The 67,358-nt window shown below is 51.7% G+C and overlaps 6 protein-coding genes and 1 long non-coding RNA gene across 14 annotated transcripts in view; 6 read left to right on the top strand and 1 right to left on the bottom strand.

Moving 5' to 3' along the window:
* Positions 1-5,068, top strand: part of HOXC10 (homeobox C10) — a 5,185-nt gene extending 117 nt beyond the window's left edge. The window contains exons 1-2 of the mRNA XM_016142595.2: positions 1-769; positions 3,919-5,068. The exon at positions 1-769 is cut by the window's left edge and continues 117 nt beyond it. Of these exons, the coding sequence (XP_015998081.2) occupies positions 19-769; positions 3,919-4,196 (1,029 nt within the window). The 5' untranslated portion in view covers positions 1-18 and the 3' untranslated portion in view covers positions 4,197-5,068. The remainder of the gene's footprint in view (positions 770-3,918) is intronic.
* Positions 5,069-14,007: 8,939 nt separating this feature from the next.
* On the bottom strand, positions 14,008-14,873 carry LOC118613692. The gene is made up of 2 exons (XR_004955702.1): positions 14,576-14,873; positions 14,008-14,137 (listed from the first exon to the last, which is right to left on the bottom strand). It is a non-coding gene; the product is annotated as an uncharacterized LOC118613692 (long non-coding RNA).
* A 16-nt stretch (positions 14,874-14,889) lies between these two features.
* Positions 14,890-18,198, top strand: HOXC9 (homeobox C9). The gene is made up of 2 exons (XM_016142761.2): positions 14,890-15,594; positions 17,290-18,198. The coding sequence occupies exons 1-2, from the start codon at positions 15,057-15,059 to the stop codon at positions 17,532-17,534; spliced, it is 783 nt and encodes a 260-aa protein (XP_015998247.1). The 5' UTR covers positions 14,890-15,056; the 3' UTR covers positions 17,535-18,198.
* A 5,504-nt stretch (positions 18,199-23,702) lies between these two features.
* On the top strand, positions 23,703-27,651 carry HOXC8 (homeobox C8). The gene is made up of 2 exons (XM_016142596.2): positions 23,703-24,597; positions 25,965-27,651. Exons 1-2 carry the CDS (start codon positions 24,162-24,164, stop codon positions 26,255-26,257), a joined length of 729 nt encoding a protein of 242 aa, XP_015998082.1. The 5' UTR covers positions 23,703-24,161; the 3' UTR covers positions 26,258-27,651.
* Positions 27,652-31,638: 3,987 nt separating this feature from the next.
* On the top strand, positions 31,639-45,377 carry HOXC6 (homeobox C6). Of its 7 annotated transcripts, none has more exons than XM_036236880.1 (3): positions 31,639-32,209; positions 39,607-43,472; positions 44,183-45,377. In XM_036236880.1, exons 2-3 carry the CDS (start codon positions 43,073-43,075, stop codon positions 44,512-44,514), a joined length of 732 nt encoding a protein of 243 aa, XP_036092773.1. In that variant the 5' UTR covers positions 31,639-32,209; positions 39,607-43,072; the 3' UTR covers positions 44,515-45,377. The 7 variants fall into 7 exon arrangements, with proteins under 7 accessions (XP_036092773.1, XP_015998254.1, XP_036092771.1 ...); XM_016142768.2 differs by having other exon boundaries at positions 31,661-32,209; positions 43,127-43,472; positions 44,207-45,377; XM_036236878.1 differs by lacking the exon at positions 31,639-32,209 and adding an exon at positions 32,216-33,116 and having other exon boundaries at positions 43,247-43,472.
* A 1,709-nt stretch (positions 45,378-47,086) lies between these two features.
* On the top strand, positions 47,087-50,404 carry HOXC5 (homeobox C5). The gene is made up of 2 exons (XM_036236875.1): positions 47,087-48,140; positions 48,834-50,404. Exons 1-2 carry the CDS (start codon positions 47,687-47,689, stop codon positions 49,046-49,048), a joined length of 669 nt encoding a protein of 222 aa, XP_036092768.1. The 5' UTR covers positions 47,087-47,686; the 3' UTR covers positions 49,049-50,404.
* Positions 50,405-66,623: 16,219 nt separating this feature from the next.
* Positions 66,624-67,358, top strand: part of HOXC4 (homeobox C4) — a 3,247-nt gene continuing 2,512 nt past the window's right edge. The window contains exons 1-2 of one of the 2 annotated variants that reach the window (XM_016142762.2): positions 66,624-67,129; positions 67,246-67,358. The exon at positions 67,246-67,358 is cut by the window's right edge and continues 857 nt beyond it. Coding sequence is in view for 1 of the 2 variants with exons in the window: in XM_016142763.2 (XP_015998249.1) it covers positions 67,114-67,129 (16 nt within the window). In the remaining variant the exon portion in view is untranslated. The remainder of the gene's footprint in view (positions 67,130-67,245) is intronic. The other variant, XM_016142763.2, reaches the window with a different exon arrangement.

Here is a 67,358-nt window from a genome sequence, read left to right as displayed (position 1 = left end):
AAACCCCTCTCTCTGAAAATGACATGCCCTCGCAATGTAACTCCGAACTCATACGCGGAGCCCTTGGCTGTGCCGGGCGGAGGAGAACGCTATAGTCGGAGTACAGGCATGTATATGCAATCTGGGAGTGACTTCAACTGCGGAGTGATGAGGGGCTGCGGGCTCGCGCCCTCGCTCTCCAAGAGGGACGAGGGTAGCAGCCCCAACCTCGCCCTCAACACCTACCCGTCCTACCTCTCCCAGCTGGACTCTTGGGGTGACCCCAAAGCCGCCTACCGTCTGGAACAACCTGTTGGCAGGCCGCTGTCCTCCTGCTCCTACCCACCTAGTGTCAAGGAGGAGAATGTCTGCTGCATGTACAGCGCAGAGAAGCGGGCGAAAAGTGGCCCCGAGGCAGGTCTCTACTCCCACCCCCTGCAAGAGTCCTGCCTCGGGGAGCATGAGGTGCCCGTGCCCAGCTATTACCGCGCCAGCCCGAGTTACTCCGCGCTGGACAAGCCGCCCCACTGTGCCGGGGCCAACGACTTCGAAGCCCCTTTTGAGCAGCGGGCCAGCCTCAACCCGCGCACAGAACATCTGGAGTCACCCGAGCTTGGGGTCAAAGTGAGTTTCCCTGAGACCCCCAAGTCAGATAGCCAGACCCCTACCCCCAATGAGATCAAGACTGAGCAGAGCCTGGCGGGCCCAAAAGGCAGCCCCTTGGAGAGCGAGAAGGAGCGGGCCAAAACTGCGGACTCCAGCCCAGACACTTCGGATAACGAAGCGAAAGGTAAGGCCGCCTGGGCCGTGGCCCGGCTGGGACGCTCGGGTACTTAGTCTGCCTGGCCCGGGCAGGGGAAGGGAGAGGGTTGGGCCGAGAAGGCCCTGGACGGTCCTGGGAATGCGAACCCGGTTTGCGACTCGTGTCTGCTGAGCGCCAGGCTGGTGGCGCGTCATTTGGCTAGAGAAGGTAAGCGGCGAAGTGGAGGTGCCGGGCTGGCAGCGACCGTGGGCGCTGAGACCCGGAGGTGTTGCGCACCCAGGGGGGCCTGCAGGAGCCTTGTGCTGCCTAGGGCGGGTGACCGCTCCCGGGTGCGTGCTGGCTTTGGCTTACTTGCTCTACGCTGTTGTCCTGGGGGGGGCTGATGTTCCCCCACCTCAGGTCAGATGCTTGCAAGAAGCTTAAAATGGCGATCTTGGGCCAAGAGAAAGCTGGGGGAAAAGAAGATTTCGCTTTACTGCGTTTTCCCGTTTGAAAATTGTTTCCTGCGAAGCGCGATTTGTTCTTTGTGGGTCTTATTTATGCGTGTGGTTTGGGCTCCTGCGGTTTCTGGCTTGGCCTGGGGGCCTCAGGCAACCCGGCTGGGGCCGGAAGAGGTGGAGGTAAAGGGCTGCCCGCCACGTCCCTCCCTCCCCAAGACGCCTAGCTTGGGCGTAGTGTTGGAAAAGGGCATTTAGAATGTTGTAAGATTTTTGTCTCCTTTCTAAGATTTTCTTTTCCTTTTTTTCTAGTTAAATTATTATTTTTTTCGTTGGTTTCCAAAAGCAACTTATAAATGAGTGGTTTGGAAATTTCTGTGTGCACAGCAAGCGGTTTTCTCCTGAAAGGGAATATGGCTTTAGCTACATTTCATTTTGATTTTGGTTGGAGAAAGTCTAGCCAGAGTTCAAGCTCAGGGTTCAAGATCCATTTCTGTTGCGGGAACTAGGGGCCTTCAAGACCTTTCTCTGACACCTGGAGAAAGAATGTGGAGGAAATGAGAAAAGTGGAGTGAGGCTGAGGAGGACTGACTTTCCCCGAAAAGTTGGAGCCAAAAGCATCAGCAAAGGCCCAACTGGGAGAGGAGGAATAAAGTTGCTCTCCTTGGCACTGGCTACTAGAGGCTGTATATAAGAGGGGCTCAATGGGTGTAGAGGTAGATGGGCTAGTGAGAACTGAAGGGACTGGGGGCTGTCTCGATCTTGTGGTTTGTGGTGCTTTGTAGATGGATGCGGCACACAGGCATGCCTGGCAGTGACCAGTGTCACACTCATACACACCCCTCTTTCATGCTCAGTGCACACTCACGCATGCCTGCTCATAACCTGTGCATACACTCTTTTGGCGGGCAAGGGCAGAGCCTTGCCCTCTTGGGTTTCCTCTGCAAAGGTGGCCTTCGCAAATCAGCTCATGGAGACCCTGGGCAGAAGATGAGGAGTGTTCATGAGGGTGAGGGGGAGAGTGAGGCACACACATCCATGAAGCCTTCGTTGTGGCACATGTGCAACATGGAAATTTAATTTTACACCCTTTCCCCAGCCCCTGAGTTGGGTTGGGGTGCAGATTTAGGGTAGGAAAAGCTGCATTCTAGCCCCACCAAAGCAAAGTCAAGGTTAACAAGTCCACCTCCTAACTCAAACTGCCCCCATTTCTGTAGACTCCCCTTTCTCTCCTGCCCCTCTCACAACAACCGAAGCCCTCCCGCCCTAACTAATCCCTCTCAGTCTTTACTTTGTCTGTGCCTTTCTTGCCTCCCCCTCTCCCATTTTGGTGTCTCCACCAAGCCAAAGACTAAGGGCTTTCAGCCAGACTTCCCCATTTGTAATTTCTCCCCTCCCCCAAGCCCAACAACACCAATATGAAAATAAACAGGACAGAGTTAGATGTGGAGAGCTTTTAAACAATTTGTCAAGGGGCTGCAGGTGGCAGAAGTAGGAGCAGAATTAAGGACATTTAGATGTTTTAAACTACAGTCTCAAGTTTGCTTTTTTTTTTTTCTGGTGTTTCCTGGTTCCTCTAGTGTCCCCATCCCTTCTATCAAGATAAGATCCAAGAACCTGGCAGTTTCATTTGTCATGGGGGGAGATAGCACAAAGAGCCACCGGCAGAGTCCTTTCCTGGGTGCCCCTCTACAGTCTCTGGACTCTGGGTTTTTCCCTAGAAAAGATGGCCAAGGTCTCTTCTGCTGCTTGAGAAGTAAGGCCAGTTCATTTCAGCAAGAATGTGGTCCAGGGAGAGAAGCTATCAATGAGACAATGAGAAATACACACTATATTATAGTATCTCCTTATATAAATAGACACGTGTGCATATCTATATGGGTGTGCATCTGTGTAGGCGTGTACAGCTCTGCAGGAATACATGCATACGTGCAAGCAAGCGTAGATATCTACATAGACTAGGCAGAAGATCTGCAAGAGGCTGCATTGCCTCAGGATACCTCTCTCCCTTGACCTTAGGTCCTATGTCCAGGGCAGTTGTCTGAGAACCACTCAGCTGTTGCCCCTGACCTCTGTTGCCTGTACAAACTCTCTTGCCTCAGCTACTCACAGCTGGGGGGAATGGCCAGGGGAGAAAGATCTAGTGATGGGAAATTGAATGGGGTAGTGTTGCTCTGTGGCACTTCAGGTGGGAACAAGGACTGGAGGTCGGGTGCAGGGACAACTGCAATGGCTTCTGGCTGCAGAGACTGGGATGACATACCTCCATTGAATTGAAAAAGGTCAAAGCTCTCTGGGAATTGCTCTAGCCAACCGTGTGTGTAGACTCCGCAGCCTGGCCTGGGGCCTGGAAACTGCTTTTCCTCCTGGTTGGAGTTTTCCAAAGCTGGAATGGAACAGAGAGGAGGGAGGGCCTGGTGAGGTTTCGAGCGCCCGCCCAGCAAGCTGAGGGAGAGCGGGAGTACTCAGAATCTGCTAGATCAAGGTGGATTGGAGTAATTTAAATCTAATAAATGCTTTGGAGGCAAGAACCTTCTGTCCTTCTCCCATGTAAGTCTAGACCCCAAAGATATTTTAAGAGCCATGAGCCCAAGAGGACCCTACCAGCCATGCCTGTGGGGCGAGAGCCAGCTCCTCTGTGCTTCTTCAGCCACCCCACAGCAGGCTGGCAAAGGCTGCAGCATGCTGGAGGGTTTGCCTCTTCAGGGATACTTATGTAAATAATGTTATTTTTAACAGAGGAGATAAAGGCAGAAAACACCACAGGAAATTGGCTGACAGCAAAGAGCGGAAGGAAGAAGAGGTGCCCCTATACTAAACACCAGACGCTGGAATTGGAGAAAGAATTTCTGTTCAATATGTATTTGACGCGAGAGCGCCGCCTGGAGATTAGCAAGACCATTAACCTTACAGACAGACAAGTCAAAATCTGGTTTCAAAATCGCAGAATGAAACTCAAGAAAATGAACCGAGAGAATCGGATCCGGGAACTGACCTCCAATTTTAATTTCACCTGAGCGCTCAGCCTCTCCTTCCCTCCTCTCTCTCCCCACTCCTTCCTTTCCCCGCCCCTCCTCCCTTTGTGCCTGGTGGTATATATATATATACATATATATATATATATTTTTTTTCCTCCCTGAGTATAAATGCAACACGCCTGCAAAAAAGGCAAAGACCTCAGACTCTCTTTCCAAGGGACCAATGGTTCGTGCTGCGAAGATGCGTCCACCTAAAGCATGAGAAATGGGGTGCCGGGGTTTGGGGTGTGATGTGCCTGCATAGAAGGGTAGGAGTGTGGCTGGTGTGTGTGTCTACCCCTCACTCACCCATGCACTCACACACATCATCCTGTTCTCCAAGCAAAGTTAAGGTAGAATCCACCTGATGAGAGGGGGGGAAAGAGGACAAAAATCAACAAGAGAAGGTCTGTAATCTCGCAGAGCACAGTCAGGATCGTTCTTTCCTTGCTGCATTTCCTCCGTAGAATAATAGACGTTTTGGAAAGTTCAGCTAGTGTTTGTGTGTTTGTCGTAGTGCCCAGCGCGTCCACCGAACCCTCTTCGTGTCTTTACCTCCCAGTCATTCTGAGAATCTGCTTGAAGTCTTGTATTTGTACTGCTTTCTGCTTTTCTCCCATCCTCCCAGCACCTCCACATCCCCCATTCACTGACATCTCAGAAATTCTATCCAGTGGAACTAAAAAATTAAAAATTAAAAATAGAACATAGTGAAGCAGAGACAGAATCCCCACCCCCCCCAACCAAAATATCACCCTGTGCCTGTCTGGCAGTTGTGTTATTTAAAGATATTCTGTATGTTGTATCTTTTGCATGTAGCTTCCTTAATGGAGAAAAAATCCTAATAAATTTCCAGAATCATAATCCTCAAATGGGTGGTTTTTTTTGTTTTTAGCTATTTTTAGTGACACCCCGTCCCCAAAGATGTTGAGTGTGTAGATGTATGTGTTTTGTGTTTGACTCATCTCCTAGAGCCTTTCTAGAATGTCTCTTGGCAGGTTTAATGTAAGTGAGAGACCATAACGTTGATTTAAATATTATCCAGGTGACCACAATAAGTCAAGGTCATAAAACAGTAATGTCAGGACGGTCTTGGTGCGCGCGAGAGGTGGATTTTATGATCTGCAAATATAATGTGGTGCTGCAGTAAAAGATGCATTTAAAGGTGACTGGAGGAGGGAAAGAGGCAGAGAGCAAACTGCAATCTTGAGGAGCAGACGGATCTGATTGCCTGGGGTGCTAGGCCAGGAGCACCCCCACCGCTGCTGGGGGGAACCCCAAGAGCTCCCCACCTATCCAAGGAGAGGAATAAACTTAACCGCCGGAGGGGGTTGAGGAGCTCAGCCAACACCCCCCCCTCCTTGACAGCAGCAGCAGAAGCGCAGGCAGCAGCAGGAGGAGGCAGCGACAAGGTAAGAGAAGCGGTTTCTTGTTCTTTTCTTGGCGGCAGAATGGGGACTCCGGCGTCCCCAGGTGCCCGTTGCGCAGCGGGCAGAACCAAGAGGAAGGTGTTTCAGGCATCCGAGCTTGTTCAGAGCCCAGGCTTGCCTGTGGCCACTAGCAGTGAAGGGTAGTAGCAGTGAGCTCCCTCTCCTTCCCTCCTCGGCCCGTTGCTGTGGGGTTCAGCGGTTAAAGGGGTAAATTGGTGGGTTTTTGCTTCTTTCTCTACACGGACATTTAGGGTCTCCTCGAGGTTGACACATGGGTGTAGATGTTGCTCAGTCTGATTGTTTGCTAGGGGGAGCAGAGAGAGGGCGGGCTAGAAAGGGTTGAAGCTTGAAGCTTTGGTTTTTCTGCTTTCTGCTGGTTTGGATGTGAGCCTTATCCAGGCTCTCGGTCCCCACACTCCATGGGGCTTTGGGGCCATGGGGCTTTGCCAGGCAAGTGGCCTGACTGGAAGAGGCTTTGGAGCACAGTCTCCGTGGTTTGGCCACCTAAAGACGCAGGGGAGCCAGAGTCAAGCTGAGAGGGAGAGAGGATCAGAGGGAATCTAGGAGAGCCAGATGGACAGGGGACCCAGCTCAAGAATGCAAGGTCACTTCAGCTTCCCCTAGGGCTAGGGCCAGAGGCAGGGGACTAAGGTCTACTGCGGTGCTGGGGGCGGGGCGGGGGTTTGGTGACTGGAGGTCCCCTTTCACCAGAGTTTTCCTGAGCAATTTGCTTAGACCAGAAGCTGATGAGGCAGCCAGACCCCCTACCCACCCAACCACCCAAAGCCTACTCTCTAGTCCTTAGGGAGGTTGTGGGGGTGGAAAGGGGGATGGGGCTGAATTTCTTCCTTCACCAACCCCCTTCCCTTCTCCTCCCGATAAATGCAAAGCCGAATCTCCCGCCCTGCTCGCTCAGCTGATCTGTGGCTTAGGTAGTTTCATGTTGTTGGGATTGAGTTTTGAACTCGGCAACAAGAAACTGCCTGAGTTACATCAGTCGGTTTTCGTCGAGGGCCCCAACCCACCTATCCTGCTACAACCTTCCCTCGTGGGACTGCCCCACAACCCCCCCCACACACACACACAGGGCACAGTGAATACTGACTGAGGAGGGCAAGCTGTGAGTGGGGCTGCAGGACAAGTCTGTAGAAACCCGCTTTCTACTGTCCACTCCTCAGCCTGTCCCAATTTCTGTGGCTCAGAGAGAGAAGTTTACCCCGCAGCTATTGTTTCCTAGACTCAGATGATGGAGACAAACAAAGAAGGTCCAGCCAAATACAAAGAAATTCACAAATTTGACTAAAAGGTAGCCTGGCGGGCCAGCCAGGGTGGGGCAGGATCATCAGGAGCGAGAAGAGCATAGAAAGAGGAGAGAGTCTCTGGAAGGGTTAGTTTCAATCTCCTGCCACCTCCAAATAAAAACTATGCCTCCAGACTGCTGGGACTGAAGCTTCCCCTTAGAAAACTGGGGTAACTGGGGGGTCCCAGAGTTGGGAACTCTGAGTGCCAGCTCAGCCACATTTCCATCCCCTTCTATAGCTCCATCTCCAGGAGAAAAGCATATTTAGGGTGTTAAAAGGTTAGAGGAAAGCCATCAAGTCCAAGTAGAAACACCACCCACTCATTCACCCTACTAGAAACATCAGGGCAAGAATCTGGCTCTGGTCTCTGTCCTAGCTGTCTGTGGCCCATAGGCCTTGATCTGTTGTGTCTGTGGCTGTTAGGCAGCTTCTTGTTATTGCGCTGTGTGGAAATGTCTGGGTGAACGGAGGCTGCCAGTGCCTACCATTACCATATTGTTGGAAAGGTTGTTGGCTGATGCCAGGGAGAGGAGGGGAGAATAATGGGGTGAGGAGAAATCTGAGCAATGTGAAACTTTGCAAAGCTTCTTTCCCTCCTCTCCTCCCCACCCCTGTCCCTGGTTCTTCAATTTTGGCCCTGGTTGCTAGAAAGAAGCTCTCAAAAAAGGATTCTCTGCCTGTGGAGAAAAAAATGGGGGGGGGGGGGTCAAGGAGAGTTGGGAGATATGCTCCTGTTCTCGGAGACTGGAAAGAGAAAACCAAATGGAGGACAGGTTCTTGGTTTTCTGTGGAATCATTGTCATTAGTAAAACATTATAAACTTTCAGAGAGGGAAATAAAATCACGTCCCTGTAACAAAATATATGCATGGAGTTCTATATTCTTGCAATTGTCAGCTGGGGTATATATGTAACCTTGTATGAATGTGGATCTCTATTTATACATCTCTGTCTCCTCTAGGCTCTTTCAACCCCCTATACATATTTATGTGCATATTCATTTATTTTTCTATTATACAAAGAGATTTCTTTTGATCCCAAGGAGGCTAGAGGAGAAAATAGAAATAGAGCTTCTCTTCTCCCCAGCTGAATTTGTCAATCTGTCTTTCTGTCCCTTGGTCTTTTGTAGGGCAAAAAAAATCTCTTCCCTTGGTGGAAGTGCTCAAATCTCTGTGGCTCCCCGGGAAATGGAGAGGTTTTCAGAGAGGAGGGCCAGCTGGTGTAAGGCAGACAGGGGCATCTCTCGTTTGGGAGCCCTTAGCAGTCTCTGAGTTTTCAGGCTGTTAGAAGCAGGGGCCCAGTTGGAGTGAAGGGAGTCTCAGGCAGGGGCAGGGTGCTCAGGAGTGCCTGGCTTGGAAACAGGGTCCCTGATGGGCCGAAATTCTCCTTGAACGACTTCTGTGCTTTGGATGTCTCTGCCTCCATTTCCATTTTAAAGACAGAGGGCTTATAAGGGTTATCCACAGAGCCATGGTTCTCCGTGTCCCCCCTCCCCCGCAAATCCTGGGGAATGGGGCGAGTTCTCATAGGGCCAAGGTGAGGGCCAGTTTGGTGGCCCGTGTTCACCCCAGGGCACTGGGGCCATGGATCATGGCTAATGCGGTGGTGATTATTTATTCGCTTCGCTGGAAGGGAGTCTTCAGAAGAAACAGCGTGAAGAGGAGGGGAAAATTATCTCTCTCGTCTGCGGATATTAAGATGGATTTTTATTTCTTAAAGGACCCTCCCCGCCGAGAGCGCATAACGTAAACTTAATATATGCTCCGCAGCCCAACTCTAGAAATCGCAATAAAAGTTAAAACCTCCCCTACTGGTTTTTTTTAATTATGATATGAGAAAGAGGAGCAGGATTTATAGAGCTGAACTCTCGGCGTGTGAGTGTTTAAGACTTGTGGGAGAAAGAGGAAAAGGCAAGAGCTCGCCAAGGAGAGCCTTGGTCTCTGAGATAATCTCGCCGACTGCGAGGGCTCGGCTCAGCCTGTTCGAATCTCTGTAGCTTCCCTGGGACCTCGGCTCCCCAGCACCCTCAGCCTGGGCCCATGGGCTGGCCTCGGCACGGAGATGCAGCCCTTCTTGGGAACAGGTGAAAGGCAGCGGCGGCAGCGGGGACTCGGGGGCTGTGGGTAGGAGCGCCAGGGCCTGGGCTTTGTGTAGGTCCCGGGCAGGGGAGGAGGTTTGTAGCCGGAGGCAAGACCGCAGCCCGAATGTGGTCCTGTAGGCGCCTTTGCTGGGAGGGGTGTCTGGGCCGGGCGCGAGAGCACGGACAAGGTGGATTGCATGTGGACTTTGGCCGCAGACGGAGCGGAGCGGGCTCCGGGCGGAGGCCTGCGGCGAGGCGGGCAACCGGATGTAGAGTCAGTAGGAAGGACCTTGATGTCTGAGTGGTGTTTGGGCTGCCCGGGGCGGCGGCCCAGAGAGTATGCAGCACGCAGTGCGCGGGGCGCGGCGGTTCGCGTGGGCGAGACAGCAGGCCCCGCACACCTCTGCACCCGCAGGGCTGTGTCCAGGACGTGGGAATCAAGGCCGAACCAGGGTCAGAACATGAAAAATAAAAGCAGTTAAGGGTCTTTCCTTCTTTCCCACATAAGAAGTCCTTTCTTTTTTTCTCTCTTTCGGAGATACCTGGATTTGGTCCAGAACAGGTTGCCCGCGGGAGGGCCCCGCGAGCGGCAGAGAGCGAGGGAGGGAGAGAGGGAGGGAGGGCGAGACAGAGGGAGGGAGGGAAGGAGGGCGGGCAGCGGCGGCTGCGGTGGCCCGGGCTTCCCTCCCCCGGCGAGAGGCGGCTGCCCTGCCTCTCTGTGGCCGTGAGGAGCCGAGAAGCAGGTAACGAAGGCGCTTCCCGAGGCGGGATTGGACCAAGCCAGAGGGACCGAATCTTCGGGGTCTCTGCCCAGCGCCCTGGAGGGGACAGAAGGTAGGGAGATCGGCGCCCGCTGGCCTGGCAGAGAGGCCTCGGGGAATGTTGAACCTGTATTTGATTTCAGGCTCACACTCATGTTGTGAGTCTGTCTGCCTCCGGAGGTGCATTTTGCCTGTCTGTCTGTCTGTCTGAGACGTCCCAAACCCTAAGCTATCCTTCCAAAGGCTGAAAAAATGGAGACAATTTGTTGGAATGTGCACTTTCATTCATTGGCTTCCCTGCAACTTAGCGGGGCTGGTTGCTGCGCCCCCAAGTTGGAGGGGAGCTTGCTTTCACCCTTCTGGAAGCCGGATCCTCTGGTTCCTTCCGCCTTGGACTGAGTTCCGGCTCCAGGTTCGCGGATTGCCCTGAGGTTGGAGGCCAGACAGCTCCCGGTCGCACAGGGAGGGCGGGGGAGAGAATAGCGGCTCTGGCCCCTTAATTGTACTTCGGGCCCGTATTGTCTCTCCTTTCGCCACCTCTGCTTCCTCAGTCTGGGCTCCAAAGTCACTGCAAATTTTCTTGCGACACACACATCACACAAAGATCAGGTAAAAAGGCGCCCAGGGCCATGGGGGCTCCACGCAGAGAGCACCCCTAGCTCTGGGGCCCTCCCCCTCCAGCCACTCCCCAGGCCGGGAAACTAGACTGGTTGGGGGAGCCGGAAATAGCCCCATTTGCTGCCGGGCGGCAGGGCAGGGGGCCGGCGGGAATGCAGGCCATGGCGTTGAGAGGGCCATGTTCACAGGCCCTAGGAGTTTCACTCCTGCAGAGCTTAGGGGCCTGACTCCTGGAGTGCAGGGATCCCGGATACCCACCTGGGGTGGGGGCAGGACGCGGGTCTCCTCGCGGCAGGCCAAGAGAATTCAGTTTCTGCTTCCAGCACAGGCCTTAGCAAGGAGGAGTTGTGTATGGGTGTGTTTTTCCCAACAAAGAGGGATCAGGAGAGAGAAGGGGGGAATGTAGAGGAGAACCGGGGAGGGGGCGGGGAGGGGGAGAGGGCAGCGAAGAGGTGAAATGAGCCCATTTCAGGGGGAGAAGGAAAATGAAAGCAAATGGAGCACGGCCTCCTCCGCGCGGGCGGGTGTTGACGAGCCCTGGAGCGGACTCCCTGCCTGCGGCGTCTGGGATGGCCCACTGGGGGCACCGGGGAAAGCCTGTTTTAAATTTAATCCGAACTTGACGGTGTGGATTGAACCGAAGGGAATTTAAATCACTAAAAATGAGGCACAGGGCAAGGGCAGGGATGACTCTACCCTGTCTGTCTTTCTGTCTGTCCTTCCCACAGTGGTGCTAGCTTGGTTGTGGTCGAAGCTGCCCAGGTTTGATTTGATGGAGTAAAGGTGCTCCTCCCCCTTGGGGGACTCTCCTGTGCCCACTGAAATCTTTCCCGGTTGGAGGGGAGCTCTAAGAACCAGAGTAAATGCAGAGCTGCTAGCTAAAGCTGGGGTTCACTCCACAACAAGAATTCCCAGTGGCCTCCATGCTTTTGAGTTTTCCCCATCAGTCCTGAAGAAAATTAAAGGTAGTGGTGGGGGTGAGAGGGAGTCTTGGAATCTAGCAGATGATTCAGCAGCAGTAACTGAACCTGGAAAGAGAAGCCCCTCCTTCTTGATGCCCCCACATTCTTGGTGCCCTCATACCTACAGGCCTGGATTGGGGGAGCCTAAAGTTCTGCTTCAGAGCCCTGACCTGTCATTTTACCTCCAAATGCATTGCATGGCTGTACAAGCTACATGCAGTTGTGAAACCCCAGGGACCTTGGCCTGGTGAACTCAGGGGCTCCCAGCCTCTTCTAGCCCTCCTCCCCAAGGCTGGTTCTCTCAGCAATGCCTAGGCAAAATGAGGCTTTGGTGGGAAGGGGCCTGAGCCTGCTTGAGTGGGGAGGGTCTGAGTTCTCGCTCTGAAGCACAGGTGACAATCTCCCCTCCGTTTCACAGGGAATTTGACAGCAGCAGGGTGATCCTGGCTGCCCCGCTGCTGCCGCCTCTGCTGAGTGGGCAGGGACAGTGGACAGGCTGCTCAGGAGCTGAAAAGAAGGCAGTGGCCCAAGGAGGTAGAAGAGAAAAGGCATCTCTTTACAGCCACAATCTCTAAAGGGCTCTCCCAAATAGTAGAGGTGCATAGAAGAGGGTGTTTAGGAGCATCTTTTTTCTAGGAAAACTGAGTTTGGGGGAGATGGGCCCTGTCCCCTGGTGAAGATGCAAAAGAGGAGCAGGGCATGAAACCTTCATCATGTGTTCTTTGCTCCTTGACTAGAGTGTGGCTCAGCCCCAGATGCCTGGGCAACTCCCTGGGCTGAGATGGGGTTCCATATTCCCCGAGGCCTAGTGTACCTACAGGAGCAAGTCACACAGGAGGGGCAGGAGAGGAGGCCTCTTCCTTCTTTGTGTCCGGACAGAAGTGGCCGCTGCGCCCGAGTCGGTCCCCAGCAAAGGCCCAGCAAGCAAGCGGACTGCACAATGCCACGGCTGTTCAGTCAGCTCTCGCCCTACCACGTCCTTCCTGCCTATCACTGCCCTTCCTCCCTCTCACTCTCTGCACACTTTCCTTTCCGTTCTCTTTTCATCTTGCCTCCTTTCTTTTCTTTGATTCTCTCCTTTCTCCTTTTTATCCCAATCCTCCATTTTTTCTCCTTCCTTCCCCCTCCCTCCCTCCCTTCCTTCCTCCCTTCCTTCCTCCCTCCCTTCCTTCTTCCCTCCCTCCCTCCCTTCCTTCCTTCCTTCCTTCCTTCCTTCCTTCCTCCCTCTCTTCCTCCCTCCCTCCTTCCCTCCCTCCCTCCTTCCCTATGGACCTGATGCCTTGTATCAGTTGTTCTGTCTCAGGCTATCTCAGGCTCATTCTCTCTCAGGCTCTGTCCCCTGACGTCCTCTTGGTCACAGTCTGGCCCTGGGCCCACCAAAGGCTACATGTATCTGCCAGCAGCCACCCAAGAGCTGGGTAGGGTCCCCAGACGCAAAGGGCTGGGGAGGTGCTGATGGTGCTGGGGATTTGCAGAAAGCCTCGGCAGAGGAAAGAGAACCTCCTGTCTTTTCCTTGAACTGGTGAGGGAGAATTTTTGATTGACAGCTAACCCAACTCCATCAAGGCCAAAGAGATATTCTGTTTCTTGCTGTAATTTGGATTTTATAGACCAGTCCAGTCTGGGGAGGAGAAGATAGTCAGAGCCGAGGGTGAGGAGGCTGAGGCCCCAGGTTTCCTCTCCCCAGCCAGGCACTTCTCACATCCCCCCATGCGTCGAAATCCTAGCCCCGCTTGTCCGAAAAGGAAAGAATTGGAGAGGGGGAGGAGCAGGGACTGGTGAGGGGGCCTGGAAAGCTGGGGTCAGTGCTGTGGGCTTCAGAATTACCCTTCTTCCCTCAACTTTCCACTCCCCCCCCCAAACACACATACTACACTCTCTGGGACACCTCTCTCTATCCCTTCTCCACCCCAGAGGAGACAGGTTGACATAGGTGCAGGAGAAAACCTGCCTCGGCCCCCACCCCTAATGTTTGGTCCCTCCTGGGGATAAGAGTGGGAAAGAAGGGCAGGCATCTTGAGTCTGGGAAGCCTTGTCCTTCCCTGCTGCCTCAGAGCCTGCATCTCAGGCTCAGCTCCTGCTTGTTTCTTTTAGCGCAAACTGGGACTCTTCCCTTCTGACCCTGAAATTGCACCCTACCTTCAAACTCTTTCTGCCATGCCTAGGGTGCATCTGCCTCTAGGGACATCACTTGCCCTTATCCCCCACCCCTCCAGCCAACCTCCCTACCACCTCTCTTGCACCCACACTGAGAATTTTCTGCTTGCTTAAAGCTCACCTTTACTAAACAACCATGGGACAGTCTGATGGAAAGCAGAGGGCTGGGCACCGAACCCCAAATTTAAGGAGAAGGGTAGCAACCAACTTATTGGGGGGAGGAATCCAAGTTGTCTGATCTTGCTTAAAATCACACTGCCTCTCCAGAATTCCTGTGTCCGACCCCAAAGAAACTGCTTTCTCTCATCCCTCCGTTGCTTTTTTCCCGTTCCAAAAACAGCCTACAATTTTATTTAATGAAGGACACATTTATGAACAATCAAATGATCCTCATAAAAATTTTATTGAAGGACGTAAAAACAAGCTACTTGCCCACGACCGAGGTCGCTCTCTCGCCTTGCCTGCTCTCACCCTGGCACTCTGCAGACTGAAGAGGGGGTGACTTCTTTTTATTGGGCGGGGGGTGAGTATGAATGTCTCTGAGATGGAGTTGGGTGCAAAGGAGGGTGAGTAGGAAGATGGGATGGGGACGACCCATTTAAGTTGTGTAGATCTCTCCTCCACTTCTTCAAGCTGGCAAAGAAAGATAAATAGATATAGACAATAAATTTAAAGAAAAAAAAGGCGCTTGCATATCTGTGCCAAAGCAGAGAGGACTTCTAATGATAAAGGTGTATGAGATCCTGAGGTCCTACCCCTCCCACCCACGAACCACCTTCCCTAAGCTTCTCCTACCCTAGATTTGGGGGGCTGAGTTGGCCAGTGGCAGAAGGACTCTCCCGTTTCCCTCTTTCCCTCCCTCCATCCCAGGTTCCCCAGTCCCCTCCCACCCTCCCTCCCTCGCTGCTGCTGCTGCTCCTGAAAGAAATACATACATACACACTATTTAAAAACGCATTTTTAAAAGCCACGTTCCGAACTGACAATCGCTGATCTCGGCTCGCGCAGAGACTGCGGGAGCGTCGGGGCCGACAGAGACGGATTACGTCAAGAAATAGTTCCTCCACCTACCTCGGCGGCCTCTGCGCCCCTGCGGGGCTCCTGCGCCCAGCTCGGCCCTTGGGGTCCAGGAACCCTGGCTTCGGGGACTGGCATTTTCGCCCCATTAAGAAATCCTCCTAGGGGTGGGGGTTGGAGACCATCTGCTTATGGGTGGACATGGGCAAGGGGGTTCTCTGATGAGATACGAGTTGTCCTGAGGGGGTGGCTCATGCCTTAGATCCAGAGTTCCGGACCCCCAGGAAAACGCAGGTCTCGGGGATCAGCAGAGAAGGGGGTGGGAGAAAGGGGGGGAAAAGCAAGGAAAAAAAAGCCCCTGCGCATTGATCCGCGCCGTATTTTTGGGTAAATACGATCACGTGGGGGTCGGGGAGCCAATGAGCTGCGGGGAAAAGGCTGGAAAAATAATTACCTGCCTTGATTGTTCTGTGAGCAGATAAAAAGTACATATACAGTTCATACAATAATCTTATGTATGTAAAACCCCGTTACGATGTCGGCGACGGGGCCCATCAGTAACTATTACGTGGACTCGCTCATCTCTCACGACAATGAAGACCTCCTAGCGTCCAGGTTTCCGGCCACCGGGGCTCACCCCGCCGCCGCCAGACCCAGCGGCTTGGTGCCGGACTGTAGCGATTTTCCGTCCTGTAGCTTCGCGCCCAAGCCGGCTGTGTTCAGCACGTCGTGGGCGCCCGTGCCCTCGCAGTCGTCCGTGGTGTACCACCCGTACGGCCCCCAGCCCCACCTCGGCGCCGACACGCGCTACATGCGGACTTGGCTCGAGCCGCTGTCCGGCGCCGTCTCCTTCCCCAGCTTCCCGGCCGGGGGCCGTCACTACGCCCTCAAGCCGGACGCCTACCCCGGGCGCCGCGCCGACTGCGGCCCGGGCGACGGCCGCAGCTACCCGGACTACATGTATGGCTCGCCCGGGGAGCTGCGCGACCGCGCCCCGCAGACCCTGCCCTCGCCCGAGGCGGACGCCCTCGCCGGCAGCAAGCACAAAGAGGAGAAGGCCGACCTGGACCCCAGTAAGTTGGGAGCAATTTTCCTTTACAACCAGCGCAGGAGGGGAGGGGAGGCCGGGCGGGGGGAGCCAGATTACAGCCCCTCGGAGCTGCGCAGGGAGCGCGGGAGAGGGGCGAGGGAGAGGGGCGAGGACTCAATAAAAGCGAATTACCTTGGGGAGCTTTCAGGGGCAAGAAGGTCTAAGAAGGGGGCTCAGAGAGCCAGTTTGGGAGAGGACTGAGGGGGCTTCTCTCCCTGGAGCTGGCTTTGATGAGACCCCCCGCCCCCCACACACCCAGCCTAGGCTTTTTGGCTCAGTCGCTACTTTCGAAGAAATGCAGGAAGGGCCAGGGGATGGGGTGGCAGCGAGATTCATTTAACGGTTTGAGGTGGGATGGGGAGAAATGAGAAGGACACTGGGGGCAGAGAGGAAATACCCCAGAAAGAAAAATCACCCCTACCTCCCAGCCAGCATGGGGCTCCTCACCCCACTAGATTCATGAAACAGAAGGTCCATGGACTTCTCTTCCAGGAGCAATGGGTGAGGGGTCTGGGGGATTTCACAGCCTGGGAACTTAGAGGGATCAGGACTTCCAGAGGTGAGGGAGAGAAGTGGGGTCCCAGTCTCCTTAAACTTGAAAACCCTCTTCTAGGGTCTTTAGGAGAGAGGATTAAGGATGGAGGGTGAGGGATGAGAAGTGGGGAGAGGCATCTCCCCAGATTAGAGAATTATACACACACATATATACACCCCCATCCACCCCCCCCCCACACACAGGAGCCTTCTGAGTCTTGCAAAGAAGGGCAGGGGTAGGTTGGGGGGGGGCAGGTGGGAGCTGCAGGGCCAGAGAAAGGAGAAAGAAGGGAAAGAGCAGGGGAGGGGGTGCAGCCCCCTGGGTGTGAGGAAGTGTCTGGGGGAGTCCGAGGAGGGGGCTCCAGGAAATCCTTTCCTCCAGCCCCATAAGGGGCCAGGGCCTAATTATACCTCTCTGAGCTTTCCCTCCTTGCCCTCAGCTACTCCCATAAACCTGAAATTGGAGGCTTGGCTCCTGCAGAGCCTGTCCTGGGGCTGGCAAGAGAGAAGCCAAACAGGGAAGCTAAGATATAGGGGAGCCTGTTTCCAAGTCCAGCAGCTCTCTGGGGAGAGAAGAAAGGCTTTCCCCAGCCCAGCATCACCCTGAGAATTCGCCTCAACAGGGTTGAATTCGTAGAGCGGAGACAGGCGCTGGAGAGGGTGGCGAGGGGCTTAGGGACTCTCAGGGTCAGGAAGCAGAACTGTCGAAATTTCAGGACTTGGTCGTGGGCTGGGAGGATGGGAGGGGGCAGAGGAGGAGGGAAGTGGGGAGGAGAGAGACCTTGCTATAAAAATAAAAAACAAGAGAGAGAAGCGTTTATGGGCCTATGAAACGGTTGGGAATTTGGACTTTTTATGAGGATATTCTCGAATTACTACCCTTGAAGCTGAGGACCAGACTGTAGGGGCTTTGATTGCTTTGATTTCCTATAGTTTTAGGTGCTGGAAACTGAAGAAGGGGAAGATAGGGAGGGAGCAGAACGCAAAAGGAGTGAGGGGGGAGGATGATCCTAAAGCAAAACCTATCCAAATTCAGGTTCAATTATTGGGTTTGGGGAGGCTAGCTAAGCCTGGGGAATGGGGTGGAAGGGATCTTGGGCTGGAAAGGGGCTCCACTGATCCCTGCTTGTGTTTGGCCCTCTAGGCAACCCCGTGGCCAACTGGATCCATGCCCGCTCCACGAGGAAGAAGCGCTGCCCTTACACCAAGTATCAGACGCTGGAACTGGAGAAGGAGTTTCTCTTCAATATGTATTTAACCAGGGACCGTCGGTATGAGGTGGCCCGGGTTCTCAACCTCACCGAGCGGCAGGTCAAAATCTGGTTTCAGAACCGGAGGATGAAGATGAAAAAGATGAATAAAGAGAAAACCGACAAGGAGCAATCCTAAACCCTGACCCGGCCTGCTGCCTCGGCACAGCCAAGGGAAAAACAAAAACCCCACAAAAAAAAAAAAAAAAACCCAACCCAGGCGGGAGAGAGCACGAAAAAGAAAAGGAAAAAGCAAGATAGAGAAAAGCCAATCAGCTTAAAAAGAAAAAAAAAAAAGGGAAAAGGAAAACTCTTGCGATTTGGGAGGGTTCAGTGTTTGAGAAATTGGTGTTTTAGAGTTAGTCCTACCCAGCGAGGAGCAGGAGGCGGGGAGAGAATCCGCGTTCTCTTCTCCCAGCGCAACTGAAATAAATGACACACACAAATGTGATTTTTTCTCCTTTCTTCAGAGAAGCCAGTACTTGAATTGCTATATTTCTATTTTTTTTTTCCTGTATCGTATTTGGTCCGGGCCATCTCTCCCCAGGCCTGGGGTGCTCTGCGTGCAGATTTTGTACAAAAAAGAGACACACACATACACAATAACGATTCTCAGCCCAGGAACTGAGGGGCGAGGGCCGGGACAGTGTCGCAGGCTGGGTCCGGCGGCGCAGGCCGGCGCCTCGGGCGTGTACATAGCAGTGTTTTCTCTCATCCCCAGCGTCCGTCCTGTAACGTGCTTCTGTTTGTTATGGTAGAACAGCTCTGTGTTAATATATCGAAGTCACTTAAAAAACCAGAAACCCAACTGCATCCAGTTCTCGTTATTTCTCCTCCCTGTGGCTCCCAGGCTGCTGTCGTGGAGGAGGCAAGTGCTCAGATCCTTTGGGGGAGGCTGGAGCCAGGAAGGGGCTCCCTCGACCTCAAAAGGGCAAGTGCCTGTGGCTTCTCTCCAGGCAGAGTGGGATGGGGGTGAGGGATCCAGGGGTGGGGTGGAGGCCTGGGTATAGCTTGTGCTTGTGCCTGCTCCGCTGGCTGCCTGTGAGTTTCTTGGTAGCTTAATGGAGCCGGCAGGGGCGGGGCGGGGTGGGGGGAGGAGGGGGGCATGGCATGAATGGTTTTCCCTGGCTGTAATTAATTGTAATAATTTATGAGTACATGAGATTGGAGGGAAGAGATAGGTGAAGATAAAAGTTGGGTGCTGGGTGAGGGCCCAGGCTGGATTCTTGCCTGGCTGCATCGGTGCTTCGAGGGATGGCTGAGCGGGGCAGGTAGGGTGGGTGTGCAGTGAGGAGGAGGAAGACTAGCAGGCCTCAGGGAGCAGAACAGGCTCTGGGGACTGCGTTCAGAGTAAAAGGAGGAAGATGCATAGACAGAGACAGTGAGGCAGAGAGAGAAAGTTGAAGGAAAGGAAAGAAGGAAGTGGCAAAGCCAATAGTCAGAATTAGATATAGCTTTTACTCAGCGCATTTGTAGCTTCTCTCTCTTTCTGTCCCCTAGTTCTCTCTTCTTCTCAATTCTCTGTCTCTGTGATATTTAGTTTGAACGTTGGTCTGGGGGTGATGGGGTTATGCTGGGCAGCTGCAGATTTCTGGGGGATGGTGTGGCCAGGGCCCAAGGAAGTTGGTCACAGATTAGCCAGAAGTGGGGTGTTCTCTGGTGGTTGTGGGACTCCAGGCACAAGGGTGTAGGGATGTGTGTGTAACAGCCTGATGGGGCTGGTCAGCTGCACTGTACCCCAGAGCACCTTCCCCAGAACCAGCAGTTTTCATCTGCTAATCAGAAGCAGACACAAGTTGCTGGGTATGCCTCTGCCCGGGCGCCCCCTTTCTCGGAAATCCCCCAATCTGGAAACTATTAAACTCAAGACTGCCTGAAATATAGCCCTTTAATATCTCAGGCTGCCCATTCTGGAGAGGGTGCAGGGTGTTGCTCTGAATACTTGGGGACTACCACCATAAAAAAATAATTGGGGACCCCAGGCCATGTGTAATACCCCCCCCATCGTATCACCTTACAGGATTGGTGAGGCACTTGTAGGGACCAGCCCCTCCCTATCATTTGAATCTCCTATCCCCTTCTTCCACTAAACACTCCAATTTTGGTGGTTGTAGAAAGGTGGGAAGGGGTGAATATTTTGTTTCAATAATATTTTGAGAGGGGCAATCGAAAGTTACAAACAACATTGTGGTTTTCCTAGTTGCTAAAGCACCCTCTCATGTTTCCAGCTTAAGAGACCTCCCCAATTCCAGAAGCTGTTGTTTTCTTGGTCCTTTTGAAAGGTGCTTTGCCTACACGTCGTTTCTCTCTTGTCTTGCTTCCTTACTCCTCCTCTTGGCCGCTTTGCTGTTCTGCGACCCCGGCCTCAGTTCCACACCGGGTGGAGGACAAGGCACCCATCTTCCTCTGTTCTGACCGAAGGGACTCAGGCTTCTCTCCAAGCCCGGCTCAGCGGCCTTTCCGGACTTTTCCATCCAGCCCCTGCTCCAAGGCCCTGTCGCCTCCCCTGGTCCGTCAGCGTGGCCTGCTTCCTGCAGCCCGCCAGACACGGCCTAAATACGGGCGGGAAGGAGGGCCTCAGGGCTCAAGGGTCCTAAGAGAAGCGTGAGATCCAGAGCAGGCCCACCCGGCCGGCCCACTGTTCAGTACCAGCTCAGGCTCCAGCCTGCAGGTCAGGATTGGATTCTATTTTTATTTATTATAACTTGTGAATTAAAACCAGAACACAACACACATCTGGGGAAAGAAACGAAAGCTGAGGGGAAAGAGGGGCTAGCAAACGCCCTCCTGCCCTAATCTTCCTCCCACCTCTCCTCAGCTCCTTTGTCAGAATCACAAAACCCTAAAGGTTGTTCCACTTGGGAAGGCAGCGGATAGGTACATTTCCGCAGCCCCGAAATGCCACTTTTATGGCGCTGTTTGTCTCCCTGCTCTGGATTCTGAATGGAGCCGAACAAAACAGCAGCGCGGAGCTGGCTAGACGTCTGGGCTTAATTGTTTTATGGTTTAAATAAGGTGGACACTCTTTCCTTTGAAATCGGATTATAGGAATGTTTTGTCTATGGCCCACGGAAAACAGGACCTCACTGGCTAGGAGGGAGAGGTGGAGAGAGCGCTCGTGAGAGAGGGATGGGCTACAAACCAGGGGACCAACAACCGGGAGAAGTCAGAATACCACTCCAAAGTCCTGCGGGCGGCAGCGGAATAGGCTGTTCGGAAGCAGCAGCAGGGTAAGAGGATCGAGGATTTTAGGGTGCGCGCCGCGGGCAGGTGGTCGCGGGAGCTTTGGGAAGTAATCTGAATGCGCAGAGGTGTTCCCAGCCCAGAAATGTGCCTGAATAGGGGGAAAGATCGCGGCAGTTCTCTCGTACAGTGTCTCTTAATGCCGGAAGAGAGGGTAACAAACAGAGAAAATAGTGTGAAACCTTTGACAAGGTTTATTTCGAGAACTTACAAAACAAGGGAACAGAAGTCCTGAGAAAAATCTCTTCCGGGGACCCTCCTCCCCTCATTCTCGCACCCATTTAGAAACTCCCTCCCACTTCCCATCTTAGGGCTAAGCCTGGGACTTGCTTGCTGTGTCTGTTGGCTTTTTTACCCGGCTGGACTGCATTAGAGCAAGTGGACGCGAGGTGGCGCTGTTGCTCAATGTTAGAGGCTGCATTGGTGCCCCAGACCAGCCTGGCCGCACTGACATTTAAGGCCCAGCACCGAGGAGCAACGGCAAGAAGGCCCCGCGCCCCGGCTCAGCCTGGCCCCACTGGCTCTGAGCAAATCAATCCTCTCACCTGCGAGGTGTAAATAAATCGTGAGTGGTGGCGGGAGATGGGCCCTCGCTCTGGCAGCAGGCTCGGGAGGCTCAAGAGGGCGGGTGTCGAAAAGAATCGCTTTGCGGAGGTGATAAGCACGAAGCAGGCAGCGCGTAATTAACACAAAAAGGCAGAATGACCCGGACAAACGAACATAAATCCGTGGTACCTAAGTGGGCGGTGCAGGCCTCTGGGAGAGGGACAGAGACGCCGCGGCGAGGATGGCTGCTTGTGATTTCCTTATTTCCAGGTTCCTGGAGAGAAACCAACCAGATATGTGTAAAAGAAAAAAAAAATCAAATGAAAGAAAGATAGGCGAGGGACCCCCAAAAGGGAAAACCAAGTCCAGCCAAGGATTTCGGACTGGTGGGCTCTCTGAGCCGAAGGTGGTGGCGACACTCTCGGGACAGTCGCATTCCGAGACACAAAGGCCAGGAAGAATAGCTGTGTGACAGGGTTTTCGCTGGACCATAAACTGTCGAGATATGCCCCCACCCTCTAAAGATAAGGCGTAGGCCCCAGAGCGGATCTAGCCTGCAAAGCCTCCTTTTTCCAGGGAAAGTATTTATGACAGTCCCCAGTGACCCAGATGCTTGGAGCCCAGAGTCCAGCTCCTTTAGCTCAGTACTTGAAGAACAGGCTGAAGCATGTTCTCTGGTAGTGGCGAAGACCCCTGTCTTGCCCTGCATTATCCTGGACCCTAAGGAGACTGGTATCCCTGGGATAGCCCTCTTCTGCACCTCCCCACCTTCCCCTACCCCCATCCCCGCCCTGCTCCAGGGCCTGTGTTCTAGATTTTGCAGAGTCTGAGCAATTTCTAACTCTGATGGGGGTGGGTTTCTCCAAATGCAGGGGACTGAAGAAACATCTCTTGCTGGGGCACCAGGGAATCTCCTTTGAGAATTTAGCTGAGGGTGGCCATTTCCCCAGCAATAATTTAGATAACAGAAGGATTGGGGGGGGGGTGTTCATTCTATTGGCACCATCCTCTCATGCCATTCCTTCCTCTACCCCTAGAGCTGGGCTCCCGATAGGAGAGAAAAAGATCTGGTTTTCTAAATGCCTCTTTCCTTGTCCAACTCTGAAACCCCAGAATGTGGAAGGAAAATTGGTAACATTTTTTTTTTCATGTTACAAAGAGCTAAAGATGCATGTGTGTTTGTCAGGTATTATTTTCCTATGTGCCTGGGTGTGCACGTGTGTGCACTGTGTCTGTAAGGTGACAGGGGTGTTTCCAGGCATGCATGGTAGTTTAGTGAGCATGCATTTGATGTTTTTCAGGATGGAAGGCTAACACATACAGTATGTGTGTATCCTGTGCCTCAGTGTTGCCCTGCATAGGGGGGAGACTGGAAAAATCATTTACTCCTCTTTTTAATTCATATGCACACAGCACACATATCCACAGCTCTCTCACTTTCTCTCTTTTCTCTCTGTCTGTGTTCGGCCCACATAACTGTACACACATAAGGCCAGAGAAAGGTGTTGATGGAGTAAAGTTGTTGTTGTTTTTTATCTGTTAGAATTAATTTGAATTTACCTAGCCTTGGAGATGGGGAGAACCCCCCTCCCCCGAGAATATGTGGGTAAATATTTAAAGAGTGTCTGTTGACAGTTCCCATCCACATCCTGGCCTGGGCAGCCTGCCTGGGGAAGTAGGGGTGCAGTAAAGCCAGGGGGGCCCTCTAGGGCTAGCTGGCATTTCCTATGGGGTTAGGGTGTGTGGGGACAAGAACCGTGCTCCAGTCTCCTCCAACCCAGATATAAGTATTCTCCTAAGAAGAAATATCTTGAATCAGCCTAGCCAGAAGCCAGGGACCCACCAGCTGCCCTCTCCTTCTCTATCCCCACAAGCAGCTTTGCTCTTAGAGTCTCCAGCCCAGCTCCTGGCCATTGCTTGGGCTTTGTGCCTCAGGCAGGAACTGGAGTCTGAAGGGGCAATGTAGACCAGACTGGGTGTATGCAATGCCACCCACCTCTGGCCCTCTTCACTGCCCACAGCAGGCAGGCAAGAGGGCCTTGAGGACCTAAGGAAGACAGGGCAGATTTTCACCCTGGGAAGGGCAACAGGCATGAAGACTGCTGATGCCTGAAGTATTTGGAGATATGATGTGCTTGTTCCTCCTCAAAGTCCTCAGAGTTAAGGACCCCCTGGGATCCCATCTTTTGGGTCAGGGGACCTTCTCTCCCTTGCTGGCATTCAACCCCCTTGGGGGGTCTTATACCTGTTGAGGTAACCTGAGTTGACCTGCTGGCCCAGGTATCTCTCTGAGAGGAAGGAAAAGAGAAGTAGGGGAGAGGCACCTTCAGATCTGAATGCGCACCTTGGAAAAACTGGCCCCAGCCATTAGCTGGGGCTGGCTCACCCCCCCCCACACACACACACATGTATATACCACACCCCCATCCCTCCCCTTCCTTTCCTCCCCTTCCTCCAGGTCCCCCCCCAGCCTGAACCCCTCAACCCCCCACCATCTCTCTCTCTCTCTCTCTCTCTCTCTCTCTCTCTCTCTCTCTCTCTCTCCCTCTCTCTCTCCCTCTCTCTCTCTCTCTCTCTCTCCCTCTCTCTCGCCTGTCTTCATGTCGTGGATTGATGAACGCGAATCGCGTGTAAGCGCCGCCACCGCCGGGAGTCTGAGGAATTCGCCTGGGCTGTTAAAGGAAAGAGCTAAGTGAGGGAGCGCGAGCTCTACCTACCGACAGTGAAGAGAGCCGCCGCCGCCGCCGCCGCCGCGCCCGCTGCCTCCGCCGCCGCCCGCCCGCCCGCCCGCCCAGCCCGGGAGCTGCGTGAGCCGGCCGGCCGGCACCCGGCGCCCCCCCACTCGCCCAGCCCGGCCCAGCCCCGGGAAGCCAGCCGGCCGGGGGTTCGCTCCCGGGGGGAGGGGAATTTCGGGGGTACCGGGCGGGGGGAGTCGCGAGCCAGAGGGGAGGGGGCGGCGGGTTTTCATGTGCCCAGCATGAGCTCCTACTTCGTCAACCCCCTGTTCTCCAAATACAAAGGCGGCGAGTCCCTGGAACCGGCCTATTACGACTGCCGGTTCCCCCAGAGCGTGGGCAGGAGCCATGCGCTGGTGTATGGGCCGGGCGGCTCGGCGCCCGGCTTCCAGCACGCCTCGCACCACGTCCAAGACTTCTTCCACCACGGCACCTCGGGCATCTCCAACTCGGGCTACCAGCAGAACCCGTGCTCGCTGAGCTGCCACGGAGACGCCTCCAAATTCTATGGCTACGAGGCGCTCCCTAGACAGTCCCTTTATGGGGCTCAGCAAGAGGCGAGCGTGGTGCAATATCCCGACTGTAAATCCTCCGCCAACACTAACAGTAGCGAAGGACAAGGCCACTTAAATCAAAACTCGTCTCCCAGCCTCATGTTTCCATGGATGAGACCCCACGGTGAGAAGTCTTTTCTCTTTCCCCCTTGGTCTCCCGCGCTCCGGGGTCTTCCCCCCCTCCCTTGCCTCCTTTTTGTCTGCCCTGGCTTTCCCTCCTGGCTTTGGGGTCTCCCCAGCCCCACCTCCATGCCTGAGTGGGTTTCTTGAGGTTGGGAGGTTCAGCTGGGGGTGGGGTGGGGCGGAGGCTCGCCTTGAATATTTTGGGGACTGGGGTGAAGATGGGGGAAAGGTGGTGTCTGGGTGCAGAGGGTTAAAAATCTTTTTCTCCACCTCTGTCTGTCTGTCTGTCCGTCTGTCTCTCCCTCTTGCCATCTCTAAAGTCAAAGTTGTGGAGTGGCTGGGAAGGGGGCTGAAGACCCTGAGCTTATCAGCCTTTGGAGCAAACCAGTGTCTCCATAGGCACAGATCCTTAATCCAGGACAGTGGCCAGGCTGTCTTGGGGTGAAGGGAGACCCTGTTTCCCTTCCCTAGCTAGGTCAGAGGGTGGTGAGACTTCAACAATAGGTACTCTGGCTCTCTGGGGGCACCCATTGCCTCGTCTCAGAGAACTAATCTTAGGGCTACTACCCCAACTTTGCTGTACCTCCCTCAGTTGGAGAGAAGAGAGGGAGTCAGAGAGGAGAAAAAAAGAGTGCTGGAAAAAGAGGCCATGCAGATTAGAGGGCTTTGAGGTCCTAGGGACCCTAGCCAAGCCATCCCCAATCAAAGGCTTGTGGGGTCTCCTGGAAACCCTCAGAGTGGCTCAGGTCATGAGCCCCTCAAAGGGTGGCCCCTCGTGGCCCAATTTCGAAGTAAAAGGGGAAGCGAGAAGCGACAAGTTCCAGCGGGGATGGCCCGTGATTTATTTGCTGGTCTCCAGTTAGCAATCAGGCCAAGCAGTGATACATTCCAGGAGATCAATTATTTTTCTTCCTGGCAAAGCATTAGGCAGAGAGATTCGAGGAGGGGGCAGTGAGCAAAGCCCCTCTTCTTTAATCCTGAGATCTTTTTCCTGTCTTTTGGAAACAGACTGTCTTTAGCCCTGCTCACCAAATGCCACTCTGCACTTGTAAACAAAGCTGCAAGGGTCAGTTTCCTGGGACTTCAGGCCCTGGGGGGACTCTGTAGTGCTCCCCTGGCCTCTGCCATCCCCTGGTTTCCAGACAGACCCCAGTCCCTGCCCCCACCCCCACCCCACCTCCCAAGGTGAAGCCAAACCAAAACAAGCTCACAAACTTTCCTGCCCTTGCTTGCTTTCTGCTCTCGCCTTTTCTGCAGAAGGGAGGAGAACTGGGGAGATTTGAGGGGGGACTTTAGGAGAAGAAGAGTGGCAGGGGAAAGCTGAGCCCCTACCCAAACATAACGAGACTGGGGTTCTGTTCTGTCTAGCTCCGGGGCGGCGCAGCGGAAGGCAAACTTACAGCCGGTATCAGACCTTGGAACTAGAAAAGGAGTTTCTCTTTAATCCTTATTTGACACGAAAGCGCCGAATTGAAGTCTCTCACGCTCTGGGACTGACTGAGAGACAAGTGAAGATCTGGTTCCAGAACCGAAGGATGAAGTGGAAAAAGGAGAATAACAAGGATAAACTGCCTGGAGCCCGAGATGAGGAGAAAGTGGAGGAAGAAGGAAATGAGGAAGAGGAGAAAGAAGAGGAGGAAAAGGAAGAAAACAAGGACTAAGCAAAAAAGAGAGATTCCCCCCACCCCTTTAGCAACTCCCTTGAAGTTTCGTTTTATGGTAGCGGATAAATTGAGAAGTTTACGACTGTCATTTGCTTTTATAGAGAATAGAATGACACTCACAACTCTAACTACCTGTCAGATACTTGCAGCTCTGGTTTTATTACCTTTGGACTTCCCCCGATCTTTATTTGTTCGGGGGCTGGAGGGGGGAGACCGAGACACAGCGAAAAGTTCGGAGTCTCTGTCTCAGTCGTTGCCCTGACACACACACTTATCCCTACCCCCACCCTTCGGACTTCTGCCTGGATTTTAAGGTCTGAGACCTTGCCTCTTTGCCCCCTCTCTCTGCCCCTTCTTGTCACATTCCCACCTCCCTGCTTCTCTGGTATTTATTTTAGAGGGAAGCCCCTCAAAATGTGGAAGAAGACTCATGGTTTTGTTTTTCTGCTACGATTAGTGTTAGATTTACTTCTTTTCAAAGGATAGGAAAGAAAAAGTGAAGGAAGGAAGGAAGGGAGGGAAAGGGAAAATGTTTAAAGAAATAAAAAAAAATGATAGCAAGAAATATCTCCTCTCCCTTTCTGGGGCTCCCCGCTTAGAAAGACCCCTTGACTTTCTCTGGGAACCTGATGGAAACCTGAATATGTGGGTCTCTGCTGCACCCCCCCCCCCGCTTCCGGCGGGTAAATAGGAGCCTGCAATCACCTCTGAAGTCCTACCTAGTCATCCCATGGTCACTTGGGCCCATGCCTTCTTCCCCTTCGCTTTCTGATTTCTGTTGTTGGGCCCAGCTTCCTCTGAGCTGCGTTAGTGTTAGCGCTCAGAAATCACCATAATCATTAAAATAATAATATTAATAATAAAATTTTAACATACTACCTAAAGGGAATCTGCAATAATCTTGAAAAATAAAAAAGAGAAGTTTTAAAAAAAATCCTAATATGGAAGAAAAAAAGAGAAAAATTTTAAAATAAAAAAAAAAAGGAAAACCTCCAGCGTATTTTATCACTACCTATAGAAGAAAATCCTGCTTTGAGTATTCGTAATGCGGTTTTGTTGTCGTTTGTTGCTGCTTATTTCACTAAGAAAAACCCAACAACTGAGACTGCCTAGCTCGCCGGTCCTGTGCGCTTTTATTGTGCTTCTAACCCCAGTAGAGTAGAACTAAATTGCACTGAATGTATAGTTAACTCTGTCTTGAATTCTGTTTATGCAATGTGCTCGAAAGAAAAAAAATGTTAAAATATATCTATAATGATAATTTTGGTCATTTGTCTTTATGTCCAGCTATGAATGTAGATTTTGTGTCCCGGCAGCCCTGTTTCTGGTCCAAGTACTTTGTATTGTATACGTGAGTCATAATTAAAAAAAAAAAAGGAGAAAAAAATATATGAAGCTGGAATGACTTGTTTTTTCTCCAGTGCCACCCCCCTTAACATTCTCTATCCTCTCTCTATCTCCCTTAACCTTCTCTCCCAACACTCTGGAAAAGGTCTCCTCCACTGATCTCACTTTGAGGTGGGGGGAACTCGATGTGGAGTTGAAAGATCAGGATGGGCTGGGAGGGCAGGTGAAAGAAGGAGGTGAGGAGGAAGAGGAAGAAGAGCAGTATGCTCTTGGGAGAATCTTGGCTCCAAGTAAAGTGAGTTTCTGGATGCCAGGATCCCAATGGGGAGAAAGTATCTTCCCACTTATCCACCATCCTCCTCACCAGCCCTGAGCTGGGCCCAGACAAAGAATCTACCCCAATACTCCTCCCACAGCTAGGCCTTTTTCTTCCAGAGGTTGGGGCTGAGGATGAGGCAATGGGATTCTTTCTGATCTACACATGGGCCTCATGGCCAATCCTGGGCACCCAGCACCCAGCACTAGAATAGTGAACAGGGTGGGAAGAATATGAGGCTCAAGGCAGCCTGGAAGACTTGGGTGGATGATGCCTAAGGGATTGGGGGTGGGGATGAAGAAGCTTAAGCCTGGAAAAAGGAGAGAGAGTGAGCTGGTACCCCACAAGGAATGAGTCCACATTCTGAAATTCAAATTCAGCCAGCACAGAGCCATCACTGTCACCCAGCCCACTTGCATCTACTCTAGCCTCTGTCTGGCTATTTTAAGCCTTCAGCTTTACCTTGGCAATTGGGCAACCTGCCCTGCCCACAAAGCGGGGGCCATTGGCCTGGGAGGGGGAATAAGCCTGCTGAGTGGACAGTCCTCTCACTCCAGCCACAGCAGGGTAAGGAGAGTCCTCACTGGACTCCTTATTCCCCAAAATAAAAGGTCAAAGGCTAAGAGACTCAGGGGGAAAAGGGGTCTCTCACTCCTCCCTGGAGGGTTTTAGATGGAGAAATCTGTTTATGCCAGTAAAATTCTGGTCAAATAATACCAAATTCCAGAGATACAAGTCATCTGACTCAGAAAGGAGTAGGGTAAAGGGGAGGGGATGGGATCTTCTGGTCTTAAAAACCAGATCCGCACAGACTGAAATATTTTTGAGGCCAGATCTCTCTCTCTCTCTCTCTCTCTCTCTCTCTCTCTCTCTCTCTCTCTCTCTCTCTCTCTCCCTCCCCCCCGCCACCACCCTGACAATTATTTCCCCAGACTTAGGCCCCAGGCCGACACTCTGGACACTCTCCGCTGCCCCCCCAATCTGGGTCCCTGGCTCCTCAGCAAAGTGGTTCTGAAAACAGGATTGGGTCAGGCATCATGGATAGGGGACTGCTGTAGCCCAAGAGGCCGCAGATTGGAAGCACGGGCTGGGGGCAGCTGGGAACAGCTTTGAGCAGCTCTGGAGAAAATCTGCTGGAATCTGGGGTCCCAACCGAGGGCCGAAGTGCCAGCCAGGTAACCCCGTTTGCTGCGGGAGATACAGGCTACCCGCCTGTGAGGCCCGAAAAGAGAGCATTTCGCTGCGACCTCAGGCCTTCCCAGAGGCGGCCCCTCCAGACTCCGAGGGCTGGCAGAGGGGCCGTTTCATTTTTAAAATGTAGAATTGTGATTTCTATTAATAAAAATCGCTGACTTAGTAGCCGAGTGGGTTGAAACCTATAGTAAATGGTTCCAAAGACCCTCGCCGAATTTTTCCCGCACCAAATGTCCCATTCATCCCTGGCCCTGCTCTGCTCAGCGATGCCCGTGGCCCCAAGCCCGCCGGCGTCGTCGGAGGGCGGGGTGCGTCTGGCGCCGGGCATCGCTTGAGATGCGAAGCATCCGATGGGCCAGACTGAGAGAGCTCCAGCCACCCCCTCATGCAGTACCCGCTCCTCCACCCCTTCTGCCCACCGCCTTCGTTTTCTCGTTTGGAGAGAAAAGGAGGTAAAACCCGTTTTATGGGGGAATTTAATTGCGAGCAGGATGCACTCTTTAGAAACTCGTTCTCCCAAATGTTCCTGCCGTCCCATTACTGGAATGAGGACCATTCTGCTGCAGCAGATAGGACTCTTTCCCATTCTTTACTTTTTATTAGCCAATCAAAGTGGCTTCCGAAAGCTATTTGTGATTTGTGAAAAATAGTATCTTTCAAAATGCTGAGTTGAAGCATCTCCCTCATTTCGCCTTGAATTTATTATTCTAATCTCAACCGTAGAGACGGGATAATGTAGCTATTAAATTGGGGGGCAAATTCGTTTCTTTAGATTTTTTTTTTTAAATTCTCGGCATTTTCTCTCTCCTCACTTCATTGCAGAAGCCAGGAGAGGTGCGGGCCTGCAGGGGATCTGGAGGTTGAGGGAGGCTGTGAGTGTCCTAAGGGGCTCCTTGGTGGACCCTAAGATGGGAGAGTGGATTGGCCTCCCCAGCCTCATCTTCTCCAAATAAAATACCCCAGTGGCTGGGAGCCTGCTGGAGAACGTTACCCTGCCCCAATTAGGGCGAACTCGGGACAGGTTGTGCCACAGACTAGAAGTAAAATTTCCGGTGAGCTGCCCGCAGCGCTGTCCCATTCTCCCCGCGGCCCATTGTGAAAAGCTGGGCCAGCGCTTCCTTGTCGTAATTTTTAACTACCTGTTATAAAATTTATGAGTGGGTTTGTAAAAGAACCAAGGTCCCTCATCCGGCTGAGGGAACTGCTGCGCTTACTATGGAGGAAGTTTGGGGAGGGGATGAGGGACCCCTGTTGGTTGGGGTGGGGCACCCAGCTGTGGAAGTCACCGTGCCAGCTCCCAGCCAAACCTAAGGGAGAGCTTTGAGTCTTCAAATCTCCAGCTGACGAGAAGAGTGGCTGGACTGTGACTGGTTGGCAAATTGTCTCTATGGAAGAATTTATTCTGGGCTTCCCCACATTGGACACATCACCAAAATTCAGAGTCTGGAGAAGCGTGGGGGTTAGTTACCTCAGGTGCTCAGAATTTAGCTTGGAAGGTGCAATTTAGAGAGGAATACGGTCTTTTTTTTTTTTTTTTTTTCATGGCCTCAAAGGTGTGTCCCAGTGGCCTGGACACCAGAATTTTTCTGAAAAAGACAAGCAGGTGTGGGCCACCTGACAAGAAAGAAAAGGCTTCAAACTGCCTTGTACCCAAAGGAAAAAGAAGTGAGAACCAAGATCTTGGGCCTTACTTTTATTTTTAATCCTAAAAAGATTGGGAGTCAGCTTCCATCTGAACCTTGGAATTGAGGAGACCTGACACTAGGGATGGTCTGGGGGGAGTGGATTTATTTTTCTCTGGAAAAGGAACCTGGGAATGAGGGGTGCTTTGGGAGTTCTGTAGGCTGTCCCCAGTTCTCACTCCTCCTGGTGCCTGTGCATGACTGCCCAGGGCCAGCCTAAACCTTTTCCGCGCTGTAGACCACGGCCAGGTCAGGCTTGGTTATGAGGCTTCCAGCGGCTTGCCCCTCCCGTTCCTGTCTGGGGTGGAGTGGGGGTCTGCCGGGCGGAACACCCCATTGGGAAGAATGTTGTTCTTTTCCTAGAGGAATAAAAAAAAGGTAGGTGTAAGGAGCGCATCCCTTCTTGGTCCCTTCACCTCGTCAGCCTTCACTGTCCCAATGCCAGAAACCTTTGCAAAGCTTCAGTCCCCCAGAACCGACCTTAATACCCCATTTATTAAGAAAATATTTTAAATTCGGCATGGCAAAGGAAAGCAGCCTACTCAGTACCAGAATCCTTCCTTCCCTTCTCTCGCGTCCCCCTTTGCCCTTTCTGCGCTAGCCTGATGCAGCCCGGCCCATGGGGAGTGGGCGGTGGGTGGGGGTGCGGTGGGGGTCGGGGGATGCTCCCTCTCCGAGAGAATTGGGTAAACATGGCGACCGCGGCGCCCATTTGCACACGCTACACAAATGCATCGCATTCCCGGTTGTTTGCAGAAAATTTACAGCTGAGTAATAAAAGTTTACGATCGACTCACAAGTTGGATTGGCCACAAGAAGTCATGTGGATTCCATCCATGAACGTGAACTTTTTATTGTGGTTTGTCCGTTCGGAGCGCTCCGCAGAACAGTCTTCTCTGTAAGAGCCTAACCATTGCCAGGGAAACCTGCGCTGGGCGCTCCCTTCATTACTAGTATTTTTTAAAATTAATCTGATTAATAATTATTTTCTCTCCCCATTTAATTTTTTTTTCCTCCCAGGTGGAGTTCCTAGAAGCTGGGGGCACCTGGGAAGGGGGAGGGGAGAGGCAGGAGTTGAGGGCAACTCTCTCTCCCTTTCCAACCCTCTAGCCCCCCAAGGGGCAAGAGGAATGCGGGAGCAGTTGAGATTTGGAGCTGCAGATTCTTCCCCCTTCCCTCTCCCAGATTCTGCCTCCTGCCACCTTCTTGCAACTCTCTTTAATTTTATTTGGCTTTTTGATTACTGGGACTATTCTTTTTTTCTTTTTAAATTTACATAAAGTATATACGTGTGTATGGAGCTGAGACAGGCTCCGCAGCGGCACAGAATGAGGGAAGACGAGAAAGAGAGAGAGTGGGAGAGAGAGAGGCAGAGAGAGAGAGGGAGAGGGAGAGTGACAGCAGCACCCGGTAAGTGTTTCCTTATTGGTTCAAATATGTAACTAATGGTCCGTAGCTGGGTGGCGGTTTCAAGATAAGGACAGCAGCGGCTGGTCTTGGTTAGAGAGGAGAGGGGGATGGAGAAAGGGTGGGCGCGTGGGCAATTATAGGGAGGAAAAGTGGAGGGGGGGGAGAAATTGGGTTAAACTAGAATATGGTAGTGGGGTAGTGTGTTGTTCTGATGTCACTGCGCGCCGAAGCTGAGGGTTGAGGGGGCAAGAGGACTGCGCATGTGGGGCTCAGGCCAGGGTCTAGTGCGCGGACCATGCCTGATGCCCACCTTGTCCTTACCTGTTATACAGATTTGCGGCCTCTTAGCTAATGGAAGCGGGATAGAAGGAGCCCGGAAGCTCAAACTCCAGGGCAAGAGAGAGAACCTGTACATTGCCCCCTGAGCAAAGTCTGCCCCCCAACCCCCAAACAAACTTTCCAGCGCCCCCTCCCTGCTCCGCAGCCCCCTCCCTCCGTGAGAGCGCGACCGCTAGGGCTCACACATGCGCAGTGCAGGCCGGGCCGCGGAGCAGGAAGAGAGCGCGGCTCCGAGGGCGGCGGGGCCTGTTAATTGGCAATTAGTGGGGAGGCTGGTGGCTGGTGCGCGTCAGCGGAGGGGAAAGCATCTGCCCACCCCCTATTCCCGCCCCCACTAGAGCGGATGGAAAGATGGGAGGTGCCCTGCACTGCGTGGATGGGTGGGGGTGGGGGACGCGGTACTCAAAAGCCATCTTGTGCTCGGAGAAAAGGGGCCAATCTGCCTTCTCTCTCCCGGAGGGGCGTCCCCACCCCAATTGCGGCCACCTCACCCAGGGTATCCACTGAGCTGCTTCACCCACCTCGGCCTGGCTGCTCTGGGCTAAGACCTACCCTGCCTGGGGCGGAGGTGGGTTTGGGGAAGACCTCCCGCACCAGGCTGGGTGGGGTCAGGCCCAGGCCTCGCTGGCGGGGCCTCCTGGGTGAGTGGAGGCAGTGAGTACTCAAGGCGCGGCTGGCTCATGGGGTAGGGACGTCAGAATTGGGCGGCCGGGAGGGTCCTGGGCGCTCGGGATCTTCCTAATAATTGGTGCTAATGGCGTGTTGTATATAGTTTTAACCCGACACATATGGTTTCATAACACAGTGGCTTAATTTCTTCCAAATGTACGTGGACCTGAATGTGTTGCAGTTTGATATATGACCGCGCCCTGCTCCCTGGCCTGGGTCCGCGGCGGCCCCTATATGTGTGAGCTGTTTATAAAAGGCGATGCACAGGCAAACGTTTACACACCCAGGCAGACACACCCCAGAGCTGGGGGAGGAGGGCGCATATTCCTGGAGAGGGCCGAGAGTTTGGGGGCTAGACTCGCCTTCCGTCCGAGTTAGGATTCCCCCCGCGCCCCCCCCCCCGCCGCCCGCATCCTCTCCCAGAGGCGCGACAGGACTTCTCCACCAAGCCCTAGTGGGGGGAGGGGATCGCTCCTCGATTTCCTGTTTAAACCCTGACCCGTAGCCTGGGGGGTGGGGGGAAAGAACCTGTTTTTATTAATTCTTAAAAATATAGTTCGACTGCATTCAAATCAAGCCGCTTGGGCTCGAGTTGAGGGTGAATCTTCACTCCCCTCCCCCCACAATCCCCTTCCCTTTCTCTCCTGCCCCCCCAAAATTCCCCTTTCGCAGCCGACATAAAGGCCTCTGAGGTATTCTCCTGGGGGAAGAAATGGCATTTTCTCTCCCCCTTCCCCCCCACCACAGGACTTGTGTGTCGGTAGAGGCGTCTGCCGAGGGGCTAATTTCGCGTTCCTTGTTTACGATCGAGAAAAGCGCTTGGCTCTCCCCAAATGGGCCCAGCCCGCCGCCTCCTCAGGCTGCCGCGCGCTCTCCCGCCGCTCCAGCGTGGCCCAGGGACTGCCGGGTCCGGAGCCGGGTCGGGAGCCAGGCCGCGGCCACCGAGACTTCGAGTCTGTGGGACCTGGAAAGGGCAAGGGTTGGACAGTGGGCCAGTGGAGGGAACCCGGAGGCCTGAAAATGGGAGCCTTTCTACTGGAGTAATGTGGGAACCGCCGACCGGTGAGGCCTCTATTTCTCTTTCGCCTGTGTTTTGTCTGACCCCCGCCGTTTGCCCCCCCACCTCCGCAGGTGGCCGCACTGTCTGGGGTGGCACAAGTCTTCTTTGCCCTCAGGGAAACAGTTTCTGGAGAAGGCCACTCAGGCCAGTGGGGATTCACTTGGGATATTAAAGGGCCCTCTCTCTTCGGAGGGATGGGCCTGGGCAAAGCTGAGCTATTTCTCTTGGCATACAGGGATCTAACCCAATGCGTTGTTGGCGGGATTTCAGGGTGTTAGGGTTCGTGGCTGACGAGTTAACAGCACCATCCTGACACATACTTATATAATATTTTTATCAATTGATTTTCTGTCTCTTCCTGGCTAGAGTCCTGCAGACCCCCATGCCCTTCACCCCTAGACTCATGAGACAGAAGGATGCAGAGAAAGTATAGCAGCAGTGACTGGCCCTTTTATTTTTTTTCCAGTTTTGTAGTCTGGCCAGGGAATAAACCTGGTCCCCTAAGCCAGCCCCCTACTTCCCTCCTTACTTTCGATTTTCTTTCCCTTCTCTCTCTCCCTCTCTGGCACTCAACCAGAAGCACAAGGGGGGCTACCAGTGGCGACCCTCAGCCTCCTTGCAGGTCAAATTCCCTGTAGACACGGTTCTTAGTGCAGAAGAGCACTGCTGTGATTATCTAATAATAGCCAGGGCTGCTGAGAATAGAATCTAGCTCAAGGACTCTGCACACCCAGGGCTAAGGTTGGGCAGAGGCACTGAATCTGTGGGTCAGTGCCTGGCAACACTCCCTGGAACCCAGTGCTCCCAGCATTCCCCTCTGAGCCCACTCTTTGGGCACTTTAGGCCTGCCCCTTACAGGCTTTGTCAGCCCTGCCATGGGCTGTATTTTATGCGCCAGTTCCTAGCAAGGGAGAAATGGGTAGAGCAAACCCTTTCTCTCCCTTGTCTGATAGTTGTGATCCACAGGAAGAATGCAACCTTGTTTTCAGAAGGCAGCTTGTTGGGTTTACTGTTGTGTTCAAAATCCAGGCTTGGTAGCTTTATACACTTATTATATACAGGCTCGAATGTACAGACTCAGATTTTTGCATGAATATATATATAGTCTCGTATTTCCATGGTTAATTGTGTATTACCATGCCTATATTTGCTCAAACACTGTTTTATGTGCATGCAGAATTTTGTTAACCCTTACTATATGCGCATGGGCTCAAGGGGGGTACTGAGTGCACCAGAACACCCTCTGTGCATGCTCTGCTGGAAATGTCTCCGTGCTGAAATCGGAGTATGCGGGTTCCAGTAACCAGTGGATGTTACAAAGGCTTTTCTACCTTATTGCCTTTGCTGTCCAAGCAGCTGGGCTGGGGAAATACTGATTCCTTCTGCTTTCTCTCCACATCTCCCCATAAACTTCCCCAACTCAGAGACTATTTTACCAGGGGGAGCCCAGTTGTGTTGAAAGTGAATTCTGTGGGAAACTCGTGGGTAAGGTGGGGCTACCAGCAGTCGCTGGGCCCTGGTGCTTGAAGTCTTGCTGGGACAGTGAAAGGGATTGAAGTGGTTAATAAGGTGGGCTCTGGGCTGTGGTCTGGAATGGCTGCCCCTAGAGTACATGGAGAGGCCAGTTGAGAAGGTGCCAGAATAGCTAGGGGTGCGGCGAATATGTCTCTCAGCCCTGCTCACCTTATCAGCGTCCTGGGCCCAAGATTTGCCTACGTCTTCTGTGGGGCAGATTAGACGCTAAGTTCACCAAATATCCAGATGATGGGACTTTGTTTGAATTCTGTCTGCTACCTGAGTTGGGGAGAAGGCTGACAGATCAGTGCTAGAAAAGAAGCTGGGTCTAGGTGTCTGTGGGCCTGGAGTGCTGAGCGTCAGCCATGGCTGGGAATTAACCAGTCTTCTTTCCTAGCCTTTCTTCCTTCTGGGGCCATGGAAAGACAGAGTAGGGTGGGGGGAATATAAATGATAAATAGTGAGAAAACCCATAAAAGAAAGTAAGGACAGGAGAGGGGCTGGCGGGGTTTTCCTCCACTCCCTAGGTGATCAGGTCCAGACATGCTGCGGGTACGGAGTCTTGCAGCTTTCTTCCACCTTATCTCTGCTGGCACCAAGAGCGGCCTTGTGCACCCTGGGATGCTGGGGTGACATTACCCCCAAATCTTGTCCTTCCTCTGGCCCACGGCCTCTGCCATGGTGCTGCAGCCGCCCCTGTTTATTGTGTCTGTGAGGAGTTGTTTACTTGTTTTGTCTGCTGCCACCCTGTGTCAGAAACCCGCCAAACCAGCAAACTCACCCAGGAGAACAAAGTGCAGCGTTATCCGAACTCCCTCCCCTTTCCGGCACCCGCTCCCGCCATTACCTCCTCCCTCACTCTTCCTTTCTGAGAGGAGGAAGCAGAAATTGTCCTAAAATCGGCAGCTGTTTTTAGGGTTGGGGGAATTATGGGGACATCATAAACCTCTGGTGTCCTGGTGGTGGAGGGACTTCAAGTCCTCCCTTTGCCTCGGCTTTTCTTCCTATCCCCTGGCAACTGCTTGTTTTAAGGGGCCACAGTCACTGAGAAAGTTGAGCCCCCCTCATTCCACTCCCCCATTCTCCCACTCCTTTCTGCAGGAGTTTTCCCTGAGACACAGGTTGTTAGGTTTTAAATCAGAGTAATGTTGGCGGATTCATAAAGCCAGATAAAGCATGTCATTCTTTCCTCACCCTCCCTTCTCAGCCCCCCAAAATAGCAGTGAATTTAAGCAAATCCTACAAAATTAAATTGCCCCTTCGCTAAAGATCCTATAAATCTCCAATCCCGCCAGGTGTAGAGTCGGAGAGGCCGCTGTTCGCCTCTAATTTTGCTCCTGGCTATCAAATCTAAAAGAGTATCATCGAAGTAAGTAATATTCTCGTTTCTGAAATTAATTTCCCCCTCCCCATCTCTCTCCCTCTTTTTGCCAGCGCAGATTAAATAGTTCTTTCAGATCTGCAAACAATAAAGGATAAAATTATTTATAGGAAAATGAGGACTATGTTTCATTGTTGGCTTATTGTTCCAGAACATAATAACATTTTATTTTCAAGTGGGAGAACTTAGACCAGGGAAGGAAGGGGAAAAGGAAAAACAAATGAGGGGAGGCAGGGCACCCACACACAAAACTCTTGCTGTATATAACTTTCATGACACAATTTCCTCATGACGACTCACGGTGACGTCATAAATGCCACGTTCTTGAATTTTACAATTCTTATAAACCTCCAAAATGGGTATAAGCAGTGCTTGCTCAGTGTGGATGGGTATTAGAGAAGCCAGGGGGATCCTTCAGCCTCATTCTGGGGGCCAAAAATATTCAGAATAGTCTTGTTTTTCATTTTTCCTCCTGGACAAAGCAGGACCACTTTGCTTTGCCTCCCTGAAATGTCACTGGAGTCTGAGTCCCATTCCTAATGGGGTTGAGATACTATGTTCGAAGGCTCTCTGCGTGCCCCCTCCTCAGCTGATAATCTGCTGCTTGGGATAGAAGTGGGAGGCTTCAGGGCAGGGCCCCAAAACACAGAAATAATACCTTCTAGAGGGAACCAACTGGGGCTCAGGGCTGAGTGTAATGGGACAGAGGCGCTTGGGACCTGTTTTACTTTTAGAACCTTCAGCCAGAGAAGTGAATTGAGAAGCCAAACAAATGCTGATGTGGGAGTTGGTGTCTGCTGTTGGTAGCAGCATTAAGTGGAGTGGTAATAAAGGTTAGGCAGAAATGTGGAAAGAGAGAAGGAAGAAAGGAAATATGATGTGAGTTAGCAAACCCTTCTGTATACCTTTCTTCTCTGTTTAATGGCAAATAAAACAAAAGCAGCTTGGGCAGACTCTAAACCTCTTAGCTCAAAAGAGGAGTCACCAGCCCAGGCCTCTGAGGTGTTTGGGGCAGTTCTCAGATGCTTGACATGCCCCATCTGGCCTCTTCCTCCTTCCCTCCTCCCTGCAGACCCCCAACTTCTTTAGCTGGCCAGCCTGAGCCCTGTCCCCAGAATATCAGCACCCCAAAATGGAATCCATTTCCGGGTTGGGTGTGTCAGATTTCCTTTTTTCCCCCGAGTGTCTCCATGCCTGAACTTTGAAAGGGGGAGTATTCTTTTAAGGAATGCAATGTGTATATGGGGGGGGGGGGGTATGTGCTCAGACAACTTCCTTCACCATATCTGTGAGAAACTGGGGGCTCCCAGGGTGAACTATTCTTTCGTGTCCCCAAACAGACCCAGTTCCCCGTGTTCAGGTTCTCTGGAAGACTAATAGACTCTTTGCAATCCTTTTGCTCCGGATTCTGTGAAGATCAAAGGAGCTCATGCACAAAACACTAGGCGTTTGGAGTAGGATTTATTCTTTTAATTTTTAAATAAAAAATCTAATCATAAGCCAGTCGGGCCAACTAAGCAGTTGCTCTAGAACAGCAAAGCCTTAACCAAACAGTGCGATTGTGAGGTGAGCTGAACAATTATTGAAACTCGGCTTTCTCTGCAAGAGGGATTTCAGCCCTCGCCCTGTGGCACAAAAGGGGTCGGTGGGGCAACCACTCCTCTCCCACTCTGGGAATCGAGAATTGGGGAGGGTGGGTTAGGCAGCTGCAGTGGCTTCCAGGCAGCCAACTGCCCAGGCCGAGCCCTGAGTCCTGCAGCTCCAATGTCTCCGTCCCGAGCAGCCTCTGGAGGCGCCGAGCTGTAGTTGGTGGCGCCGGCAGCCAGGAATGGAGTTTGTGTATCTGTGTGTGAGGCTAGGTGGATCACAGACATCCACGTAGAGTTGGAAGATCTGGGGAGAGAAAGAATACTGGCAGCACACAAACTAATCAGGACCTCTGGAAAAGACTGCCCTCAAATAAAAATTCCAGATCTCATCCCTCTCACTTCAGAGACCCTTCCCCAAGAAATTAATATATTTTCTAGAGCAGAATGGAAAGCAAAGGCAAACAAGGTGAGACCTGCCCATGAACCCCTTTCAGGCTAGAGTCCAGTCCCACCCACGTTCTCCCCATTTCATATATACACAGGCCCTAGTCCCTGGCCTGGAGCAGGATAAATCTGGAGTAGGAGCGCTTGACTTACTCTGGGAGACACCCTCAAGTGCCCAGTCTCCAATGCGACCCTGAGCCTTGGGTGACTCCAGGCCAGTGAATGTACCACACTTAGGCCCATGGGGAGCCTGCAGTAAGTTCCTCTTCTGTAATTAGCGCTCATGAAAAGCATGTGATTTGGATTTGGGGTGGGGGGACTAGAGCAGCGATTAGAAACTTTCCCCCTTTATTCCTGTTCTCTGTTTTTTGAATTCTGTTTTTGAACCCACTAATTACAGCTCCCAAAGTGAAAATCTGCTCTCGCTGACAAACTCCCTCGGAATGCCTGATTCCGGAGGCCGAAGGGGCAGAGCAACTCGGAGACCTGAGGGCCTGATGGGGGGTTTTCTCTGATTCTCTAGGCTTATTTTATGGAAACAAAGAATAAATTCTCTCCCCCCCACCTTCCCAGAATTTGTGCATATTTACAGAGCTCAACTGCAGTTTTAATAAAACATCTGTTCTTGCTTCTGTTGATGAGTTTCCATAATTGTTTTCAGACAAATTTAACAAGAAAATATAAATATATTTAGAAAAATCCAAGTCCCAGCTTTCCCCCCATAGACAGTCGTTCTTTCACTAAATAAAATAAAATAAATATGAAATGAGAAAAGGAAAATTTAATCCAATGGAGGGAAGATCGGACTAATCTGACCTGCTCTCCCCCCTTGGAGCGAATCCTTCCAGCAAATTTCAGCTGCATAATTAAAGATCTTACTGAAAGAAGAAGGTTTCTTTCCCCGGGAACGGAAGGTGATAGGACAGAGTGTGTTGGAAATTCATTTGGGGGGAAATTATTTGTGTTTCTGCTTCCCCTTCTCTCCCTCTTTCAGCATTTCTGCCTTTTTTCCCCCAGCAGCTGGTTTCTGTTCATTATAAATCCGGGAGACCTTTCAGTCTCTGCCTTCTGTTTAGGGACGTAATAAAACACTTAACTTTCCGGGACTGAGACTTACATTCTGTTCCTCAGGTCGCCTGCCCCCATGCCCACTACCTTAGGGCCCCAACGGAGACTGTCCCCAACTTTGGGGCCCTTTTTCCTTCCAGACTTGGTTTAGGAGGGGCTCAAGGAAACCCAGGAATCTTTGCTAGGAAGCTGCAGTGTGTGCATCCCCAGAAGTCCCTTCTTTCAAGATCCTTCCTTCTCCCACCCACCATAAAAGGGATTTAAAAATACATAGAAGATCTACGCATTGAAAGTGAAACCTCATTAAGACATCCGAGCTTCCATCATTCAATTTGTTGTACATTGCAACAATTTAATATCTTGAAGGAAATATCACTGACATGATTTATCCCTCTAGCAATCTCCCTCTGATGGGGGGGGGGATTTACTCTTTCTTTGGCCTATTCTACGTGTTACACACTACCTTTAGGGAAGAATTGAGGCTGGGAACTCTGAACAGCTACTGTGTCAAGGGGTGCACTGACTCTTCCTTAGCTCAGCCCCCTGGGTCTCCCCACCCGCAGTTCTCTCTCCCTCTCCCTCTTGCCCTCCAGGGGGCCTGGAGCCCCAGTCAGCTGGTGGAAACCTCTGTCCAGGCATGCCATGAATTCGAGGACAGCTGGATTCTAGAGTAGAAAGCAATTCATGCTTGTGTCTGTTTGTGTATCTGCCATGTCACCCCGAAATGAGACAACTCATCTCGAAATTTCTTAAGAACACTCCTTTACCCTTTCACCTTCATCACCTTTGGGGGAAGAAAGTATGGGCCAAGAGGGGTAACCTTTGTAATTATAGGGGCCTTTCCCCTACCTTTCTAAATACCGACAAATATCCCTCTTTTCTGAAGGATTGGGACTGTTTTTTTTTAAAAAAAAAAAAAAGCCAACGCAAATTGTCTAGCAGGCAGACTCTTAAGTTCCTAACGAGGTTCATGTATTAACTAACATGTGTTCTCCACCAGCTCCTACACACTGTCTGCTTTTGGGTTCGAAACTTTATTTTTCCCCCCTAGCGACACTCCAGGGAAACCTTAATGTTACAGAAGATGAATAAACGAGTTTTTTTCCCAGCGTAGTCCTGTTTATGGCTTTATTGCTACCCATTGATTACTCCGCTTTGTTACGCAGAAGGAAAAGATCATAAAATCCGGCGACATCCGGGTCCTTGTTATAGCCAATCCTCTCCCCCTCCCCCCAAAAATGATGGGGGGCGGAATATGAGCTTCGCTTGCCCCACCACCCCTTCTTTGTCAATTCAAAGCATTTTCAGCCCGTGCCACGATATCAAATTAACTTTGGATTAATCAGGAGAAAAATCCCATCTGCACACCTTCCGCTGCTTCAGTTCTTCCACTGCGGCTTCCACAGAAGCCTCGGACTCAACTGCCTTTTCCTAACATTCTCTTCCTTTTTCTCAGTCCCAGGGTGGAAAGAAGTGGGGATAGGCGCTGCTAAGAGGCTGGGCCCTACCAGGTGTGACTGGCCCTTGGGTGAGAGCTCCCTAGGAACGCTTTGCTGGAATCTCCAAGCCCCAAAGCTCAGGTCCAGGGGCGCCTCCCTTGGCAGGGCAGAGGGCCGGGAGGGGGCAGGGAGCTCTGACCTGTACAAGGGCTTGAGCCTGCAAGACACTAACAGTCTATCAGAGCTCCACCAGCCTTCTCTTCCTGGCTGGATCTTGTGTGAATTACCCCACTGTCCCTCGCTGACTCCAAATCATAAATTCTCACCAGCATAAACAGGAGTTGATGTGTCTAGAAAGACTCTCAGAGTTCTTTCTCCTTCCTTCCGTCTTTCCTTCCTTCCTTCCTTCCTTCCTTCCTTCCTTCCTTCCTTCCTTCCTTCCTTTTTCTCTCTTACCTTTTACTTTTTTCTCTCCTCTTTCTTTTGTATTTTTATACATTATCCCTTTTGGGGAAAAATGCTGCAAGAGTTTCTGCCAAAAATGAGGTCCTGAGAAGAAGGCAGAGGGGAGCTAGTGGGGGGGGGGGAGGCAGATGCCTGGCCCCTTTGCCCTGCTCAGCTCTGCCACTCTACCTTGAAGTCTCACCCTTACCCCTTGACACATGCGTGCTCCCCACATTCCCCCTACACCTAAAAGTCTCAGCCACACTCTCCTTCCTCTGAGCACCATGTTTTATGCAATTTCTTTCTACTTTTTAGTTTTAAAAAATTCACAGGGAAAAAAATATACTGGTTTGGCAAGGAGGACCCACTTCATTGAGTGTCAAACCAGGATTTCCTGTAGGATTTCTGGGGATCCCCCCTGAGCTTGGAAGGAGCTTTCATGGAGAAACCAGGATGTAATTTTAGAAGGGGGCAGATATAAAAGGTGAAATCAGATCGAAAATACAGGAATTTCTCCAGCCCTGGCTCTGGCCACTGCACAGCAAAGTTAGCTGGAGCTGAGAGATTTCCTGGGAAAGCAGCTCTCCTTCCCTGGGCCCCAAGGCCCTGCTCACGGACATTCACCCTTCCTTCACCTCGAAATCAGTTCCCTTATGTATATATATTTTAAAGAAATCCAAGTCTTACTTTCAAAGCACACACTTAGTCTCAACTAGGGAATCAACAGAAGCAGAAGCGATTTTTTTCCCCCTTCTTGACATCTGGCTTGCGATTGGCTGGAAGGGGGTCAGCTGACTTTGTCATTTTGTCTGTCCTGGATTGGAGCCGTCCCTATAACCATCTAGTTCCGAGTACAAACTGGAGACAGAAATAAATATTAAAGAAATCATAGCCCGACCAGGTAAAGGCAAAGGGATGAATTCCTACTTCACTAACCCTTCCTTATCCTGCCACCTCGCCGGGGGCCAGGACGTCCTCCCCAACGTCGCCCTCAATTCCACCGCCTATGATCCAGTGAGGCATTTCTCGACCTATGGAGCGGCTGTTGCCCAGAACCGGATCTACTCGACTCCCTTTTATTCGCCACAGGAGAATGTCGTGTTCAGTTCCAGCCGGGGGCCGTATGACTATGGATCTAATTCCTTTTACCAGGAGAAAGACATGCTCTCAAACTGCAGACAAAACACCTTAGGACATAACACACAGACCTCAATCGCTCAGGATTTTAGTTCTGAGCAGGGCAGGACTGCGCCCCAGGACCAGAAAGCCAGTATCCAGATTTACCCCTGGATGCAGCGAATGAATTCGCACAGTGGTGAGTTTTACAGCTCCAAGATATAAATTAAATAAACTGAACTGGCTTTATGACCGGCTTCCCTAGAAGAACGGGCGGAGAGAGTTTTTTATGGCCCCATAAAAACAATCACGCTCGTCTCCTCGCCGACGCCGAGACAGGGCCCCCTCTTCTGCCCCCTCTGCTCGCCTCCCGCTTGCTCACAGGGGCCTGGCCCCCTCGGCCCCTGACGGATTGGAAGGCTCCAAGGCGAGCTGAGGGGGCAGGAACAGGGCAGGGGATGAGGGGAGGGGGTAAAGGATGGGGGAACCCCAAAGTCGAGTCAGGTTGAGGAGAAAAAAGGGGGAGAGGACGGAGCAGAGAAGTGGGGAGAAGTTCCTAAGGAGCTAGGTTACTTGGGGAGGTGGGGGAACTCAGTCGTTGAGAAATGGGGGCCCTCACTCCCAGTGTTTGGGATTTTTAAAAAATCAGCTTTTAGACTTACAGCTTTCTCCCTGGTTAGTGCTCCCCCCACCCCCCCACACACACCACTCTTTGGGACACACACTTACCAACCTATGGTGGAAACTGAATGAAGTTAGAATCCTGGTTATACCCCCAGTGGGGGTGGGGCAGGGCACAGGGGAGAAGGCTGGAACCCAAGGGGGCCCTGACCTGCTTGCCAACTTGGGAGGGTCAGGACTTCGCTAGGCTAAATTGTCCGTAGAGGAAACCTTGCTGATTGTTTTTAGTGTGTTTTGTGCCTGGATCTCTAGGGGTCGGCTATGGAGCGGACCGGAGGCGCGGTCGGCAGATCTACTCGCGGTACCAGACCCTGGAACTGGAGAAGGAATTTCACTTCAACCGCTACCTAACACGGCGCCGGCGCATCGAGATCGCCAATGCGCTCTGCTTGACCGAGCGACAGATCAAAATCTGGTTCCAGAATCGCCGGATGAAGTGGAAAAAGGAATCTAATCTCACGTCCACGCTCTCAGGGGGCGGTGGAGGGGCCGCGGCCGACAGCCTGGGCGGAAAAGAGGAAAAGAGGGAAGAGACAGAAGAGGAGAAGCAGAAAGAGTGACCAGGACTGCCCCTGCCACCCATCTCTCTCCTCCTTCGCTCCCCCACCTCCCTCCTAATCACACACTCTGTATTTATCACTGGCACAATTGATGTGTTTTGACTCCCTAAAACAAAATTAGGGAGTCAGATATGGACCTGAAAGTCAACTCTGGACCCCCTCCCTCACCGCACAAACTCTTTCACCACTCGCCTCCTCCTTGATCCCTCGCTAGCTCGTTCTCGGCTTATCTGCAAGCCCCTTCCCCCGCCCAGGCCTTGGGGTCTCTGTCCCTAAACCTCGCTTTAGACTCCACAGATCTCCCTGCAAATGAGGACTTGGCCTCCCACCCCCTTAGTGCTCCCCGCTTCCGCCCCCGCGAAAAGAGCCGGCTCCCGGGCCCCGGGCCTCCGCTCCGGGGCCTCAGGGCCCGGCCTCGCAGCAGGGGAGGGCGGGAGGCCCAAGGAGGATGCGTGGCGGTCCCACAGCAACCCCCAGGGCCTCCCCGCAGTCCCTGCCCGACCCCTCTGTCCCAGCAAATGCCCAGCCCAGGCGGATTGTATTTAAAGAATCCTGGGGGTCATTATGGCATATTACAAACTGTGACCGTTTCTGTGTGAATATTTTTAGCTGTATTTGTGATTTCTGTATTTATATTTATGTTTAGCACTGTCCGTGTTCCAACCCCATCTTAAAAAGGGGGGGAAAAAAGAGAGAAAATTACAAAACGGGAGGAAAAAAGTGAATGACATTTGTTTAGCCAGTAGGAGTAAAAAAAATAATAAATTAAAAAAAAATCCCCTCGTGTTACCCTCTTGTATAAATCCGACCTCTGGATCCGTTCTCGAATATTTAATAAAACTGATATTATTTTTAAAAGTTTATATCGGGATTTCTGTTAATTCGCTCTCCCGCCAGCCTCCGGGTGAAAGTTGGAGCAGGCTCCCAGCGCTCCGCGTCTTCTCGCCGCCTGCAAGCCCCCAGCCCCTGCACTAGCCTTTCCTGGAGTCGGGCGCCAGCCCTGGCCTCCCCTTCTGGTAATCGCGCTGAGGGGCTGAGAGGTCTCTCTGGGCTCGCAACGCAGAGCAACACACTCACCCCCGCAAAAAAAGGCCGCATGGGATTTCCATGGGGGTTAGTGGGAAAGCCGGGGTTAGTCGGATTGGTCTTCAGCCCCACAGAGGCCTTTCTTCCTGCCTGTGATAGTCTAGGGTCCTTGTCTTCTGAACCCCGAGCCTCAAAGGCCAGAACAGCAGCATTATCCAGGCACCAGGGTCACCCCGCCCACTCCCCGAATGAGGAGGGGGCTCCCTGTGAGCTGCCCCCGACCTGAGACAGGCCGACTGTTGCGAAACGTGGAGGAGGCAAAGAGCGGAGGGGAGAATGAAGACGGCAGGATTTGAGCCTTTCGCCAGGGATTGAACGATTCAAGGACATCTCGAAAAAGAAAGCCTGGAAACTGAGCTCTCGTCTGCTCTGGGACTCCTGACAGGGCTGGGACAAAATTCCTTCTTCCTTACAGCCTTAGCCCCAGTCCGGTTCCTCACTCTTTCTTCTCCCCTGAACACCGCGGGTGAGGAGCGCAGCCAGGCCCTAACCTTTCCCCAGCTCAGGCCTTCTCTCCGTAAGTCCAGACAGAAACCTGAGTGGACCTAGGAGGTGAGGCAGTGAGGGGGTCTCCCGGAGGGAAAAATCCGCCAGAGTTTTCCAGACGTTCCAGATCCCCGCCAGCGCCCCCTCCAGCGCCTCCGCCTGCGGGGGGGCGGGAGGGGGGCTTCTCCTGGCAGGGGCGGAGATTTCCTGGGGAGAGGCAAGCAGGAAAGAATAAGACTTGGGGCTAGGGGAAGGGGGGTCGGAAAGGGGACGAACGGCTGCAGAGACCCTAGCCACGAGCTGCGAAGGTTGCCCTGGCGCCTGCCCTGCCGACCCTCCATCCTCCTATTCCCAGCCAGGTCCTTTCTATGCTTTCACATAGCTCAGAAATCCCTCTCCGGTAGACCTTCTGGACCCAGGTTCCCAGAGAACCCACTCCAGAGGCCTTCCCCCCACAGGGCACAAAACAGGCCTTTTCCTCTGCCCTACTCATATTTTTGGAGGCTTGAATATTGCTTCTCTATACCCTCAATTAATATCTATTTTCTATTCAAAATATCTGGCATAGGTACCACTTGAGGGTCAAACATAGGGAAGCAGAGTAGTTCTTCAGGCCATTGTGCCTGGTTCTACACACACACACACACACACACACACACTTGAAAATTGCCTTGTTGCCCCTGGAGGGTCTCTGGCATGGTGAGGAGGTCTACTCAACTCTCCTGCCTCCTCATCTCCAGCCTCTTCCTGCCCAGAGTCTCCAGCACTCTCAGTCTCCTGACCCCCACCCCATCTAGTTCTGCCCACCCAGGATCCCTCCTGTCCATGTCTCCAGAGACTTGGTTCACTTTCCCATGCTGACAGGAACTTCTTCAGCAATATCAGGGCCTTGGAACCTCCATGGAGAAGTCTCCACCCTTGGTATAGAGAACCTGAGATAAGGCCCCTCAGATGTCCGACCTGGGCAGGGGGGCCCCCACCTAAATCGCCTTCCCTCAGCCATTTTTGAAGATTGGAAGGCCCTCAGAGTGGAGAGGATAGAACTATCCGTTACAAAAAACATCGTTCATGCATCCTAAATGAGGCCTCATCATTCCTTAAATACAATTTAAAAGGCCATTTCAGGGGTTTGTTGCAGCAACAACCAGCTTCCGCTCTACAGGGTAGAAAATCCAGCGGCTTGGAAGGCGAGTCTGCGCGCAAGGATGCAATTCCTCAATGTTGGCACCAGGTGTCGCTGTGGGCTCGTTGTCCCAGCTACCCCCCAATTCCAAGAACCATTTTTTTTCTCCCCCTTCTCTCTCTTTCTCGCTCACTCCCTCTCCCCCTTGGTTGGGCTTTGCCAACATATCAAGATGCGTTTCGCCGGCTTCCATCACTAACCTCCCGGAGGTCATCAAGCCAAATTTATGAGTGGCCGCTCAAGTCACGTGACTCTATTTAAGGCTCCCTTATTTGGGAAGAGCGCATAGGATAAAGAAAGAGATATCTCCACCTATAAATTGTGCACTTTGGAGAACAAAAAACCCCTCAACTTCAAAGAGTCACAAATCACCCTTAATCAAAAAGGGTGCAGAAATTTTTTTGGGCCCTCCCCGCCATGAGCTCCTACGTAGCCAATTCGTTCTATAAGCAGAGCCCCAATATCCCTGCCTATAACATGCAAACTTGTGGGAACTATGGATCGGCCTCAGAGGTGCAGGCATCCAGGTACTGCTACGGTGGATTGGACTTAAGCATCACTTTCCCACCGCCTGCGCCTTCCAACTCTCTCCACGGGGTAGACATGGCTGCCAACCCCCGGGCTCACCCCGACCGCCCCGCCTGCAGCGCCGCGGCCGCTCCGGGACACGCTCTGGGCAGAGATGAAGCGGCTCCTCTGAACCCCGGGATGTACAATCAGAAGGCGGCTCGCCCAGCGCTGGAGGAGCGAGCTAAGAGCAGTGGGGAGATCAAAGAGGAGCAGGCGCAGACAGGGCAGCCTGCCGGACTGAGCCAGCCACCGGCCCCGCCACAGATTTACCCGTGGATGACCAAACTGCACATGAGCCACGGTAAACTTTAGGACTTCATTTTGCGCGCTCGGGTCCGCCTGGGTTTTATAGGCCATGCGGGGCAAATAAAGAAAAAAAACCTGCGGCCATAAATTTTACGATCCAGGCATCAATGGCTCGTAAAACTGTCCACTAAAAGGCTTAGAGGCTGTGTGCGCCCAAATTTACGACGACATAATTGGATCATAGGAACAAAACGTGTATAAAAGGCAATATTCAATTTTTGGGGGAGAGGGAGGGAGTTAAAAAAATAGAGGGATTTGAAGGGTGAGGAGCGCGGGGCTCCAGAGCGGGGATCCCCCCGTGGCTCCCTCCCTCCCCTGTGGAGCCGGCTCTGCCGGCGCTCGCCGCTCCGGAGGATTCCAGCGACTCGGGAGGGGCGGGAGGGGGGTCCCCGGTGCTCGGATCTCGAGGGTGCTTATTGTTCGGTCCGAGCCTGGGTCTCCCTCTCCCCCCACCCCTCAGCCACTCCGGCTGCTGAGTGAAGGCTGCGGCGGAAAGTTTCCTGCCTGGGCAGAGGCACCTCTCCCGGGGCTGGCCTGGGCCGGGCCAGTCTGCGGCCCGCGGGGCCTGTCTCACCGTGCTCGCCTCCTCGCCCTTTGGCCGTGGGTGGGGGCCTGGGGCTGGGGTGGGGACTCTGGGGCGCTGCACGCTATTCACCCCTTCCGGCTTCGGGGGGATGTTATATTCCAGAGACGGACGGCAAGCGGTCCCGAACCAGTTACACGCGCTACCAGACTCTGGAACTGGAAAAAGAATTCCACTTTAACCGCTACCTCACTCGCCGCAGGCGCATAGAGATCGCCAACAACTTGTGTCTCAACGAGAGACAGATCAAGATCTGGTTCCAGAACCGCAGGATGAAGTGGAAGAAAGATTCCAAAATGAAAAGCAAAGAGGCTCTTTAGAGGCAGCAGGGAGGCCCGCTGAAAGCACCCCAGCCCGCTTCGCTTCCTGCGCCTTTCCTTTTCGGTTTTCCTCTCTCTATATTTTTGGGCAAGGGCGGTGGCTGGAGCATCGACTCCAGGGCCTCACAAACAAAAGCGTTATCCCTTGGCATTTCGCATCCCAACCGACCCCAGGTTCCCACGGGGCCACTCGCGCTGTCCGGACTCCCCTCAGTTCTGCTCAGCATTGGGGTCCCAGGACAAGCTCCGCAGAGGTTCCCCAGGGCTGTGGCTTACGGGCTGGAGCTGACCGAAGGCTGGCCTGGGCCACCTCTCAGGCTTCCAACCCCAGGATGGCCCTTCCGAGTTAAGGTGGGCCCTTCTGGCGCCCCAGGCCCCACGCCCCGTGCCCGGAACCTCTGGCCTCGCCCTCTCCTTTGTTCCCAGTTTAGACTGGCCAGGCAGCTTCAGGCTGGCAAAAGAGTGGTTGTGCCTGAGGGAGTCCGGGCGCCGGACTTGGGGTGCTTCCTTGTCGTGACTAACTCAAGATGTTCATTTTATGATTTGCATATGAAAAGGGGGAGATGGCTGAAAGTCCGATGGGGCCCCTTGGTTGCCCTAGCTCTCCAAACCTTCTGCCCCAACCCCAAAGCCTGGGAACCTCTCCAGCCCGCATCCTCTGCATGCACTCTTAGGCCTTCAGTCTCTGACCTCTAGCTAGCTCAGCTATTGGGGTTCCCTGCCACAGGACCCTAGCAAGCGGTACTAGAGGCTCCTGGCTGCCTAGTAGTCCTTGCCGACTTTCTGTGCCCTCCTGCCCATTGCTGTTATACAACTATTTATTGACGCCAGGTCTTTCCTGAAACTATATTTTGTCATATCAAATAAAGACAAAAAGAGAACAGGACTAAAGATACAGCGGCTCCTCTCTGTTTGGGGCATGTATTGGGCAAAAGTGTCTAAATGGGCTGTGGGGTGTAGGGAGAGGGCCACAGCCCTTAAGCTTCTTCTTTAAGGGAATTTTTAGGAGTTTCTTGGGGGTACTGAGACAAGGGAGGTGAAACTGAGTTCCTATCCTGATCCCTGGTTCCAAGAAGGGCCCCTGGGGGAAGGAGAAGACACCCAGGCCACCTGTACTGGTGACTGTCCAAGGCATTCGGGCCTCTGCACCCCATTCCCTTTTTGGCTGGGTGGATTTGAATCTTCTAGATTGGCAGTGGCCTTCACTGCATGCCAGAACTAATCTGCAGGGAACTTCTGGGCCTCTGACTATCTTTCCCAGGACTAGGTGATCCCTGAGGGCCTCACTGGAGATAGAAGGAGGACTGAACACTCAACCTAGGGGTCCATTTGGTCCCAGAAGTAGCTTCAGAAAGAGCTGATACTGCTTAGTAAAGGGGTGCTGGGGGAGTTGGAGGAGGTGTGGCTCAGCTTTCTCAGATACTGGGGGAGGGGGAGTTGGGAGAGCAATCTGCAGCCTGTACCTGCCTGGCAGGAATCTTTCAGACTGTCACCCCCACATTCTAGGGCCTAGAGCTTTGCTGGACAATTAGCTAGAAAAGGAGCCACATACACCAGTGCCTGAATCGTGTCTGTTTGCCATCATTTATCTCAGTCTCTGGGATTTTGTGTTGAGGAAGGATGGACTAAAGGGAAGGGAAAAAGCAGATAATTCAGGTGGTGCCCGAGGCTGGCCTAGGCCCAGGCTCTGCTCTGCTCCAGACTCTTAGGATGGGATGGGGGAGGAAATACTTTATACGAGAAACAAATGTGGGAAGGGTCCATAAAACTTTACTGCATTTCCTCTCCTGCCTCCCACAATGGGGTGATTTCCTGGAGCCAAGCCTAGGCCCCCCACATTGGTGTGGGGGGAAAGATTCAGGAGCTGGGTAGAAGGCTGCTCCAACAGCCAAGAGAGAAAGTGAGCAGAGAGGCTCTGGAGAGGGACAGGGGAATATTTATGGTTATTAATCCTGATACTCTTTGGATTTATTGTAAGGACTAACTTCTTTGCATCCTACTGCCTAAGCTACCTGTTTGTCATTTTTTAAAAGATCCAAGAGCCTTTCCTCACCCCATGCCTACCACATAGGCGGTCTCACCAGTTTATTGAACTGCACTCATTGCTACTGTCCTTCACATTGCACTCAGGCCAGGTTAGAGCACCCGGTAATGTCTGGAGGAGCCACTAGCACACAGCAGTCGGCCCAGCCCAGCACCAACTCATCTCCTCTCTTGATCCCCACCCCCACCACCCCCGCCGCCTGTCTCAAATAAAATGTGTAATTTTCTTCAGGGAGTTATCTTAATTTTTTCTCCATGCTGAGTAAAACTATTGGGTGAGCGGTGAAGCGTGGAGAAGCACCGGCATCTCCAATGGGTAACAGTTAACTAAGGAAGAGGCTGTGGAGCCCAACATGGCCCACCCCAGCCTCCCTGGCCCTCGAGGTCCTGCGCTTCCACCCTGGGGGACACACTGCCTCAGGGGGAGAACCAAGGGCTTTGTCAGAGGTGGGGGCAATGTTGTTCAGGCCCACTGGGCAGGGCTAACCAGCCCCACCGGTACACTGACTGCTTCCTCCTTCCAGGGTTTAGGCCTCTCTTCCCTGGAAGAGCTGGAGGACTGACTCCGGTTGGCGGGCTTGGGTAGATGCAGCCATGCCTTCTTCTTTTTCCCCTCCTGTCACAGTCTGCAAGTCTGTGCCCAGGCCTCAGCCTCTGCTTCAACGGCATTAGCAGCTACAACCTAGCCAGAGGCCTCGGACCTACTCCCCCTGCACTGGGAATGGATCCGGCCCAGACCGTTGCTTTCTCCTTGAGCAGAGGCTACTACTTTGGAATTTGGATAGCTTCCCCCACCAATCAGCTTCCTGGAACAATCTCTAAGTACCAGGTTTTGGCATTGCTCTGGGGGTTAGTGGAGGGGCTTCTGAGTCCCAAACGGAGATCATGGAGCCTGCCTCTCCACTTTGCCTTGAAACCCACCCCCTCTGGCAGCGAGAAAGAAGGGGAAGAAGCATGACTTACCTTCCCGGGGGAGTGGAAAGAGAGGGACACGGCCCACTCTGAGCAATTAGAGGAGAGAGGAGGAAAAAAATATAAGAGGAAAAAATATCAACACCACCTCGAAGTCGACAGGTCCTTATGGAAATAAGTAAATAAATAAGGATCCACCCTTTCCCCCCTCCTCACCCTGCAGGGGGGGTGTGGGGGTGGGGCAAAGGAGCAGCACAAGGGCTTTTTAGTGTAACTGAGCATTAGAGAAATACTAACAGCTTCTATGTGAATTTAGGAGTTTGAAACTTTTGGAGGTTATTTATGTGAATGGCCTGAAGGCAAGCCCGTGAGTGGCTCTTGGGGGACCACGTGATGTCATTAAACCAAGTTTTATGGTGTAGGGAGAGCTGACAAACCCACAATATATTTACATCATATATAATCTTAACTGTCCAGCCACGCAGCTGCTGGTGAGGTTTAATGCTAGGACAGAGGGCCTGGCAGTTAGAGGGGATTACGGCGCTGGGGATGACGGTGAGAGAGGTTACATCTTCGAAAATGAATCCCAGGCGAACGCTGTAAGTTAATATTTTCTCTCTCTCTCTCTCTCTCTCTCTCTCTCTCTCTCTCCCCCGCCCCCCCTCAGTTTACCTAATCTTCCCCCTCCATGAGAAAAGGTAGTTCTCACTCATTAAGGGGAGGCCTGGGGAGGCTGGAATGGGAGAAGAGAAGAAGGTGCTGGGAGGTAAAAAGATGAGGAAGCTTGTTTCCCCAGACCAGCCCTCCCCTCCCTGCCCAGCTACAGTCAGCTACAGTCTAGAGGCCTGTGCTCCCTAGAGTTTTGCCAAGTCTCCCTGACCCTTCCTTCTCCCTCAGTTGGGAAGAAAGACAGTGGCAGACACATGGGCATTTGGTGTTTGTAAGAGTATGTAGACTCTAGGAGCAAGCGCAAAGTGCTTCTGGGGCCTCGTGGTCCAAGGAGGGTCCAGTTTGGTTCCTGGTGAGTGGCCTAGAATCCAGGCAGGGTGGGTAGCTGGAGAAGGAGGCAGGGAAGGAGAGTTTTGGGACATCTGAGACCATAGGCTGTGACCTGAAAGGACAAAAACATCTTAAAGGTGTCCAATTGAACCCCAGGGGTCCCAAAGCATCCTCTCCCTCCTAATCACCAGGCCTAAGTGGGCAGCTGTCCCAGCCTCTGTGGTCTGGGGTCTTATTCTGTCTGAGGCCAGTGTGGTTTCATGCCCCCCCCCCCCGAGCTGTTGGAGTTTTTCCTGGCATCCCTAGCCCTTGCCTGAGGTAACACTAGGCCACCGGAGGCCTAGAAGATTCGTACTGTGAGTGGAGTGTAAATGTGTTGCAGAATAGAGGCAAGGTCTTTACTAGGCTGGCCAGGAAACACACCCCAGCCCTGAGGAGCCAGTGGCTTCTGAGGGATGGAGCGATTAGGGCCCAAATGAGCATGGAGTCCTAGGGCCAATCTCAGGCTGGAGCTCCCTTCAGGTTTCTAGGAAGGAGCAGCAGAGGTGTCAGGCATAGGAGACACGTGTCCTCCACACCTGTGAGTGCGTACCCCACCCGGGGCGTCACCCAGAGCTAAGCCAGAAAAGCGTCAATATATGAACTCAGGCTCCTTGAAGGGGATGGCCAGAATCGAGAGGGATTCCAAAGCAGGGTGGAAGGCCCGTGGAGGGCAACTCTGGAAAGAGGAGGGGAGCGGAAGAGGCGAGCCAGGTCGGCACCTTGGTCGGGCCTGCCTTGGGCTGTGAGGTGTTCTGGGTACCCTCTTTGTGGAGAAGTGCGTTTGGGGAATGGAGAGAGAACGTTGTTAGCGTGTCTGCGCCGCCCCAGAGCCTGAGGAAGAAACAGGGATCAAGCAAAGACAGAGAGCCCACGCAGACCTTGTGGGGGTGAAGGCGGACAGAAACTCAAAGACACCCGGCGTCTGAGCCAGAGCCCCAGCACTCGCTCTCTAGCGGTCTGTCGCCTGCGTGAGGAGCGAGGGCGCCGGACTGGAGAATTCCCCCGACGCCTCCCCTCACGGCCTTAGTCCCTCGCCAAGACTCTGCCTCCCCACTCTTCTCCCCACTCCTTTATTTACCGGGGAAAGTGTTAGGATCCCAAAGGATTCTCCCCAGCAGCCCATTTGAAAAGTTAACTCTCAGCTTCTCCCTTCATCATTACCGGCCCTACTCAACTATTCCCTCCACACTAATCTGTAATTTTGAGGGTTTCTGAAAACTTTCCATCCAAGCAGCAGGGAGATGGGAGTTTTCCTTGGTCCATAACTTGACTCTTCTTCCCCTCTCTACAGCCTCCCCAAAGCCTTTGGGAGCGAGTCTAATGGTCTTTAACCAAGAATTTATCCCAGGCGCTAGACCCACACCCAGGCAAGACTCGCAGCCTTCCCTGAGTTCTGGCCAAATCTCAGTCCCATTCCCTTCCGCTCCGTGTCAAGAGTTGTATGCGTGTGTTTCTGTTTTACGGATTTACACAGCGTCTCTTAGGGGAGAGTCTATGACTTTCTCGTCCCCTTTTCTGTTTCTTAGGCTCAAATATTCCACTTAAATATCACCCCCCTCTTCCTACCCAAGTCATAATAGATCGTCCTCTCTCTCAAATAATTTACGTCAGCCAGTGTTTTTTCTGTTTTATTGGACAAATATAAATAAAAGTAGGAAGAATACAAACGGGGCCTGAGGTCCTTGATTTTTTCACCCCCTCCTTGTGCCCCTGAATGGGGAGGGTTGTCTCTGGAGCGGGGGAATGGGCGGTCAATCAGATGCCAGTGTGCCCCAGACAACCCGGAAAGCTTTAAATTTTGTTCCTAGGTCTTTAACCCTAGAAGAGGTCAAGCAACCAATCAGGAATGCGCTAAGTAGGGTCACATGCCCCCCACCAACCAATCAGAAAAAAAGTACTGGGGTCTCTGCCTCTCTTTTACCCCTCCACTTCTCATCCTCCCTCCTTCCCCACCACTCGCCTTAGCTCCTGGGTCAGCCCTATCTCAGATTGGAAGGGGATAAATGACGCTGAGAATATTCTAGCCCCTCCCTCTGTCCCTGAACAATCTCTGAGGAGTCTTGGGTTTGTGACCTTCAGTTCTAACAAAGTTGTACCTCCACGTCAATCTCAATTGTACAGGGATCTGGAGTTGTAAGGGTGACCTCTGGATTAATCCCATTTTGACCAGTGTGATCTTACACAATTCTCTGGGTTTTATAGATATGGACTCTAGATTATGCTATGCAGCAGGTGTGGATATGAAACTCTAGCACTGAATTCAAATTTTATGATTATTACTTATACAGTAACCAAGTTTTCTTCTCTTTTGATCTTCTTGGGAGTAGAGGGGATGATTAGAAGAGATCTCTTCTGATTTGTGTTTCTGGAAATGTTTCAGGCACCATTAGCTTTATCAAACTGCCTCAGACATGGTTGCAGAAGGGAGCAAAAGTGGAGACTTTTTGAAAGCTGTGTTTGGTACCTTTGGCTTTTTTAGTTTGTTGAATAACTTGGAGCTAGTTGAATGAAAGGGTCAGAAAAGGGGAGCGAGCACAGAATATCAGGACCTTCCCTCCATATTCAACAGTGGATGGATTTGTTTAAGCTCTTTACTTTTTCATTTTAAACAAGGCATTAATAATAATAGACTATATGATGATGCTGTGTCCTGGCCGATAGCTATCAAAGGACACAGCCACTGAAGGTGTGGATTTCACTGTGTTTACATGATCAGGTCAGTACAAGCAATGGGTGAGACACTATTTCCTAGAATGGGCACAGAGATGGCACAGAGAGTGTGCATGTATGACAAAAGTGTTTGTGTTTCTTGAACATTTGGGCTGGACCCTGAGTCAACCCATTCATGAGTCGGGACCCAGGCATTTCTCCCTTAACTCCCCAGTCTCCAGGGCTTTGTTCCAGGGTTAATTTTCTGGTTGGGTTCCCTTCCCTTCCCTTTCTCTTTCAGATCTCTTGCCTTCTTTGAGCTGACAGAGGATTGGAAATTCTGATGGGCTGTGCCACTCAGACCTCTAAGCTCTCCTGCAGGTGTGGCAAGAGTGCAGGACAGGAGGGGTAGCCCGGTTGGTGTTGGGCTTCCTTAGCACCCTCCTGCTTGTTTGCCTTCTGGGTGGGGCTGATTTGAGGAATATGCCACAGGCCAGGTGGGAAGGGATAGAATGAGAAACCGGAGGGAGAGCAGCTTCCCAATTACCTTCAAGTACACTGTTCCATTGACCTCTTCCATGAACTAGAATGAAAGCACAAATACTTATTTTTCCCTGGTAGATGGTGTGGAGTCTTGACTGAGACTAACCTTCACCTCCAATGTGGATTTCTCACACTGGAGTTTCCAGAGTTCATGAAGCTGGGGAAAGAAAGACAGGGGGCACTGGCTGTCTAAGCAGGCACTGGGAAGAGAGATTTTATCGCCTCAGCCCTCCTAATATCCATGTAAACTTTGTCTCTTTGACTCTCCCTCTTCGTGTGTAGTTGCTTTGGGCCAAGTTTCTGACCTGAAACCTCATTTTCCTGGGCTTCAATTCTGTATCCTTTTGCAGAGGAGACAAGCACCACTCTGAGCCTTCCCCTCAGTGAGACTGGAGACCCTGGAGCCCTTTGAGATGGAGAAAGGAAAGAATCAGGATCCCAAGCTAGGGCTTTTGAGGGGTTAGAGATTCAATTTAAGGCAGAAACTAGGCTACTAAAGGGCCAAGAAAATCATATCTCCTTTTATTGTGTCCTTGTAACTCAGAATGGTGTGTCTGTTCTGATAATATCTCCTCCATGGCTTTGCTGGATCCCCAAGAGCCCAAGGAGTCTGAACTGAGGAACTGGGGTGATAGAAATTTCTTGGTCCTTGAGTCCTACAGAACAATGGGATCCATCTCCCTCTCCCTCGCTGATGAGCAAGAGGAAACTAAGACACCAAGGAGGAATCGCTGTGTGTATGGGGAGAGAGATGATATTAGGGGCTTGGGAAAGTTTTCCTAAGTAGTCCACCACTCTGTTTAGCCTCTGATGACCAAGCCTTAGAAGCTACAATAGGAATGGGAGGTTGGATAGAAGGCTCTGGGCAGGCTGGGGAGCTAGTGAAGGGAGGAGGCTACTTCTCCGCACCTAACAAGTACAGAGAAAGTTCTACCATGATCTGCAGCCCTGTATGAGCTGAGTGGAATGTGTGGGTTCAGTTCCCTGGAATCTTTCAGTCCTGCACATGCTACAGCTCTCAGAGAGGCAGAGTAGACTGAGTTCTGCCCTAGAAAGATCTCTCCTTTCTCTCAGCCCCTGACCCCAAACACCACACCTGAACATGCAGAAGTATATGTATTGGTCCAAGTGTGGTATAAAAGAGGTCTGAAGCCACAGTAAACCAGTCTTGAAACAACTTTGCAGTTTTGTCCTGTCTCATTCTTTTCATTGGCCCACCCTAAAAAACCATTTGTCCTGCCCTTCCTACCTCTGTCCTCAAGACCTGGGCAACTGTTGAGTTTCCTCCCTCTGTCTCTCTGGAAAACTAAAACCCTGGAGCAGCCCCCACAGATGGTGACAGCCAAGCTCTTGGTGACCTTTTGTGTCCTGTTGACCTGTTGGGTTGTGGGGGTTGAAAGGCAATAAAGGACTATGAGGCCAGACCCTTATCTGATCAAGTACCCCTTTATTATCTTTTCTAGGCTCAAAGTCCAAATCCCTCAAGGCTGATTCTTTGCGCGAGAGTAAAAAAAAATCTTGTTTAGTAAATACTTTTTTAAAAAAGTCAACTTTCTAACTAAAACACACACACAGAGACGTGTGTGTGTGTGTATGTGTGTGTGTGTGTGTGTGTGTGTGTTTATGAAGGGAGTAAAGGTCGGGTCTCTCATTTTAGATTGTGTCTCTCCCCCTCCTCTGGATAGAGGATGGGGGTGTGGGCCGAGGTTTTATTGAGGGTGTTTTTCCTGTTGGGAGTAGAAACCCGGTCATAAAAGCCTAGAGGAGGCTGTTTTGATCTGGTGACTTCTCAGGAAGTAGCATCTAGGTTTTGCTTTGTAAATCACTCCCCTAATCTGGCCAGCTAGATTGGATTGCACTTCCCCAAGCCCACCTGGAGTTCCTGTATACTTCCCATTCTCCAGTAAACCAAAGGAGTAAAATAAAAGGAAATCCAGGGCTCCCAAAATCCTCCACCTTCAATTCGAAAAGGACTCATTGGTGATTCCCCCCACTTTTAAAGTTCCAAATTTTAAAATGGTGTGACCATTCATTTTCTTCTGCCCATGCAAACCTTGGTCCCCCTATCCTTCAATTAAAAGGGAACCAACATCAAAAGCAATCACCTTCTGAATCTGGTCGTAGAAACATGACTCCTGGGGGTTCTGCTCTCTTCAGGGGCTGCCGTCTCTTTGTGATTCCTTTCTGAGCCCCAAACTCCTTTTTGACAAGGTGGGACAGGGTATATAAGAGAGAGCTCATGAAGAGAGGCGATGGGAGTGAGGCATGTTGAAGTGAGGCACTGCATGAATGCAAGAGACTCTCTGCAGTCCATGACTGATTTTATATAATTAAGATGAGTGCCCACAGCCTTCTCATGTCTTTCTCTAACCAAGCTGTCTCCAAACAAAATCATATTTTACCTAAATGGCTTCATTTTGTAATGTTAATGAGCTTTCCCTTGGTAAAGACACCCCAACTTCCCATGGGTCCCTCCCCTGAGCCTGGAGCTAGGAAGCTGAAGAGCAAAGAAGTAAAGAGCCCTCTGTTTCCATCTCAGTTCAGGCTCCATAAGTCAGGATGCTTTCAGGCCCAGGCATTAGAGCTCTTACCCATCACCAGAGAAATGCCCCCATTGCTGGAAATGAAGCCACAGATTATTTGAGTTCCTGTACCCTCTTAACACTTTCACAGACTCTAGTTTACCTTTGTTTATTTCCCAGAGAAATCTGAGCTGGGGCATCCCAAACCCACAAGCACTAGAGAATCGCCCTCATTTTTAGTACTCCACTCAAATTCACGTATCTTTACAGAGAGCTGAGCAATGTACACATGAAAATGTATTTATAGATTGCTCTATGACTCTATAACAGGATGTATGTTTTACATCCCTCTCCATTCCATATTTAAATGCAGATTTATAGATCTCTAGATTTATAGATCCACGGTGAACATAACAGTCCTCTGTTGAATTCCTGTGTGCACATTACCAATCTTTCTATAGTGTTGGATGTATACGCTAGAATGTATTGGTACAGCTCTCTCTCTAAACATCTAGGTGAATATTTTGTGGGTTTTTTTTCTCACTTGGAAAGAACTATGCATGTGTTGCTCAATCTCTATTTTTGAAAATTTTATCTAGAATTATGTAAGGGTCCCAACTCATAAAATAGCTACATATTGAAACTACACATTTGGAGATCTTTACAGTCTTTGCAGTTTTGCTGCAAACTTAAATATTTGAACATATGTTTAGAGATGGTTCCATACTGCATATATCTGTATGAAGGGGGCACAGCTCTCCTTCTGGAAGGATTTAAACATACTGTATTTCTCTGTCTATCTCTGTGATCAATAAAGACAGGTGAGTAGGGATAGGGAACAATGATCTTTTGGATGTTTTACTTATTGAAGGGAGTAATTCTGCAGCTATCTCCAAGGTTATCCTTAAATCTTGTCCAACTGAATTATCTGCTTTCTGAAAACCCACTCTAGGGACCACATCCTCTCTCCAGGCTGTCTTTGTGACCCGAAGTCCCAGCCCAGGCTCCCCAGTCTGCAGTACCTCCCACGCCAGCCACTTAGGAAAAGGGGAGAGAAGAAAAGGGAAAGTCCTTCAGCCCAACTCCTCTGGGCTCCCAGGGTGGAGAGGCTGAGAGAAGCATGAGAGTCCCCCTCCCTACACACACACACACACACACACACACACACACACACACACACACACACAGAGACACGTACCCCAACTGGGTCTCCGACACTTGGAGAAAAGGGTGTTCAAGTCCCTGCCCATTTTTGTAGCATGCCCAAATGGGGCCAGGGCCACTGCCCAACTCATTGGTGTCCTTTCCCCAACCGTTCTTGGTGCCCAGGGCCCAATTAAGGGGCCTCCTCGACCCCAGCAGCAGCGCTCTTATCGGCGGGATTGATGCCTCCGTGGCTCCTGTATATCATTTCCAAGATTTTTTCTGTCCAACTCCTCCGCTCCTTTGGCTTCCGCGGCTTTGACTAATGATTGCTACAGATGCCAACGTCTCCAGAATTCTAATAGCCAGGCAGGCGGACTCTTATTTACCCGGCAACATTGCTGCGGGGGCGGAGAGGGCGGGGAGGGATTTGGGGAGCAGAGATCCGGGTGTTGTAGGTCGGAGGACAGGGAGAAGGTAGTGACCAACTCAAGTTTCACTGAACTTCCCCAATGAGAAAAACATTCTCAACTCTCTCCTCTGCCTGAGGGGAAAAATATAATCATAAAATACTGCTAATAGTAACTCACTGCTTGCCTCATTGGAAAGGATCAAAGAATGAACAGGCCGTGGGAGAATAATCAGAGAGGTGTTTATTAGTGGTAAATAAATGAGAGATTAAGCGGAACACCAGCGGTTTGAGGAGGAAAAGAATTTTTCTTCCGGAAGAGAGAAAGGGAGTCAGCCGTGGTGGAAGAAGGGGCTCCTTTTCTTTATTTCACGTCTTCCCCTTCTGCTTCCCACCCCAAATCTACTCTACTCGTAAATTAAAATTCCTCCCCTCTTTCCCTTTCTTCGCCTCACCTTCAGTCCCTCCGGTGTACGGGATGCCCGGCGTGCTCCTGGACGGATATGCCCGAGGCCGCAGCCGGTGCCAATAGGGCTGCCAGGGCTAGGGCCCTCTGTCTGGGGCTGGGGAGCAACATCAGACCCCATGGTCAAGTGCAGGGTGGGGAGCTCTGAGCAGCCGACCCTGCGGTCCCACTCGCGCTTAGAGGCGGAAAGTTGTGGCCGAATTTGCTTCTCCGGGCGCTTCTGGGCCGCAGACGCGGGGCCGGGTCTTGGGGAACGTGGCTGGAGCTCCCCGCCGAGCCCGGAGACAGGCGTCGCGCTTCCTCAAGTCCCAGTGCAGACCTCCTAATACACCCCTCATCCGGATGAGGAGGAGACACAGCACCGCGGGCAGCCCAGCCCCAGCCCAGGCGTGCAGTGATAATTCAAACACGGACCGTTTCGCTATCAGAGAATAATGGAGCACAAAATAATTCAGAAAGGCGGCTGGGCAAGGACCACAGCCTCAGAGCTCTGCGTGCCGAGCTGGCTGCAGACCCGGCCGAGCCGGAGGAGGACCATTTCGTTGGCTTGTAGGGCGAGGCAGCATCGCGACTGGACCGAGGCCGCAGGAGAGTCGGTCTCTAAATTACAGCCCGTCAGGAGGGCTCGGAAAGACAGAAAGGGAGCCTAAAGATTTAAATGGTCGGAGGCAGAGGCGTCCTGACGCGGCCAAAGCGAAAATCAATCACGTAATTAAAACGGGGAGAGGGTGAGGCCCAGGCTGGGAGTCTGGGGTTCGGAGGAGACAGCCAAGGTGCGGGCCGAGGCGGGCGAGCAGCCGAAGAAGGGGCTCGCCCTCCCGGGCAGAGCACGGAGGGGCTGCGGGCAAGTTTAGAATAGATCGCTACTGATTCCGCTGGGAAGAGCAGGCTGGGTCTCCTCTCACAGGTCGCGTTCTGAAGCCCCCCATGGCCCCTCCTGGGGTTCCCTCATTTTTATGGGTTTGTGGCGTGTGGTTAAAGGCTGCTCTCTGGATTCCAGTAGTGCCACGGATCTGCCTGGGCAAGTTTGTCTGAGAGCGCAGGTGGCACCGAGGTGCTGCCACTAGGTTTGAGAGGGTAAAGGAAAGTGGCAGCCTCGTTTCAGGCACTTGCATACTGGGCTCAGCCTTGAGCACCCCAAACCAGGAATCAAAGCTCGCCTGTGGAATGATTCTCGTTGATGGGCCCAGCCTTGGAAGGGGATAAAAAACGTGTGCATTTACTAAAGGGGAAACTTGGAGCTGAGCAAACTGGACATCTTTGGGCAGGGAAGGAGAAGGAACAGTTCCTGGAAGAAGAAAATAAGGCACACAGGCAGTTCTATTTTGTGAGGGAAAGATGTTCTTGTTATTATTGACGTGAATAATGGTAATGATCTGGTATGGTTGGGGTCAGCCTGGAGAGATGATCTCTACACAGCCCTTTCTCACAGGGACTTCCCTGGAGAAGTCGAGGTCTCCCCAACTTGGCTGTGATTAGGGAGAATAAAATAAAGACCTCCCGTCTTCCCCTGTCTTTTCTTTTCCCACTCCTTGAGAACTCCAGCAAAAAGAGAACCTTATAAAATCTGCATCGCCTCTCCCTACCCCCAGTCATTTTCCTCTGCTCTCTCCAGTTCACTAAAATGCACCATCTTTAGCACTGGGCATTTGTGGGGCGCCCTTTTTATGAAGTTCGGCAGGCAGGCCAAGTCTCATGAATCCTGTCTCTGACCCAGGATTCTCTTGCCTGCTCCATGGAATTCTCCCTCTGTCCTTACTTAGCCTTTCCCGCTCTCTGCCTTCTTTGGTCCTGAGTGCCTGATCCCATGGGTATCTGGCAGCTCAGAGGCCAAGAACAGATGAGGGCATCTCAAAGCCCTCATCAATCCCTGAAAGTATTTCCAGCTTCTTATCATTTTCTTAATTCTGGGAGCACTAGGCTAGGGAGCCCTCCATAAACTACCCTAAAGCCATCTTAACTCCTGAATCTTTCAAAACTGCATTAGGCTCCTTTAAAAGTAAAAGTCCTTACCCTTCTAAAAGAAAGTTCAGGTCACAAATCTCCAACAGCGCAAACTTCCTGCAGCCATTAAGTCAGAATTTTCAACAACAACAATATTCATAATAATAAGAATTAAAGCTTGCATCAAAGGGAGAAAGGGACACGCCAGCCCAAGTTGGACAGGAGCGGGGGTCAGTGAGGCCAGGATGAGCTAGGAAGGGGGTGGGGAACTCAACTTCTAACTAACAATTTCTCCAGCATAAAAATGAAACATCAAATTCGTTAGCCCAGGGCCTTCATTTTTCCCCTTCCACATTATAACTAGTTATTGAACTCGCTGGAAGATCTAAAGGCCATTTGCGAAGAGACAAATTTCAATGGAGTTTCCCCATCAATAACCCCATGGCAGTGACCTATTGGAACAAGTCAAACACCCGAGGTGAAATGCAGGTCACTCTGTCTAACCAATATTAAAATGCGGCCACTTTTTAAAAAGCCACTTTAAATGAGATTTGAAGAAAATTGAATTCCGAGAAAGGCAAGGCAAGGAGGGGGAAATTCGCGAGAGGACCTCGCCTATGGTCTCCGAACAAACAAGAGAAATTTATCTTTAATATTTTAAAGGGGGCAAATTAACATTCCATGATTGCTTTTTTTTTTTTTTTGAGACTATAAGTGATTCCAGGAGAAAAAAAAAGTTGAGTATTTTCTGGCTACACATCGGGTTATTAAAATCATTTTAGACCAATTTATTACTTTTACTGACAAGAGATTTAAGAAAAAATCAATTAAGTATTTGCATATTCTTCTGCATACATTAGCCCTGCCTGCTGGCATTAGAAAAAGACAAAACATACATATATACATACGTACATACACACACATGCACATGCATAAAAATGGGATAAGAGTCTTGTTTTAGTTCAGAGTTTTCAAGTTGAAAAAAAATGAGTTACTCAATTGCATACTGTCTAAAAGGCAATTTATTTGAAGAGGAAAGAGATATGTTGCAATTTTTAATCTCTATAAAAAACAACAACAAAACCCGCATACACACACCAAAAAAAAATCCCCTGCACTTCTGAGAATGGGGAAAAGAATGACTCATTTTCCTTTTCTGTCCCTTCCAAATCCTGAGTTGGTTCTCCCATTTATTTTTCTCCCTAGGAAAATCCAGGGAGTCTGAGAGGTGAGATTTTAAAGCAGCACAGAATCTGTGGAGCCGCTGAGGTCTCTCAGCCAGCAGCTTGTTACAGGGGAGGGGAGGAATATGGGTTATCCAACGGTCAGTATGGTAATCTGGGCACAATAAGGCCTCGCACACAATGGACACATATTTTTCTTCAGTGGTGTCAGAAGGGAAGCGCTTTGTACTGAAACATGTTTCCGAAAGAGAAACCAGATCGAGATTGTAGAAAGGAGATGGGGTGGGGGCATTCGCAGAGCATTTGAAAGCTGGTAAAAGGTGGTCAGAAAATTTTTTTTAAAGGAAATGGGGATAGAGAGAGGTGGAGGGCATTGCTAAGGTGGAGAGATCCTTGGGTTGGCAAGACAGGAAGCAGGAGGGCAAAGCACAAAAGGAGATAGGACCAGATACAGGATTCGTATCAGGCAAGAGCTGTTTTAGTCCTCCCCACCACCTCTATTAAGCCAATGTTAAGAGCAGAAGCCCTCCGAAGGGGTTTGATTTTTGTCCTGGTAATAAGTAAAAATGTATGTATGCATGTGGTGAAGTCTAGCTTGCTATTTTCTCCATATGATAGGTGACTTCCTTGCTATTAGGCTGTAGAAGCCCAAAGAGAGTATTTTTATTTTTTGGTAAATAATGTAGATGAATGTAGGCACATTTGGGAGAAATCTCCCAGATTTTGCTTTCTGGATGAGCATGTTAAATTAGCTATGCAAACCGGGGATGATAGCCTAACATATTTATGGATGCATAAGGAGACAGTTAACATATTAATAAATATTAATAGTATGTATGCATAAATGTTTGTTAGCCGTAATTATGAAAGACAGACAGACTTGACATTCACTTGGAGGCATCTGGACTCTCTGTATCTACTTACATATACTGGCCTGAAATGGGTTTTCTGCTCCGGCTTCGTCGATCCACCTGTAGGAAGGAGCTCAGAATCCTGGGGAGTGGGGGTGTAGAATGGGCAATGCCTTGGGAAAGACTCCCTAACAAGCCCAAGAGGGTTAAGAGATTGAAAAATGAGGGTTGAGGCAAAAGCAGAGCTGGTAGGAGGTGAGTGTCAGGCCAACACCTCACCTCTTCAGGTGGGGAAAAGAATATTCCCGGCCAGGAGGAATGGGGCGACCTGATCCAGGTGCTGGCCCAGAAGGAAGGTTCAGGGCGGGGCTGGAAGACTTTCTCCTCCTTCAGTAGCCCTCACCCCACTCTACCTGAGATCCCTGGAGCTTTGGCTCTCCCCATGGGGCAGTCTGGGGCTGTGGTTCAGCATTTGGCATTGGTTTCCCTTTGCCCTCTTCCAGCACCTTACAATCATCTTACACCCACCATCAATAATTACAAAAAATAAAACCCTCACATATTCCGAATCACTGTCAACCAAGCAGCAGCATTCCCCTTCTCACTGTCTCGAGTTCCTCTTCCAACCAAACCAGCCAGTCCTCACACACAGAAAGCCCTAGACAAGACTGGGCAGGGGCTCTCAACCAACTGTGGAAATTTGGGAATCTCCTCCAAGAGATGGTCTACCTTCATGGAATTCCTGTTCCCTCACCCCCCTGGTGGCAGGTGGGCAGGGAACTGTCATCTTAGGGAAGAGGGTATCCAGGGACCATCCAGGGACCCCCACCCCGGCACCTGGTGAGCTTGGGGTGAGAGTAAGGGGCCTTGAGTATTGGAGGAAGGAAGGTGGTCAAGGGCCCAGGCAAAGAATCAGCCCCTTTGGACGTCGACTGTGGCCCAGAGCCTCTTTCTTTCCCTCCCTCAGGGTGAGCCCTAATTTGGAAGTGGGGACCTTCTCCGGTATCTCAAAGGTGGGAGAGACAGGTTGAGAATTTCTTGCCTTCAGTCTCCCTCTCACAAGGGCTTTATTTTTTTCTCTTTCCCCTCCTCATTCCCTTAATTGCAGATGTTCTAATTAAACCCTCAAATAGTTGTTATGCCGTTTTAAAAGGTACTTATTCAAGTGTCAACCAGGCTGGGCTGGGAGGAGGCAGCGTAGGGCGGCGAATTAAAGGTAGATTGACTAATCACGGCGGTGATCATAATAATAAAATCATAGGGAAAAAATCACATTACGACTTTTCGTGGAAAGGAGGGAGCAGGCAGCCAGCGGCCACCAGCCCTGCGCTGCCGCCGACACAAAGAGTGCGGGCGATTCCTCGAGACTGATTTATGACGTTTTACAGCCCTATAAAAGCTGTAGCGACGAGGCAAGCGCTCATACCACCGCTGGCAGATTTAGTCTAATAAATAAAACATAAACAGTTAACTTTATGTGTCACTTTTATTGTTATCAAGTAAAATATAGCCGAGCCTCGGCAAGCTATGATTTTAAACTATAATTGTTATCAAGTACAACAAGGGGACCAGGCTCCCTCCCTGGGCTCTCCCTTCTGCCAGCCCCCCACCCCGCCCCCAATTCTGAGTTATGGGATCAGTTAATTGGAATTGGTAGCATGACGTGGCCACCCCTAGGTGAGGGGGGTTGGAAAGCAGCCCTCCTTGCCCCCTCCCTCCTCCACGACCCAGCCACCCCTCCACCAGAGCATTCTTATGGGTGAATAGCAGAGAGAAGGGAGGGGGCAGAAATGGACTGGAGACCCCTGAGGCCTGCCCAGCTTCCCCAGCTTGGTGAGCTCCCCCTCAGCTTTTGGAAAGCAGCTTGGAGCTGGCCATTGGGAATGTGTGTTTACATGTAAACACATGTGTTTCATGGATACAATTCCTGGCTGGAAGCGGGGCCTAACAACACAGGCCTCCCTCTTAGCTAGGTCTGCCCTCTGTGGGGATGGAGAAGGAAAAGTTCCCAGGGCCTTGGCTGGGCACCATCATGGGGCACTGACTCCAGGCAGATGGCTTTCCTCCTTGCCCCAGCTCCTTAGGAAGCAGTCTTGGAGCATAGCAGCAGAACAGACTGAATGAAAAGTGGAAACAGCAACCAGCAGTAGAAGAGATCCTCTGCTCCTGGGCTGGGACAGGGAGGGTCATTTGGTAAGAGGGGAGGGCAAGGCTTCTGAACTCTGCTTTTGCCAACCACTTCCTGTCTCTCTTCAGCGGGGACTGTACCCCTCAGACCTCCAGAAATGACGTCAGAATCATTTGCATCTCGCGGCCTCTACCTGCCCGGTCCAGCTGGGACCCTGCCTCGCCAGCCCCATGGCCAGAGGGTTGGGTGAGTGTGTTTGGGGAAGGGGGCTGGACTCTGGTATTCTTGGATGGGGTGGCATCCCTGGCTCTTCAGCCTCCTAGGCTTAGCCTGGGTCCCTCCCCATCCAATCTCCACTCCAGTCCTCATTCAACTACCTTTTCCTGCGAAAGAGGGGTGCTGCCCAGTGACCTACACAGACTGAAACAGGATCGCCATGTATGGAGACCTCTGGAAAAGCTCAGAAGTCGAGGGC

The sequence above is a fragment of the Rousettus aegyptiacus genome, unplaced genomic scaffold, assembly GCF_014176215.1.
Source record: "Rousettus aegyptiacus isolate mRouAeg1 unplaced genomic scaffold, mRouAeg1.p scaffold_m13_p_2, whole genome shotgun sequence".
In the NCBI taxonomy this organism is placed as follows: Eukaryota; Metazoa; Chordata; class Mammalia; order Chiroptera; family Pteropodidae; genus Rousettus; species Rousettus aegyptiacus.
This window is presented reverse-complemented; position numbering and strand designations above follow the sequence as displayed.

Coding starts and splice junctions, on each gene's coding strand:
- HOXC6 (XM_036236876.1), top strand. CDS start 32,892: ATGGAAAGATGGGAGGTGCCCTGCACTGCGTGGATGGGTGGGGGTGGG. Junction 33,117..43,126: donor CTACCCTGCCTGGGGCGGAG/GTGGGTTTGGGG, acceptor GCCGGGGGCCAG/GACGTCCTCCCCAACGTCGC. Junction 43,473..44,182: donor GCGAATGAATTCGCACAGTG/GTGAGTTTTACA, acceptor GATTGTTTTTAG/TGTGTTTTGTGCCTGGATCT.
- HOXC9 (XM_016142761.2), top strand. CDS start 15,057: ATGTCGGCGACGGGGCCCATCAGTAACTATTACGTGGACTCGCTCATC. Junction 15,595..17,289: donor GAAGGCCGACCTGGACCCCA/GTAAGTTGGGAG, acceptor TTGGCCCTCTAG/GCAACCCCGTGGCCAACTGG.
- HOXC5 (XM_036236875.1), top strand. CDS start 47,687: ATGAGCTCCTACGTAGCCAATTCGTTCTATAAGCAGAGCCCCAATATC. Junction 48,141..48,833: donor CAAACTGCACATGAGCCACG/GTAAACTTTAGG, acceptor GTTATATTCCAG/AGACGGACGGCAAGCGGTCC.
- HOXC8 (XM_016142596.2), top strand. CDS start 24,162: ATGAGCTCCTACTTCGTCAACCCCCTGTTCTCCAAATACAAAGGCGGC. Junction 24,598..25,964: donor TCCATGGATGAGACCCCACG/GTGAGAAGTCTT, acceptor TGTTCTGTCTAG/CTCCGGGGCGGCGCAGCGGA.